Genomic DNA, 72089 nt, shown 5'->3' with positions numbered 1-72089 from the left:
TTTCATTTACCATAAAATAATCGATTTTCGTAATTCCGTTTTATCAACAAAAATAACTAAGTTACAAAGTATTTTTTTTTCTTTAAAATTATTTGTTTTTTTGTATTTTTAATTTATGATTAATTCGTTCATTTTAATTTTTCGAACTTAACCAAATTTAGGAAAATTTCAACTTTATACTAAATTCGTAAAATCACAAACACAGTACATAAATGATCATACACACGATAAAATTTACACATACAATTCGAAATGCCACCTCCATAGTGTATATATATGAACCTACACACGATAAAATTTACACATATGCAATTAGAAATACTACCTACACAGTACATACATGAACTTAGATAACTACATACGATAAAATTTACATATACACAATTCGAAATACCAAGTACATGGTACATATATGGACCTACACACGATAAAATATACACATACACAATTCGAAATACCACCTACACGGTACATATATGAACCTACACAAGATATAATTTATGCATACACAATTAGAAATACCACCTACACAGTACATTTATGAACCTACACACTACAAAATAACTTTTTTATTTTTTACATTAAACTACATATAATAAATAACAGATCATGCTAATAACCTACGCTTGTAAAATTTTCACATACACATTCGTGATACCTACACCGTACATATATGAACTTAGACAATATTATTTGTGTAAAATAGTTTGTAAAATAATTTCATGAATCACATTATTTATGATTTTAAACAAATAAAAAAAACAAATTAAAGTTATATCGTGATGTATTTCAATATTTGTGCATTTAAAAGAAAAGATAAAAAATTAAGTCACACCATTAAATTCGGATAGGAATATTATGTTAGTATTAACCATTAAATGATTTATTAGTAACTAGGTTATTAACCCGTGTATGACATGGGTGGAAATATTGAAATTGTCTAATAAACACATGTAATTTAAAGGACAACATAAGTTGTTATATGTTTTTTGAGACGTCAACATACTTCAAGTTGTAAATAATATTGGTACGAAACAAATGATTGTTAAATATAAAGATAAACCAAAATAGCATTCAAATTACAATCTTTACAAACATAATCAAAAGTTGAAAATGTAAAATTCATAAGCTACTAAAGACTTCCTTATAAACCATATTTCTTGTTTTATTTGTAGCTTTACCTTTCATGTCTAATATAAGCATTTTAACACCGTCTATACTCTTCACTCTTGATAAAGCTACATAAAGTTGTCCATATATAAACACAGTGTCTTTGAAATATATGTCAGTTCTTTCCAAAGACTGACCTTTGACTTTTGTTAATGATCATTGCAAAACAAATTGCAACTGGAAAATGCCTTCTCGTCAGTTTAAACGGAAGTTTCTTATCTTAAGCGGTTAAGTCACTACGAGTTATATAAGTGCGATAACCAATATTAGTACCTGAAGTAACTTTAAATTTAATAAAACGCCTACACAAATGAATTACTTGCAATCTAGTTCCGTTGCACAATCCGTTCTTCTGATCAACATTCCTTAGTAACATTATTGGCATACCGACTTTTAGAACCAATCTATGGTTAGGCAATCCAGACATTTTTAAACCGTAAAGAAAATCCGATGAGTGTAAAGCAAAATCGTAACCAGGGCCAACAGTATCAGACTGATCTATACTGTCAGAACTAGGGTATTCAACTTCTTCTCCCCGAAATAACGCCAAAAATCTATCATTAATGTCTCGCAAAACCTCATTTAAAGGTTCAAGACAGCATACCTAATCTGTCATTAACGCCAAAAAACATGGTTTAATAAAATGTGATAAAATAAAGGAAAATAATTGTAATTACATGTAGTAGGTGTAAAAAAATTGTTCTAGCCAACATACCTATATTATACCTATATTACTTGATGTTGTTAACATACGACCTTGTATAGTATTTGCGGCTTGATTTTCTTTACCACCATATAATCGATTATTATTAAATGATGAAATTGGATAAGTAACAACATAGTTATCTATAATAAAAAAAATAACGAAAATCCATACAAATAATATACTGATTTATAGATGCAAATTAATTACCGAACAAAATAAAATAATTGTTGAATTCATTAAGTTGTTTAATTAAATAAAAAAAATTGTTTATGTAAATATAATCTAAAAATTTTTAACTATTACCAAATATAAAGAATTATGTCAATTATTAATAAAAAAAAGCACATATGTTTATGGCGCGTATGGTTTTTTAAACCTACAGTCAAGTCTTTAATTATTTATTTTTTATTTTTTAATTAAATTTGTATGAGTCTGAGTAATTTTGGTCTTGTTGATTTTATTTACCATAATGTATTTATGAAAATTTTAGTTCAAATTTAAATATAAAAAAAGATTTGGTGTGGTCGCATATAAAAAACCAAATAAATGTTTTTTATGTGGACTATATCTAAATTTGTGAATTTTGTTGCCAATCATGTAAACAATATAAATTGAGTAAACAAAATATAAGTAAATAAATTATGAAGAAATATCTTTGCTGCTCTATTAACATAAATTGATTCGAATATACATGTTAATTTAAACGTGTATTTTAATTGTCTTTAAGAAAATAAAATAGTACAGGAAATATGAAAATTATGTTTCGTATCATTTCAAAAATAAAAAATAAAACTTGTGTAAACATACATTCAATATTATTAAGAATATGGTTATATAAAAAGGTATAATGCAATTTAGAATAACTATATTAAAAATCTTTTAAATTCGTCTGTTACAAGTGTCTAATTTATAGTTAATAACAAATTAATATTTATTTACTTTATTTTGACGTCAGTAGATTATATTTGTTGATGTAAGGTTTAACTTGAAAAAAACAACATAACAAATAAATTTAAATAAATTATAGTGTATTAACGCATTTAAAGCAAACTGTTACCATTAGAAATGCTAGTCAGTGGTTCTCTTGGCGTTGAAACTGCACATTTACAAAAAATGCACTCTTAAAAAACATTTAAAGGGTAAATAAAAATATCAAAATGACTAAACGTTTGAATTACTCCATTTATTGGAAGATGCTGATTGACCAAAATTACATTTATTTGATTGTGAAGACATCTGTAATAGAATATAATATTGTTAGAATATGAAAAGGATGAACAACATAAATATAAAAACTGAAACTTATAGAGCATGATGCTTCAATTTTGTTGACTTAATGAAGGATTTTAGTACACAAAACAGAAAAATTAGAAAAACGGGACAACAAATAGTATTAACTTTAGTGACAATTGTAGGTTATTTATATTGGCTGTTCATATAAATATTAAATACATGAAAATTAGAAATATTACACCGAAAACAACAATAACATAACTTACTCTACTGGATATCAAGACTATTAGTACTTGAATCGTCATAGATGATTAGAAATTTATTTATGTAAAAGTGTCTAACCCACCAATATTATGTATTGCATATGAATCAATAAAAGGTGTAAACTTAAATAGTATTCACTTAGCCATGCTCAAATAATCCAGAAATTGTATTTTGATAATTATTTGAATATTTATGGTTGTGTGAATTTACTAAAAAACGTAAATACATTTGTTAATTTAATTTCATGCCATTTTTGTGGCTTATTTTTTGATATAGATTGGTTGAATTGATTAAAACGCCACAAAATGCATTTACTACTAATTTATGAATATCCAATACAGTTACATTATTAAATGAATAACACAAGAATAGTTATTATTGTGGAACAATTTTGATGGGTGAATATATTTAATCTCCAAGAAATTCTAACAATACATTTTAGTTTTAAATTATTTAAATTCCAATAAATTCTAAGAATGCATAGTATAAATGGAATCTATGGGAATTGATCAATAGAAAAAAGATAGATGTCCAAAAACCTTATTGCTTTAATAATATAGATAGATGTTTAGGTAATTTATTGGTTGTAAACATTTCTTACGGTAGAATAAGACCAAAGTATCCATCTAATCTAATCTAATTATTCTATTAAAGAAATATGCTTATTGGTCCATCACTATTATTTCCATATATATCAAGCCTTTTTAGATTTTCTTCACAATTTAATAATTCAAAAAGAAATTAAAATACTCTAAGCCTTGTTCCTTAATGATTGATTTATTGATAAACATCTTGGCTAAAATAATTCGGCTACAAATGAAAATCCACACATTCGGTTACAGTATTTCCGTCAACATTCCATATTTGTGATCATCTGTTGAATACGTTTGAATTATTCTGAGTAACTTCCGGTTTCTCTTTTAAAATAGCACGGACCCGAATTGCAATCTCTTGACCCATTAAAATGTTATAAGACCCATTCCATTTAATTCAAACCCTCATCCCTCTCTTTGCTGACTTCCATCTTCCGATTGTTTAATCAAGTTCTATAGGATTCCATTTTGTTTACTTGATGGTTATCTGGCTGCATCAAGTTCTCAGCGATTAGGATGCGGTGGTAGTAGGATTCCATGGGGAAGGCGCCGGAGATTACTGACGCCTATGTCTCCACCGACTACCTTCTAACTATTTTAGCGATTTTGCGATCGACTATTTTTTCTGTTTCTGTCTGTTCAATTTGCAATTAATTTTATATTGGGTTTTCTTAGTTTTAAGATTTTTGTTGAATGTGGCCTGTAGCAATTATCATATGTGTATTACTTATGCCTTTTTCGTTTCATTTGCAATTGATGTTTGCTTATATATCCTTCTCTTGTGCTGTTTGATTATGTTTAATATATCTTCTAATCATTGTAGGTATCTTGGCAAACTACAATTGTAAAAGTGTAATACTCCTAAAAGTACTGATGAATCTTCAAAGATTAAATTAAGGTTTCATTCATGTTATTATCACGACCGTTATAAAGAACTCACTATGGTAATACAACCAAGTCAATTTTACTTAAGAAAGGCACTGCCAGTATTGTACAGATATCAAGCTGACAATGTACTCGGATCACATTGTTCATGTAATGGTGAACGTTATTCTAAATTGTTATCATCTTGGAATGAAGAGTTTCACATTTTGGTTTCTTTCAACTGTTGGAGCATGTTTGGGATTGAGTTTGAAAAATGCTTATTAGTTTATTGGTGTTTTTAAAAAGCCAATAAGTTAAAATGTGTTTGGCAATAACAGATATATTTTTTATTTTAGCTTCTTGAAAGGGTTAAAAAGCAGTTTTTCAAAAGTCTCAAATCCTGGCTTTTCAAAGTAGCTTTTTTTTTTTCAAATTCAACCCCAAGCATGCTCTTACTCAATGTCTTTTAGCACTTATGCAGTTTTTATGTTTTTTTATGGCTAATTATTACTATTCAGTGCGTATTCGGAAGGTTGACAAGAAGTGTGAGAATAAAAGATATTTTTAATGAACGATGCGTGACCCTTGCAAGCAAAGTCGAATAAAAGTCGTTACTTTATGTGTGAAAATCAAGAAAACGCTAATGACTGATTAACCATGAAAAGGAAGTTTGGAAATGTTCAAAAAGTAAGCATTGTTTTTCTATATCCATATTATAAGACGTGACATATTGATTCAATTGTTCATGTACTAGGTTTGACTTTCACAGTCAAAATGTATCTTTTGAGTTATGGCATTACTAATTACTTCCATGTTTATCTGCACAGGACAATCTGAACCAAAAATACATAAAGGCAGGTCAATCTTACATTACTTCCAATTCCAGTTCACAGTTGCCACCCATACTGGAAATTGTCAGTTTGACAGCTCTTTAAGTAACTTATCATTACCTAAAGATGGTTATACCTAAACAGACATAATTATAAAATACTTATTTCATAATAGAAGTTAATTTGAAAAGCTTCAATAGTTATTTGTTCATTTTCTTGTGTGTGTGTTTATATAACAAAGATAGTATTTTGCTTATTCATTTTGTAGTTAACAGTGATAATGAAGTAGAATAGATGCTGAAAAACTTAAAAGAAGTATAACGATCGTTTGATAAATCATGTTTCCTTATAAAAAAGCATATTAAAAAATATCTTGTCGTTTGAAATTATATATGTGTATACTTGAAGTTTTCTATATTTTCACCCGAGTCGTACACGGGTCAATAACCTAGCTTTCTAATAAAAGCCTTATAAATGAATTCCATAATTATTACAAGAATGTCATTATGATTATAAACCATAGATCAAATATATCAATAGCTCAGATTTATTTCTTGCACTTCTCGCTATAATATCACTTCTCGCAAAATCCATCGCCTCACTTGTGTAACTTAACTATTTGTTCTTTCGGCTACGTAAGTTTTATTTTTACCTATTTGGCAAGAATATGTTATATGTTTGGCCATTATTATAAAACAAGTTGGTAATGGAGATGCAGGTTGTTATATCGTTCTTCTTTGCAACCGTGTTTTGCACTGCTGGAATGCCGATCAACCGCGACTTCCAGGTAACCGATTGATCCCAAATTATCTTAACAGATTGAATAAGTTTTTGAGTCTCTTTTAAGGTAGCCGCTTCATGTTCGAATTCAACTTTCCCTAGTATTCTGTCTTTAACCCTCTTCAAGGCCACCTAGAGTTCTAAACAATCTGTTAATTGTTGTATTTGACATAATTAATATCACTAGTCAGCAAAGTATTAATGGATTCATGAGCTTTCCTGTAACGAGTTCTCACATGTAAGTAATAAATTTTGTTTGATTTAAAGAAAAAGTTTACCTTTGAAAACTTATTGTACTTTTCGATAACTTTCTACGTTTCACTTTTAAGTTTTTCGAATTTTAAAAAACTCTGACGTTTATTATAAGATTATATATTAGGCCTAAAAATCAATCTCGGTGTAAGAAAATTTTTAAAACTCGAGTTCAACTCATTAATTATTTATTTAATATTTTTTCTATACATATCTAACTATTTTTATATGCGCGTAAAATTATTTTTTATTATAATAATATATGCAGTTGTTTTAATTAATAATATACTTATCATAATATATAATATACAAATCATAAGCTCTACTAGGCTCGCCTAGCTTGGGCTAGTTTATTAAACAAACTTATTTTTATGTTTGGGCTTGTTTAAACTTTGGATTGATTAAAGCTTTCTAGAAGCCGACCTTGAGTACTACTGGCTTGTTTACACAATACTTTTACCACACATGTCACACCCCGTTAAGTGATTTGCGAAAGCATAAAACGGAAACGTAACAGATACAACTGGTATCAAACACATTGTTCATAAAGAAACATTACTAACTAATTTACAATATATTACATCGTTCTAATATCTTTTACAAACTAGGTGATACAATCAAAACAAGCTCTTTAACTACTCTACTTCTAACTCAAAAGCCCACGGCATCAATCACAAATCGGACATGTAACACACAGACAAATACTTCTCTTTTCTGATTACCTGAAAAGCATGTTAAAACAGGTCAACTACGAATAGTTGGTGAGTTTCATAAGTTTTAACGAAATCATTTCTGCGTACCACACAGTCATAGTTTGTATGTACGCGCATATGTAAGAAAACGTATTCACGTTTATATATGTATACTTGTGTCTTTGCATACTCATATGTATGTGTATAAGTTTATGATAGAGTTTGAAATTACAATAAAATCGTGACTGTTCGTTCGTACTACGTGCCTTCATTTTCCATGTAAAATCAACCACTGTGCCCATATTCCAATCACAATGGTTCCACGTAAACTCAAACATTACATAGTGTATACACAAAGAATTAGTATTTTCTACACATAGTATTTCCTATGCCTATCCACATAATATGTAGATACAGATATATATATTTATACACACATATATAGTATTTATCACGTATCACCAATCACTGTGGCCCCCTTTCCGCCCACAATATGTATAACCACAATAGTTTCTTGGCATTAATGCCATAATCAAGTTAGTTTGTTTAGTTGTAGCGGAACTTGGCTCATAGGCCATACTCAACTTTAGTTTAGTACTATTGTGGCCCCCATTCCACCCACAATAACCCCATGATCATCACAAACCACGTTATTGTAACACCCCGCAACCGCAGCGGAAACGTAAACGGGGTGCGACAGACTCGTCTGATATCAACAGCATTGCTTATAAAGAAAACACCACTACATTAATTTACATCGCAATTCATTGTTCCGAGTTTCGTTATCATCTAGGCGTTAACACATAAGTTTTACCGATAATACGTTAACATATTCAATACAAAATAAAGATCACTAAGCCTCCACAAAAGCACGCATCATCAAGCACGTATCAATTATTCCAGTTTGGGAGTACCTAGAAAGCATGTAAAGAAAACGGGTCAACTACGAATAGTTGGTGAGTTTCACTAATTTAAATAAACCATGACAAATCATTATAGAAATCATATATTAGCGATGAAATTGTGCTGAGCCCACAAGTGAAACCTCTGTTAACCCAGAGACACATCCAATAACCTCTGGGGACACTGTTAACCCAGAAACACATTTAATAACCTCTGGGGACACTGTTAACCCAGAAACACATCTAATAACCCCTGGGGACACTGTTAACCCAGAAACACATTTAATACCCTCTGGGGACACTGTTAACCCAGAAACCCATTTAATAACCTCTGGGGACACTGTTAACCCAGAACACTGTTTCGGGCCTTACAATGTTAGCAACTCAGACAATTACCATCTTAATACATTACCGTACGATTCCCGTACAATAAACATTATATAAATACATTCATTTCCATGCGATCAGCATGTACTTAAACATTTTGATAGAAACATGCTTTCCGCCCCGGGAAAATATTTAAAACAGTTCAGTAAAAAGGGGCTCGTGAAACTCATCTTCTCGTGAGTCAGTATGTAGTACAGTGAACAGCTATGAGCCTGAATCCGTAATATGATACCTAAGTCGTTACTATACAATTTCCATAAATTAAATCCGTGTCAACCGGTACATCTGGGGACACTGTTAACCCAGTACTGTACTCGATCCGGGGACAATGTTAACCCAGAGACACTTCTCAGGACTCAGATTGTGATATTTCTTAGAGTTTAACCGTCAAAATTATTATTATTATGTTTTCCCCGTTTTGCGTGCCTAGCACGGTTATCCGTTTTTATGTTTCAAAAATGAGTTTGGTCACACACGACCCGAAAATAGTGTTTGACTGATATTTTAGTTAAAGCCGTGAATTTAGAGCTCGGTTTAGACGCCCGGTTTGGCCGCGGGACCCGTTTCCGTCTTTAGGGTGCCGGAAACTGTTATTTCGGATAAAAATACCCAAATCATCCGAATTATTTTCGGATGATTTATTTTTACTTGATTAACTTAGTTTCATGAAAATAGTCCATTTTTAAGGTTTTTATACACCAGTCAGCTCGCTTAGGCGAACTTTGCCGGTTTACGCGTTTTAAGCTTTAAAAGTTTGTTTTTATGTTCTTTTTAGCACAAATAATTATCCGTTTAGTCTCGGATCTTGAAATTTTGCACAAATTACTTTTTGACAGTAAGGAATTTTATAAAAATATTTACAGAATTAATTTTTATATTTAACATTTATTTATCTATTTTTAAACGTCATTTAAACACCAAATATATCGAAAATACCAAACGACCTTAGAAAAATCCCAATTTTTTCTGGGATGACCCCTGCCATCCACATAGTTCCCTGTAATTTTTCCAGAACCAAAATTTTTTTCATGCCATTTTCACCAAAACCGAGCTAGAAAACCATAGAACTCGTTTTACCGAAACGTCTACTTAGACTTCTCCAACAGATCTGAAATTTTGTGTGTGACTTTTATATGTTATAAAAAGCTTATCTGGAATTTTCCAGAATTTTTCATGATGTTTAACTATTTTTCATCATTTTTAGCCAAAACCGAGCATTAAATTCACCAAATATTCATCCTTTGTCCAAAAATTATCAAATTTTCACAGATCTCATATTTTCATGTGTAGATCATCTCTGTGAAATTTCATGACCCAACTCTAAGTCTATCACAATCTGTCCAAATCATATAAATCATACGAAAAACCGAACTACCTTGTGTTTCTAGCTTTAGATCGCAAAGATCTTGCTTTCTAGCCTTTGCTAGCAACTAGATATAACACCTACAAGCACAATAACACCACACCAAGCAAGTTACACCCACAATCAAGCCAATTCTTTCATGGTTTCGGTTATGATATAAAAACAAAGATTTTAACCGTAAAAATTCGTTTTTGACTCTTGTAACTCCTTTCTTGGACCAAGATCCCTTGTATAACTTGTATACATCACTTGATCATGCAAGAATCGGTTTCATCTCGGGTTTTCACCCATTTTTCACTTGAAACCTCCTTTTCTTGCAATTAACTCAAGATCATGGAATTAAAACTATGAATTAACCCTTACAATCATGCTTTTACCTTGTGATTCTTGTTAAAAATAAAAGATTTTGGGATGAATGTGTGAAGGATGGAGAGAATTTGGGAGTTTGGGTTTTAGAAAAAAGAAAATGAAAGGGATGAGGGGAACACCCTCATCCGATCGGTCTTCATAAGGGTGTGGGGTGGGGCCCACACCTTCATTCTTGGCCACATATTTGGATTGTGCAATCCGGATAATGTTTTGGATAATCTGGTTCAGTTCGTTTTTCGGTTAATCGTTTAATTCGGCTTAAAACGAGGCTAAAACGGTCGGTTTTCGGCTTAAAAATGAAATTTATATAAAACCGATTTAAAAACTTTAAAAACTTAAACCATGACATTTATTGACTTAACACATCATATTGTCGGTAATTGTGCATCTTTTTCGGCTTGATCGATCGCCTCTTGCTTGGTTTGGTATTAAAGGTTTCGTTTAACGTACCGACGTACCATTAAATCGAAAACTCTTTTCTGTGCTTTAATTCACTTATCCCGAAGCTTTAATACTTCGTAAACATCACTAAACATTATATATTTCGTCTATAATGTAATCTCCGATTCATTCGGGTTTCAATAACCGTCAATCGGTTAACCGTACTTCCAATACGATTAACGGTATAATCGAGTATAATTCGTACCGTGAATCATACATACTCGTATATACACATTATAATTCATATATTCAGTATTAAATAACACGTAAATAGTATATACCGGCTAGGGTATACCTGAATTTGCCGGAATCGTTACAGTTATCCCCATGGCCGTTACCGACCACGTTACTCCCCATGGCCATTACAGGCCACGTTATGTTTAACAATGCACAACGTATTTGTATAAATGTATTATCACGCGTAATTTCGTTATGTTTTCGTATTCGTACCATATCCACGTAACTTGTCATTCAAGAATACTATTCATCATTCATTCGCACATAATCATTATGTTTGTAGTGACTTTTCATATATAAATGTTCAGATAATTTATATCTCGAACCGTTTTCAGATAAATAACGCATATAAACACGCTTTTCACCCCAAAAGTTCGTAAATAGTTTGAAAAGAGGGGTCATGAAACTCACTGTTTTGTAGGCACTCAGTACGAGGTCAGCTAGGGGTTTGTTTCCCTTGCTATCACTTAGTCCCTATAATTAATATTATAATAATATTAATATTTTATTATTATTATAATCCTCCATACTAGGCTGGGCTGTATAGCTAATTTGGGTACAGCTGTTACACCTAGAAAGTGTCAGTAGGTTTAGATTGTGATGTTGTTCAATGTCTGATGTTTAAAATCGAACTTGGCTCAGTTTCCCTGTTTCACCAGTTGGGCCAAGTTGTTTGTTGATGCGTTCAAAAAATAGTTATGGGGATGTAAACTTGGGTAAACGTGTTGGTCGATAAGATGATTAAGTTATAAAGAAAGATCACACATTGGGGGTCTGGATTCGCTACGGGGTTCGTTTCCGTTTATTCAGTTTGATTCGGAGAAAAATGCGCACAGTTTAACCAAATTGTCCGGATTTCTCGCAAAAAGTTCGTTTTTACATAATTAATCCGAAAATATGCTTCTTGATCGTTTTTTATGTCCTGATATTCCAACAGGTTCGTTAATCGAATTTGTTTAATCTTCAAATTAGCATAATTAATTATCCTTTAATCATTAGATCATGAAAATTTAAACAGTTATCAATTAAAATATGTAGAATTTTATAAAAATGTTTTTGGAATTATTTACTGATTTATAAATTTATAAAAAAATCATTTTATATGCTATATTTAGCTCGAAAATTATCCGTTTATACCAAATGAATTATGAAAAATCCGTAAAAATTCCCGAGTGACCAAAAAACTTCCAAAAAAATCTGTAGCAATTCCAGAAGCTAACAATCTTTCCAAATATTATTTTCGAGTAAAAAATGATCATAAAAATCCGAATAAACGCAAATGCACAAAACATACCTAGGATTTTCCAAATGATCCCAAATTTCATATGTGATCATAAGATATCAAATCTGAGTTCCCCACAAAATTACATAATTTTTCAAACATTTTAACTATTTTTCCCAAATAAACGTTCCAATTCGGTAATAAATTCGCCAAATATTCTCGGATGGTCAAAGAATTACAAAATTTGGACAGGGACTCAATGATCTGGTCCCTGATGTCCCTGTAAAATTTCATGGTCTAACAATATGTACATCACAACCTTAACCTGAACAGCCCGTAATCGAATATTTCGGCATTACCTTTGCGGTTTTCGTTCGTTTTCGCTTTCTTAATCAAGTTTCCAGGTTCTTGTACTTCTATATAAGTTAGGTACAGGTCCTATATCACAAACCAAGCATGCATCATCAAGAGACCAGCCATGAAAGTTAGGGTTCTAAATCGAACTTTTGAACCGTAAAAACGTCGTTTAAACCCTCTAATCCGTGTTTATGAACAAAAAATATATAAATTCAGATTCCTAGCCATGTGTAGGATCAAATCAAGTTTTTGTATAGTTTTTAGGGTTTTTACATGGTTAGAATGGGTTTTTGATAATCAAGGATCATTAGTTATGCTAAAACTCATGTTAATCAAGTTGAATTTGATCCAAAGATGTGTTTTTACCTTGTGTTCTTGCTGGTTTTTGAAGGAGCAGGACTTGGGCAGCTTCTGGATTTTTGATATTATGAAAATGATGGTTCAAAATATCTTAAACAAGAAGATATACCAAAGGGGGTTAAAAGTCCACATTGGCGAGCTGGACATTTTGGGCCCCCTTTGTGCCCAATTTTGGCCCATTAGTCTCGTTTTGCGTGCCCGAATATGAAATCCCGAGTCCAAGATTATTTTGGGTTTGGATTTGGGCAACAAAAATATATCGGGTGCGACAAACGGAGCGAAAACGAGTGTTTTTCGGCTATTTTTGTGTAAATTTATAAAAACATACTATTTGTTTGTAAAAATCGAAAATATTTTCATGGGTCACTTAAAAAATCCCAAAAATATGTTTTGTAGGTCTTTTTTGGCTTAACGGATGATACAATGCTTGTTTTGCAACTCTCTTTCGCGTTTAAATCCATAGCGGGTAGTTAAACGAACCTGTTTTCGTTTAACTGATTTGCTATCATACTAAGGCCTTAGTATCAATATGTTGGCTTATAATAGACGTATATCACTTATAGATGGCCCCTCGGGATATCTGGGTCATGACCAGACCCGTTCGGTTAATCGTTTGTTCGCTACGCAATAAGCGGTTAATCGCTTATTCGATAAACAAATACTAAGGTATACTCAATTTTGTCACGAATGTCACAACACATCTATTACTCAAATTAGTGAATACATTATATAATCCTTTTCAAACACTATTGCCATCTTGTTTAGGCGATTCCTCAAGAAGCAAGGAACTTTGAGCACGGCGAAGTGACGTACTACATGGTCCTGTCGGTGAATTCCCTTTTCTGGCAATTCTTCTTCTTGGGAGCAATCAGGGTCATTTCTTGTGCTTTGTCATTGCTGTCTGGAATAATAATCGCTACACTGCTCCCTATGACCGAATCGTTAGCGGTTTTGTTCTTCCATGAGAGGTTTCAAGTTGAAAAAGGACTTTCTCATGCCTTGTCACTTTGGGGATTCATTTCCTACTTCTATGGAGAGCTTAAACATGTCAAGAATATGAAGCGTGATCTCGAAGTAAGTTCACAACCGTGAAACTAGTCAACTGCATGTACTTGTGTTACTCAATGTGTATATTCTATAGCTTTTTGAGCATTTAAACCGTTTTTACGCTTTGCTTGTAACTCCTCCTTTTATTTTGACGCAACCTATATGCGGGCCTATTATATATTTTGTGAAAATAATATAGCGAATTTAATTAAACAATATAAAATACTGGATTGTATATATTTTTTAATTGTTGAAAACTAAACTACCATAGGTTTTAAGTTCATATAGAAAGTAGACTATAAATGTCTTTTTCTGTATTTTTTTTCCATGTCATTTGTGTTTAACTTACTATCAAGTTTCAGAAATTAACAATTTGTTTCTATATATATCTTATAATATATGGCTAGGTTATTGACTCGTGTACGACATGGGTGAAAATATAAAATTCGTCAAGTAGACGCATGCATCTATTAATTTCAATAATAATAATTTTTTTAAACACACAAACAACTAATTATGTTATTACAACATGAGAAAATAACAAAAGTACGCCTAAAAAGTATCTTCTATGTGCCATTTAACTATAAAAGATCATCTAACTGTTTACTTTGATTTGTGCTGCAAAGTGATGACTCGTCTTTTGGTTGACATATGTGTTTCTAACTGTTTACTTGGACTTGTGTTGCAAAGTGATTAGATTTTAATCCCTTACCTTCTAAACAAACTAAAACATGTGTTTTTCACATATAAAGATGAAGGGAATATGTAAATGTCATTTCTTCCGGAGGGAATGCAAAATTGCAAATGACTAAAACAAACATGCCATTGACTCATACAGAAATCAAACCGAAACCTAAACAAAAAACCAAACTGAAACCTAAACGAAACCTAACTCGAAACTAATCTAAGCAGTCCAATAAACTGAAGAACTAAAATGAGATTAAAAATGAAATCCAAACCAAAACCAAAAGCGAATAATTTGAAATCAAACAAAAATGAAACTAAAAAATACAAACCAAATACCGAAACGTACTAAAAAAGTAAAAATAAAATAAAAAAAATCTTAAATTTAAACAAAACAAAAATCGGGACTAATCAAATCTAAAATGAAACTAAAAACCAGAGAAAGCTAAAACCAAACCGAAACTAAAAGCGAATACAACTAAGCCAAACTGATACAAAACCGAGCCGAAAATAAAAAGGGTGAAAATATAAAATTCTTAGAAATCTAAAAGTTTACCTTGCTTATCCAAAATAAGCATTTCAAAAATCTTAATTTTTCCCCACTCTACAAAACTTCATCAAATGCCATATTAATATCCTGATTTTTCCGCTCTCTAATTGCTTCAAAAATGGCTTCATTGTATGATGCTTTCTAAACACTTCTTGCGGATGGGCCATCTCGGAACCTAGCTACCCCAACCCATTTAGGTAACTGGTTAGTTACGGCTCGTCTTGAGCCTGAATATGTGTTTAGGCCATGTATATTATGGTGTGAAAAGTCATTTGTATTTGCCAAATGGTCTGTCAAAAGATTTGTGAAAGCCGTTAGTGTAACAACTTCTTAAACTATTAATTGAAACCGACAAACTACGTGCCATGGCATCAACCATTCTCTCTAAGCCACACACTCGATTATTTATAGTTACCACACCTACCCCGTCATGAGATCCACCCTTAAAGCTATAAACAAAAAACAATAAGTTGTTCAAAAAATAGATTTTGGGCTGTTTACTTAAAACAGATGTAACACCCTAGGCAAATCCCACATCGGCCGTGGACAAGAGAGATCCTTGGTTCATAAGTAAATGTCCCGCCTCTTAAATCACCAACGCGTTTTGGGCTTAATGGTAGTGGACGAGAGGAGAGCTCCACAGTTAAGCGTGTTCAGGTAGGAGTAGTAGCAGGATGGGTGACCTCCTGGGAAGTCTCCACATGGGCAACCAAAAACAAATCAGTGAGCTCTTCGTGGACAAAGCGGACAATATTTGTGGTGCGAGGGGTCGGATGTTACAACAGATGTCGATAAAAGGGGAACAACCATATGGGTTAAAAGTCAAAATCCTTTGAAAATGACCCATTTTACCCACAAACTGGCTGGTTCATACCTGCAACACGTATACAAGATGAGCCTGTTAGACAAAGTCATTCATTAAAAGCAAAGAAACAGGTGGAAATATATAAAACGTTTAACAAACACATAAAATTTTAAATAACAAGATAATTTGTAGTATATATTTTTTGGACGACAACATAATATTTGTTACATACGTAACTTAAATACAAAAATAAATGTAATGTAAAATCATATAAACATGAAAAAACCTATAAAACATATATATTTTACAAATAAATGCTGTAATAAATACTGCAAACACATAATATAGTATTTAAGAACTTACCATAAGAAATTATGTTGTCAAAAAGATAACTGAAACTTATCATGTCGATCGTCCTTATAAAGCATCATGCCAAAAAATACACACACGTTATATAAAAATTACAATGTAATTGGATTTAGACGAATTGGCTAAGCATTTATAATTGACCAAAAACATGTTGTCGATTATACTGAGGAAAGTAAACTAATGTAGAGTTAATATCTTTAGAAAATAATATATTTCTAAAAATTCATAACTTCAATAGGAATATCTAAACAATATACTTTAAAATCTTAATAATAGTTACTATTCATCACATTTACTTAAAATAAACATTATATTTTAATTGGATAATTGGATTTAGGTTGGTAACATTGTTACATCTTATGTTACACTTTATTTATTACAAGCTAACAAAAACAACCAAAGTTGAATTTCGGCATTAAGTGTTAAATGTATTAAAAACATGTTGTTAATCAACATTTAAAAGGATGGTTACAACGTATTCCATTATATTAGTTTACTTATTTTTGACTAATTATGTATGTTACATTTTGTATAATTGATAGTACATAAAAAGTCAATTGTTATTTGACTATGGCTAGTTGACTAAGGAATGCAAAAGTTGCATTGGTTAATTAGTTAATATATGAATATTTTAGGTGGTTTGAAATTTTATAAAAGGAAATATGTTTGTTAATAGAAGACCATATTGTTTTTGTGCCATAATTGTTTGTTTTTGATATAAAATATAGAATTGAGTAAGGACACGACAAATTGCATTGAGTAATTATTTGAATATCTAACTCATTAACGTTAACATGAAATAGACAAACACGGCTAACTATTTACGACAACCGTTACTTTAAAAGTGTCTAAGCCACCAATATTGTGTATTGAATAAGAATATTGTCTCCTGAATATGAATGAATAAAAAGTGTGTTATTAAACAGTATTAACCTCTTAATAATCAAATTAGGAAACACCGAAATTAGTTTCTTTGAATCGGTTTTTGTATAGACTTTACTAAATCGTGATATTATAATGGAAGGCAGTTTGTATATATTAACAATGGAAATGAGTCTATTAGTATAATTGGATACATATTTTGTGTCTTATTTTTATATAGACAATACCCAAAAATTGAATTTATTAAGTATTTTAATATTTAAGGTTGTTTGAATTTTTTAATAATGGAAATAGGTTTCTTTCTCTAATTCCATACAATGTTTGTGACTTAAATTTTGATACACAATAATCAATGTAATTAACTAACGACTTCATTAGTCTGAAGTTACTAATTTATTGAATATCATTACACCTCACCTTCGCTAAGGCTAACATGCCACTTTTATAGTATGTTAGAATTAAATGTTACATTTTTATTAATGATAAAACATTATATTTTTACAATAAATGCAAAAATGAGTACAAGACGTCATTTATTTCTCTAAAACTCTTGATCTTTAATATTTTCCCAAGCCTTCGATCAATTCTTCGTGGATAATCTTGAATACCTAACATGCAAGAAAACAACAATACAAAATCACGTCTGAGCGAAACGCTCAGTGAACAGATAACGAAATCATGGACATTATAAATTATAAACTTTCAATTTATAGCATGTCAATTCGTAACTTTGATCAATCTCATAAACAATAATTCCATATCAAATTTCTCAACCAATGAATAAAAATATAAAATCCATAACGTTGTCATAATGTTTCGTGAGGACATGGCTAAGATGATATTTTCTCTTAGAGGATTGATACCAACAATTCAATAATTCAATATTCTTATGGCCAATCCGTAAACGTTTCTCATGAGAAAAATAATGAAAATGATAAGCGCAAAATGTGTCAAAACAGGTTATGAAATCCAATATCAAAACAATTATTCGTAGGTGAGCCCAAACATGTATCATAACAATTAGATAAAAATCAAAATCAAATTCGTAATCGGTGGTTCATATCAAGCGATTTGTAATCAATAGTTCTCATAAATCATTAAATAATTCATGCTATAAATTTAGCATATAAATTACAAATACGATAAAAATAACATAGTAGGTTAAAGTAAATCAAAAGGTGTTAAAAACACATGATGGAATCCAATATCAAACAATTCTTCGCATTAGGGTCCAAAAATGTATCATAACAATTCAAAAGAAATCAAAATCAAATTCGAAATCGGTAGTTCGTATCAATAAATAAACGATTTGTAATCAATAATTCATATCAGTCAATAAACAATCCATATAAATTAGCGATACGATAAGAAAAATAACATTAATAGGCTAATCATACCTTAATCGTTATACCACACTTGAGTATAACTCTAATAATAAGAACTTGATCAAAAAATTGGACATGAGTAGTTTTGCTCATGGAGAGGATAAAGTGGAAAGAAGATGATGGTATTGTTTATAGAGCCGAGTACTCCATGCATATTCAGTATTGAAAAAAATAACTTTAATATCATTCTACAATATAATTATAAGGGAAAAGGAAAATAAGGAAATAAATAATGTTGACAATAGAAACGTAATTAACATTGACTTCTTCCATTTTAAATTTTAAAGTCATTTAAAATCTATGATGATTTTCCTTAATCGTAACATTTATTGTAATTTTAATAATATAAAAGTTATCAAAATTTTCAATAACTAAAATAAAGTATAACACCCATTAAATATTTAAAAGATTTGACCACCATTAAAATTATTAGAGTGTTACAATCATAATTATTATTATTAACATTAATATATGAATTGAATTGAATTGTTACTTTCAAATAATATAATTTATTTTTGAATTATTTAATTACCAAGAAAATTTGAGAAGCCTTAGATAGCGTTTGATATGCAGGAATGTGAGTTTCAAATGATGGCTATCAACTTTGACAATGGAAAATAATTGTCCAAATGAAGGCTCTCAATTTTTTTTAGATTCATGTCTTGTTAGAACATCTGATAGGTATAGTGAAAGACATGTGAGGATTTCTTATGTAACAATATATGTTTATAAAATGAAAGTATGTGTGAGGATTTCTTATGTAACAATACATGTTTATAAAACGACTGAAACTTTATGCTTATAATATAACTATATCAAGGCTGCAAATGTTTGGCATCAAATTTGTTATTTAACTGGAGCATATATGTGAGCGGACGCATAGTTCAGAAGATTGCATCTGAACATTGCCACTCAGATTTATTTTCTTACATCAGTTAGTCAATAAATTCGATTTTTTATCATTTAAAAAGTCAAAGTCAATACTATGTTTTCAAGATGCATGCTTTCCCTTATCAATTATGGCTGATCAAATTCTAAATCTAAACAAGAACTAGATGCTTCATCTCTTATATCGCATGTTTCGTCTGTAGTTTTGGGAGGGTTGGCTTTTTTAAGATGGTTGGCATTTAAGTCAAAATTGGCCAAACTATCATTTGTGGGTAGCTTTGTTGCTATTGATTTTAGAGAATGTTTCTGGCCGGAATTGGTTCCAAAGAGCCGCACGTTTAATGTACTTTTAATGTACTTTTACTGCATAAAAGTAACTTCCTGATTTTTATTGCTCGAATGCCAACTTTAGGTTGTAAATAGCCGCCTAACTAAATTGTTCGTGTTTTGGTGTAGTAAATAAATGTTTTGAAGTATTAAAGTGCGTTTAGCTCATCTAGGTCATACAAAAAGTGTACGAATAGTTTTGGCCATTCAAAGTAGCAACGCATTGGTAATTTTCGCCACAACTTTACAGAATATCACGAGAGGATTATAAACTAACAAAAATGAGTACGGCGTTGCAAATTGTCGACACCGCAGCATCGCGCGGGTTCCCACTAGTATACACATACATATATATAGTAGATGTGCGGTATAAAAATTCATTGCTCGGACATAACCAGCACCAGATCGAGATATTAGTTTGATAAGTTTGAATCTCTCAGATCCGCGGTATTCGCTAACGGCAGCGATAACCGGAGCCCATACTTTGGAAAGAGAAGTGGAATTCGGTCATTGCTCCAACATAACGAGCAACGGATTGAGATATTAGTTAGGACTTACCTGAACAGGTTGGCACGTATGCTGGCGTGGATTTAGGTTCGGTGTTGACGATGACATTAACACGTTTGCTTAAAGCTTTCGTTATCTCCGGCATAATACACAATGAAGGCACAAACTCAAACAACAATCCATACAATAGCAATTCTCTTCATTATTTTTCTCTACTGTCACTCAATAGAGTACAAAACATGAAGAACAGACATTACTATGAAGAGAATTGCTGTTGTATGGATTGTTGTTTGAGTTTGTGTTTTCATTGTGTATTATGCCGGCGATAACGAAAGCTGTAAGCAAACGCGTTAATGTCAGCGTCAACACCGAACCTAAATCCACGTCAGCATACGTGTCAACCGGTTCAGGTAAGTCCGAGCTAATATCTCAGGCTGGTGCTCATTATGTTGGAGCAATGACTGAATTTCCACTTCTCTGTCCAAAGTATGGGCTCCTGTTATCGCTGCCGTTAGTCGATACCGCAGATCTGAGAGATTCAAACTCATCAAACCAATATCTCGATCTGGTGTTGGTTATGTCGGAGCAATGAATTCTTATATCGCACGTCTACTATATATATGTCTGTGTATATATAAGCCGATAAATCTTTTAGAATACACAAGATGATCAACTTACAATACCCACAACTAAACATTAAAGTAATAAGAAGCCTAGGCTTAAGCTTATTGACGACTGATATGCATTGAGTGAACACAACTACCGTTGTCGGTGGTGGCCGAAGTTCAAGACAGCTGGAGTTTGAAGACATCAAAGAGTCGGATTTGAGATGCCGATACCGAAAGCATCCAAGAAAGGGTTCGTTTGACACTGTTAGTTTTTCCCAAGGTAGTCGCTGTAACTTATCAAGTTGTCCATAACGGCATCAGCCAATAAATTGGAAGGTCGCCTCGCAATGTCAGTTTTCCCAGATAAGTCCTGCTACTGAGCGCCCTTTGCCGAATTCTGAATGGTAATATGTTATTCATAAATAAAATAATATTAATAAAAATAATTATAAATAACAAAAAAAAGAAAAGAAAAAAAAAGAAAAAAAACAATAAACATAATAAGACAAAATGGTGGGTTTTTCTAGAAAAGCCCCTAATACGTCGCGTATAGACCTATACGCGGCGTATTAGTTTATGACAACCTGCCCTGCAAAAGCAAGGCTAGGTTGTCAACTCGTACCTTATACGCCGCGTATAGATCTATACACGGCGTATTGCTTTTGCTGAATTATTGGAGCCCAGCTCCCCTCCCTTCCCCTCCTTTCCTTTCTCTATTATAAAGGCATGTGTGTCTCGATGTTCAACCAAAAAACAGCATAACATTTGTACTGTATATACCCAGAATGTCTTGGTTTAACCATTTATTTCCGGAGGAGGAGCCGGGTTACGCCGCTAACGATCAGCCTGGCACGTCGTGGTTACCCGACTTGAACCAGGTTTCGTTATATATTTATTTAGTATGAATTTGTTAGGTTTTTTTTACTAACACATGCTACATTACGTTTTGTCAGGAGTATGTCGGGTATGATACCCAGCCCCAACAATCTTATTGTCAGCCCGAACAATTTTATGGTAACACTGGCTCACCGGGCTTGCCAAACTTGAACCAGGTTTCGTTATAGCTGTTATTATTATTTATTATTATAACTAGCACTGTTGTTTGAATTTCTAATTTATGTATTGTAGGAGTACTTCGTGTCAGATTACGGTAGTCAGTCGGCGTACCCGTCACCTGTCGCCAGGTCGGATTATGGAGGTCAGGCTTCGTCATCGTACCAGCCACCAGTAGCAAATGATCCTTTTTATGAAACCGAGTCTTCATCGCACCACGGGTGAAACGATCATGCCGGGCCAAACCCAAATAATGAAGATGAGTACGATGACGACTACATACGTGAAGTGAAGGTTTCGTATAAAACAGATGCTGTAAGACACCGTGTGTTTTGTTTAAGTTAATATTATTTATTTGTATGTTATTTAATAAACGGCTTAGTAAATAGCGTAACACTGTGTCAGATTTTTGAGAGCCGCGAGGAGCTGGAGAAATGGGTAAAAATTAGAGGACGGGAGCATGGGTTTGTTTTTGTGGTCCAGCGGTCAAGGAAAAACGCTGTGGACCTTGCATGCAATCATGGGGGTGAACCCAAAATAAAGGCGACGATGAGATGTACCGGCAGCATAAAAAAATGCTGTCCGTTTAAGATCCTGGGCAGGTACGACTCGAGGGGTGCCTATTGGAGGGTTCAAGTGGTAAACGAGACTCACAACTACGATCCCGTTGAATTCGAGGAGGGGTGTGCGTCTTTTAGAAAAATGAACAGCGACCAGCTGGATATGATTGAGAGTTTACACAGGACCGGCGGTAAGTCGCAACAAATCGAAGCAGCCCTCCGCGAAAAATTTTTCCGGTGTGCAACCTGTAATAAAAGATATATACAACCTCACCGCCAAGATTAGGAGAGATGGGCTACTAGGCGACACCCCTATGAAGGTAGTTCAAAACATTTGTAGTTTTAATGTGTATTTTCCGTGCTTGTAATATTTACTAAAGTTTTATTTCATCCAATGCAGGCGCTGGAAAACTTTCTCGCAGGCAACGGTTTCACGTTCTATACCCGGGAGAGTGATACCGACGACCGGATGGAGGAAATTTTCTAATGTCATAATAAGTCGCGTAAGAAGTGGCGTGCGTTCACCGAGGTGTTGATGATTGACACGACGTACAACACCAACATGTACGACTGGCCGTTAGTTCAGTTTATTGGTGTGACGTCGACATCAAAGTCGTGTTGTATCGCCACCGCGTTTGTTATCAGGGAACGGCAGAGGAACTTCACCTGGGCTCTGGAGAAACTTAAAAAAATGCTCGACGACTGCATGGAGCCACGCGTGATCCTGACTGACGCGGACCAGGCCCTCATGAAAGCCTGCGACCCGGTCTTCCCTAATGCCACCAAAAATTTATGCAGGTGGCACATATCCGAGAATATAAGGAGAAAATTTAAGGGCCTATATAGGACGGATATGGGGACGGACTTTGCGTATTGGTGGAAGGTCCTGTATCAGTCTCCGACGATACAGAACTACGAAAACTGTCGCATCAACATGGAGCGTCATTTGATACAGGACGATAGAGCAGGTGAGTCCTTCATACCGGATGATAGTTTTTAATAGCCTAAACATATATCTTAATAACGTTTCCCTTTATTTTTCAGAGGTCTGGCAATACATTCGCAACAGCTAGCTGGATCCATACAGACACAAGTTTGTAGCATGCTGTATCGACGAATGGCGAAACTACGACGAACCGAGTTGAGAGCCAGCACGCATATATGAAAAGGTACCTCAATGGAAGCAACAACTCGCTTGACACAATTTCCAGGCACATCCTTAAAATGGTCAACTCGCAGATGAAAGAGATCGGCAAATCTTTTCACGACTCCCGTTCCAAGGTCATGCAAGGACATCAACAACATGTCTGGTTGAAGAAGCTAATTAACAGGGTGTCGATTCACGCTCTGGGTCTACTTTTGAATGAGTATGACTTGATACACAAGATGCATGATGGGGGCGCTTCATGCGACCACCATTTGTATTCATCTTCGGGTCTACCATGTGCTTGTCGGATTAAGGGATACATAGTTAACGACACATGTATCCCAATATAGGATGTTGACCCATTCTAGAGGAGGCTTAATTTTGATCCAGTCTATCCGCCGAACTCGAAGAGCCAGACTACGAAGCAGATATGTGTGAAATCAACGATACGCTGTCGTCCATAGATGACCCTAATCAGAAGAAAAGTTTTTTTGCGAAACTCATATATGCTATTCCAGGGAGATCTAAAAAGAAGTCACCCGAAAAAAGAAAGGATCCTTTTCGAAATAACAGAATTCAAAACAGGCAGTTTTAAAGAAACATTAGAATTAGGGTCTTTATTAAACGAAACACAAGATTCATCATCCTCGTCAGTCCATTCTTCAACAATTACTTTCTCTGCACATGAAGCAAACACGTTAGAATCGTTCACTCCTGAAGTGGATGCATTCACAGGATCAGACTTGTCATTCTTATCTTGTTTACCGTACTTCATGCCCTGTACCTTTTCTTCCTGTTCTTTGGTGACAGGAAGTTGAACATAGTTGTCATTGTAAGGTGGGGGTACCCGACTATATCCTATGCCCTCACCTTCCTTTTCCTTCCACCATAACTGATTATCAATCATTAAACTAACTACTTTACTGGAACCCTCAAATTTTTTGAAATCAAGTTCAGCTCTTTCAAATTTAGCATTTAAATTCAAAATCTCTATTTTGGAGGCTTCCAGTTTAGCGGTTAATTCTGCAATTTCCTGCTTGGCATCTAGGTGGTGACAACACTTTATGCTGAATTCAAATTTAAGCTTAGAAAGATCCTTTTGATTTGCTTCTATTTTAGCTAAGAAGGATTTTTCATTTTTCTTAATTTTAAAGTTCTCTGATTTTACTCTTTCCATGTCTCTAAGCAAGTTATCATTGTGGAGTTTGTATAAATTAATTTTATCAACAAAATCTAGAGAACATGGTTGAAAGCTTACCTCAGATGAGCTGGGAGGAGTGAATGCCATGAATGCGAATTGAAGTTCCTTAATTTGCTGTGACCGGAAACAAGCTTTGATCGAGAACCGAGTGCGAGTGTTGACCGAGAACAACGAATCTTGACTGAGAACCAAGAATCTTGATCCTGAACCACCGAGAACACTATTCCTTGGCCGAAAATACTGATTTTAAGCCGAAAACCTTTGTTTAAAGGCCGAGAACCCTTAAATCTAATTGAGAACCGATTTCCTTGGCCGAAAACTAGAGATCCAGTTGGATTTTGAATGTAACAAACTCCCGTGTTTAGTGGAATTTGGTTTGTTTCCAAAACAAAGTCAATCTTTCACCAAAAACAATCCTTTCTCTTCTCCGATCAACAGTTCGCCGGAAATACAACCAAACCACCTAACACTTAGATCTTGAATCCGTTGATATCACAATAACGAGCCTGAATAGGTCTAAGGATCTGATACCAATTGTAAGTCCCGAATCTGGATCACTACAATTATGATATCAACAATCTAGATGTTGGTGCGGAATTCCAACACTAGATGATTCAAGAACACAAGTAAACACAAGCACGTAGAACACAAGAATGGCTTCAAAACACACGTATTATTATACGTCGGGTGCTTAAGCACTATCAATACAAACTCGTCTAGAACGGCTCTTAGACGGCCAAAAACACAAGTGAATGAACCACTTACACGAACAAAAGATAACAATGAACGAACCCTCTTGAGCTTACTCTCGAACCAACTAGCAACCCTACAAATGTAAACATGCATCCTATATATAGACTACCAACCTAGGCCCAATACATGCAAAGCCCACCGAAATCCCTTGATTTCGGTTTACATAGTGTAGCCCAATATTCAAAGCATAAACCACAAAATATGACCCAACACGTCGACATCAAAGTCGTGTTGTATAGCCACCGCGTTTGTTATCAGGGAACGGCAGAGGAACTTCACCTGGGCTCTGGAGAAACTTAAACAAATGCTCGATGACTGCATGGAGCCACGCGTGATCCTGACTGACGCGGACCAGGCCCTCATGAACGCCTGCGACGCGGTCTTCCCTAATGCCACCAAATATTTATGCAGGTGGCACATATCCGAGAATATAAGGAGAAAATTTAAGGGCCTATATAGGACGGATATGGGGACGGACTTTGCGTACTGGTGGAAGGTCCTGTATCAGTCTCCGACGATACAAAACTACGAAAACCGTCGCATCAACATGGAGCGTCATTTGATACAGGACGATAGAGCAGGTGAGTCATTCGTACCGGATGATAGTTTTTAATAGCCTAAACGTATATCTTAATAACGTTTCCCGTTATTTTTCAGAGGTCTGGCAATACATTCGCAACAGCTGGCTGGATCTATACAGACACAAGTTTGTAGCATGCTGTATCGACGAACGGCGAAACTACGACGAACCAAGTTGAGAGCCAGCACGAATATCTGAAAAGGTACCTCAATGGAAGCAACAACTCGCTCGACACAATTTCCAGGCACATCCTTAAAATGGTCAACTCACAGATGAAAGAGATCGGCAAATCTTTTCACGACTCACGTTCCAAGGTCATGCAAGGACATCAACAACATGTCTGGTTGAAGAAGCTAATTAACAGTGTGTCGATTCACGCTCTGGGTCTACTTTTGAATGAGTATGACTTGATACACAAGATGCATGATGGGGGCGCTTCATGCGACCACCATTTGTATTTGTCTTCGGGTCTACCATGTGCTTGTTGGATTAAGGGATACATAGTTAACAACACGTGTATCCCAATAAAGGATGTTGACCCGTTCTAGAGGAGGCTTAATTTTGATCCAGTCTATCCGCCAAACGAAGAGCCAGACTACGAAGCAGATATGTGTGAAATCAACGATACGCTGTCGTCCATTGATGACCCTAATCAGAAGAAAAGTTTTTTCGCGAAGCTCATATCTGCTATTCCAGGGAGATCTAAAAATAAGTCACCCGAAAAAAGAGAGGATCCTTGTTGAACTAACAGAATTCAAAACAGACAGTTTTTAAGAAACATCAGAATTAATGTCTTTATTAAACGAAACACAAGAGTCATCATCCTCATCAGTCCATTCGTCAACAATTACTTTCTCTGCACATGAAGCAAACACATTAGAATCGTTCACTCCTGAAGTGGACGCATTCACAGGATCAGACTTGTCATTCTTATCTTGTTTACTGTACTTCATGCCCTTTACCTTTTCTTCCTGTTCTTTGGTGACAGGAAGTTAAAACATAGTTGTCATTGTAAGGTGGGGGTACCCGACTATATCCTATGCCCTTACCTTCCTTTTCCTTCCACCATAACTGATTATCAATCATTAAACTAACTACTTTACTGGAACCCTCGAATTTTTTGAAATTAAGTTCAGCTCTTTCAAATTTAGCATTTAAATTCAAAATCTCTATTTTGGAGGCTTCCAGACGGTAACTGCGGTTTCCGATTAATCGCTGTGGGTTTGGGGATACATGAGAAACTCTGGCCGGATATAAGGTGGGCAATGCAGAACGATCTGGAAACCAACAAAGGGTGGTGGAGGGCGATGTTCAGCAAAGAGGATGAAAGATTGTACGGCTGGGTTCATTCCAGCATTCCGTACTCCAACACGGTCAAACCGGTGCCACCGAGTCGTTGGTTCAGCATACCCGGTCACGGGCACGTGGCTGCTCATACATACGGGTGTGTGTTAGTTAACCTAGCTGGCAATCAGACCGAATCTTACTTCCCATTGAGAATCGGTCCTGACTTGATTCCAGATCCAATGGTTATAGGCATCGCTAACTGGGGAGGTGATCACTGGATATATATCAAACTGGTAGGAGATTTCCCAATGCCTACGCCGAACCTTAATTGGGAAAGAAGCGCCGTACCAACGGCCCTCGAATGGAAAACACTGTACGGACAACGTATGGAGGAGTACGAACAGATACGCACGGGTTGGTGAAGGGAACCCTCTAACGTAGATCTAGACAACTTATAGAAAAAACTGTATCAATGGATGTATGTAGACACACACACACACATATACATACATAAATAATAATAAATAAGGAAATAATAATATTAAAAAAAAGACTAATACGCGGCGTATAGATCTATACGCGGCGTATCAGGTCCCTTATAAGGTCCTGTCTGATCAGACGCCCCCTTTATTTCAAATTTCGAAATCCCTCTCCCGAGCATCCGAGCATCCGAACATGATGATGATTATGTTAAGATGATGATGATGCTGTTGTTAGGTTGGTTGAAACCGTCGGCCGGAGTCCGGCCGTAATATGGCCGGAGTCTGGCCGTCGGTTTGCAGGGAAGGTTAGTGGCGGCGTATGGCCCTATACGCCGCCTCTGATATAATTTTTTTTAAATGTTTGTTATTTATTATTATTATTATTGTTATTATTATTAGTATTATTTATTATTATTATTATTTGTTATTATTATAGTTTGGGGACGACCATATTCAGATGGAGCTCGAGGAGGAGGAGGAGATGTGGCAGGGCCGGGGCCAGGGGCAGGGCCGGGGATCCCCACCGGGTAACGCCGAGTTGGTCACCTACCTTCATTTGCAGTTCATTGAGGGTTCTGACGCCCACAGACGATACACTCGCCTACGCCAGATGTTCCCGTTTCCCAACACGATTATATCCTGGTCGTTTTTGGAGTCTTGTGACGCTCACTAGCGGGTGGCGGAGTACGTCGGACAGGATATGCCCGGTGCTTCAGTATGCCTCTATCAGCGCACCGGGAGCTGACACTGGAGGTTCACTCCACCATACACGTTACGTATGTTTTCTCCACGTTATTATGTTTTTAATATAATAATAATATAATATAATATAATATAATATAATATAATATAATATAATATAATATAATATAATATAATATTTTTTATATTATATTATATTATATTATTGCAGGCCCTGTGCATCTGGTACGCCAGAGACTCGGATGAGGGTGCCAGACGCCGTTACGACACGGTCGGAGGTTTCCTTCAGCATGTTCGGGGAGGACGTCCATTTCTCCATGGAGGAGTTGGCGGTTGCTCAGGGCTTATACACCGCGGAGGAGGTGAGAGGCCCCATATACACGGAGAGCATCCACCATATGCCGGAGGACGACCTGCGGGTATGGTGGAGGGCCATCAGCGATCATGATTTCGGGGATAGGGTCTTGGACACCAAGTCCAAGGTCTCGGCTATTAGGGACCCGCTGCACCGGTAAGTTCTTAAAATGTATTGTATTATTTAATATAATGTAATATATATTAATAATAATATATAATATAATTTTATATTATATTATATAATATTATTATTATTATTGTTACTAAATTATATTATCTTATATTACACAGGCTGATTGCGACATCTATCGCGGGTCGCAATCAGGGCGCGGAGCACTGCAGCCTACGTGACCTGTTTTTTTTAGGTGTCTGCTGACCCACACCCATTGCAACCTCGCTAGGGGGTTTGCAGACTATTTTGTCGCCTACCAGTTCAGGCAGGCACGAGGGTCCTTAATGGGTGGCGGGTACGTCACCCAGCTTGCGATATCTCTGGGCTATGGAGACCGAGTGGACGGCCTGCGTAATGAGGCCACCCCTCCGAGCCCGCTGGACCGCAGCCGTTGCGGTAGCATGCACATTGTGCGTTCGTTCCACGGGCCCAACGGCCCGTACGACCGACTGGTGGCCGGGTCGGGGGTACGTGAGCCTTACGTCCCGGTGCCTTTAGTCGAGCCTCCTCCGATCGCGGCACCGGAGGTGGAGCTTGTCCATGAGCCTGTCGATGCGGGGGAGGGGGCCGGCGGGGATTCGGACGACGGTGGTGATGGACGTGAGGATCCGGGCGCATCTCAGGTATGTTTTAATATATTGTCGTTTTATTGTTTCTTTTAATTCGTCTTTGTATTAAACGTATTTCTGTTGTTTTGTTGTTAGGGGCCGACGCAACACGTTCAACGCACATATCGTGCGGTACGTCTGGGTCCCGCCACCGACGCTAGGTTGGAGGCGATTGAGTTGGGGATGCGGCAGATGTCGCGCTAGATCGACTGGCTTGTTAGCAGTCGGGTAGCGGAGCTGTCTGGACAGCAATACACCGTACCACCGCCACCCCCAGTTTTGACCACGAGGCGAGCACGTCTGGCGTGAGACGCGGAAGGGGCGACGACATGGGTGCCGCAGACGGTTTAGGGCCTAGGCCTAGGGGAGAGGACGACGCCGACGTTGGCGCGGCGTTCAGGGGCCACGACGACGGCTTGGGCATGAACATGGACGACTTCATGTAGTAGATTTTTATGTTCTAGTTGTCTTATTTTCTTTTATTTGTAGAGTTTATCAATATAACAATGATTTTTGGTATATATATGTGTTAATTGCTTTTACCGAAATAATATTAAATATTAAATAAATAAATAAATAATTAAATAATGTAAAATGATAATAATAATAAATAACAATAACAATAATAATAAAAAAATAATAAAAAAAATCATAATAAGACAAAATTGATGGTACCGCTCAATATGCCGCGTAATAGCCTTATACGTGGCGGTATCCCTAGAAAATCCATATGAATCCTCTTATTTATCAAACGGTAATGAACCCCTTTGACATTGATTGTGTTGAATTATGATTGAAAAGACCACCTGGACATTCGTAATATTATTAGGAATGTTAGTATGTTACTAGTGAATGGGCCTTATGGGCGTTTAGAATTTGGGTCAACTTAAGTTCGTAATAATGGTGTGACAACTGACATAAGCGGTCCCTCTATAGAATGGAATGGATGAAGCTAACTCCACATAGCCATAATTTCATTCCATATCATTCTAAGAAAATTGTTTAAACCTTAATTTATCTCTTTTTATTTAATACTAAATTGATTCTTAATATCATCCTAAGAAAATTGTTTAAACTATAAGATAGGATTCCTACGAAAGATGCTCTTACTAAAAGAGGGATGGTTTTTTCGGATGACTCTTGCCCGTTTTGCGAGTCGAACCAGAAATCTTCGAGCCACATCTTTACTGGATGTATTTTCGCAGCAGAGGTTTGGTCTAGGATTTCAGCTTGGTGTCGGTTGAATCCTATTTTGCTTTCGACGTCCGTAATCTTCTTATGCTTGTTAAAGGCTTTTAAAATGGGGAAGTATGAGAAACGGGTGATGCATGGTATCATTTTAACGACCCTTTGGTGCATATGGATTGCTAGAAACAAGCGGATCTTTCAAAGGAAAAATATCAAAGCTATCGAGGTGGTGACCAAGATCAAATCGACTTCTTATTTTTGGATTACAAATAGGTCGAGACATAAACATTTAGATTGGAATGATTGGTGTACTTGTCCTATTGGTTTGATGTAACTTGGTTTCCCTTGGGGGGTCCTTGCTTTGAGGACTAGCAAGTGTCGTTTTCGTGGTTGAATGAAATTTACCTTTCAAAAAAAAAATTGGTTGTGTGTGAAGAGGATTTTAAGGCCCATTAACATTTTAATCCACCTTGCATTTAAAGCCTCTTAACCCATGAAGGGAGTGGTATGCCACTCGTTAACCTTGCCAACTCAACTTTAACGCCATTGGGCATTAAGGCCATGAGGTATATATTCAAGTTTCTTAACTTCATATAGCCACCACATCACTTATTTTTACCCAATTTCACTCCACCTCACCCCTAAGGAAATTGTTTAACCCCCATTTACCTCCGTTTATTTAATGCTAAATTGATTCTTAAATTATTGTGGTTGTTTGTGAAGAGGATTTTAAAGCTCGTTAACATTTTAACCTACCTTACATTTAAAGCCCTTTAATCCATGAAGGAAGTGATATGCTACTCATTAACCTTGCCAACTCAACTTTAAGGCCCTTGGCCATTAAGTTATACCCATAGGCCTAATCACAAAACATCTAAATGTGGAAATTTATGTCATGTGAAGTTGTAAACGCTATATGAGACATCAATAAATTATTATTAAATTAAATAACATGAAAGCGTAACTCGTACCCTAATCATATAACCTTTTAAATTTTTTGTTTATAAGTTCATTAAAGATTTTAATATAATTTAGTAATTATTTTGATATTTCAACCCGTGTTTATTGATTCATGTTGCTTGAAAGCGTTACAAGTCTACAAACAAATAAACAATTTGAACAGGTTCTATTACGTTGTTGAGTAGATATGTTGTGAACATAATAGAACAACCCACAAGTCTAATAGAAGTGCACCAACAAATGGAACCGAGCAATTGAGAAGAAGCAACCGTGAGAGAAAAGTGCCTCCAAAGTCGAAGGATTCAAGAACAGATTGTCACATTAGCTCCATGCTATATATATAAAGGAGGGTAGTGCAATAGTGATTTAAGCAAATTAGTAAAAGAGTAAATTAAAATTTGCATACATGTGCTAAATGGTCGGAAAAAGGTTGCAATCGAACAAAGCCCTCTTAGTTCCAATTTTTGATGGTTTAAATGGATTAAAGACTATAATTGTGTTAAACCGGTCAATGTGTTAACCCTTTGGGTTCAACCAAGCACGTCCCCTTTAGGTAAGTAGGTTTTACAGGCGACGATATTCTCTAAGCCTCTTTGCCTCCTATTTTTTATGGTTTATGAACGATTAAAGGCTGTAATTGGATAAACCAGGTAACGTGTGAACCCGTCATGTTCAACCAAACACAACCCGTTTACGTAAATGGGTTTTATAAACGATGATGTGCTCTAAGCCTCTTTGAATCCTATTTCTAAAGGGTTGAATAGGTTAAAGACAGTAACCGACATAAGCAAATTAGTTTTTCTAATAGTTTTATCCCGCCGTAACGCAAGATATCAATACTAGTTATTTTCTAAATCACACACGGAACTAGAATAAATTCTTGGAACTATTTACTACATTTTACACGGTATTTTCCTTTAAATGAAATTGTAATATTTTAAACAATAATTGAGTGTCATTTCTCCCAAAATTGACAAAGTTGACAATTAATATGGGCCCATGAATACAGTTATGAAAAGCAATTGTGCATTGGATCTAAGATGTAGGTGGGGTATATTTTCCATTTAATTCTATCAAAAATATTATTTGAATTATTCCAAATTGACTTAACAAACAACCATAAATATATTTGATAACTACTATTCTACAGACAAGGATGGTCAATCAAATATAGAAATTAAGGTTATTTACTGGAAAATTTATTGAAACATTCGTACGTACATTTATGTTACCATGGCTTAACTTATACTACGCGGAGTGGAGAGCTTTATTTAATAAAAAGAACCATCACATTGTTATTACATAGGCAGAAGGATATTAACTAACATTTCAATAAAAACACGTAATAATTTATCTGATAAATATTTATTTATTTAATCTATATATAAAAATGTGAGTGAGATGTTTTAAGTGGTTGGAATTGGATGTGGCATCCACCCTTGACATCCAACTGCACATTCCCCCCTCTCCTTCTCATAATAGCATGTAGCACCCATCTTGATGACATAACAGTGAGTTTTACTGCTACTACATATATAACATGTCTGCTAGTTTAAACTTCTAGTTAAGTGAACAATAAACAAACTACTATATAAAGCTACATAAATTAATATTTATATTTAGATAGTCTAAAGTTTAATAGTTCAAACTATAATTTATTAATTGAAAACAATTCATAATAGAAATTTTGCCAATGACACTTCGTTGTCTAAAACAATCCACACATGATTATCATAAATTTAGACTTTTCTTTCACTCGAATTTGCTCACGTTGATAATGAGCATACATGAAAACATATCTTCTCAAGCGTGAAAATTAAGTGTAATATATGATAATCTCATAATCATATGAATAGAAATAGAATTACCAGTGAAACAAAAGTAAAGCTAGGAATTTCCATGGATAATTGGAGAGAGAAACTACATGCAGGCTATGGCTAATAGGTTTTAGATTGTTAATTAAAATTCTATTTTCCTAACTTTTTATATATTATATAATTATATGATACTAACATATAGTTTTATAATAAAAAAATCACATCCCATCAATTTATTTTTATTTTTAATCAATAAACAAAAGTTAAAATTACAGTAAAGAAACTTCCACTAATAAATAAAAGGTTTATTAAAGTGACACGAGACAAATTAATCAGCATTTGTCCCCAAAATTTCCTTTTTTGAAAGTTCATATCTTTTTGTAACTTTAAAATATGACGACAAAAGATTGTTTTAGATTGTCATTGTTATCTTCGTTCTCGGTGAAGTTGCCTCCAATCTTACATTTACATGATGTTAGATTCCTTTTTCAATGGTAATGTAAAATATTAATAAATCAAAACAACCCTAGCAAAACGTTAGAAGATACAAGCACGAAATTTACAAAACGATATTAAAAGCACCAATTAATCTATCCATAGCATTCTTAGCCCGTCCTAAAATTATGTAAGAAGAATTTGTAAATTATATGGTATGGTTATTAGTGATTGTGAGTAGAAAGGGAAAAAAATGTTATATGAGAAAGTTAAATTTGAGGTTTTACTGCCGTATAATTTTTTAATATTTTCTAAAAGTGATTGTGGGTGGAGGAACGAGAAAAGATAATGATAAATATATAAAAGTATTATTTAAATAATCAGGAGATAGAAAAATAGTGATTTTTAGTGTAATTCAGGGCCAGCTCTGAGAATTCACGTGCCCTGACCGAGCCGAAAAAATATGCCCCTTAAACCTTAACGTACTAAGTAATGTAAACACATTTTTTTTATACGCCGATTAAAGTTATAACGATAAATATAACAAATAGCAAAATCATGGTATTAGAATAAGTTTATGACATACTAAATAAACAGCTAATGGATTTGTGAAGCTCTCCTAACATTTTTGATAACAAATTGGTTAATCAATTCTTCACAGTTATGCTCTCTAACGTTCCGTTCTCGATAACTATCATCGCCAACTAGTTGTTGGGGCATTGTGGATCGTAAATAAGATTTCAATAACTATAATTTTGAAAAACTCATTTATGCAAATGCTACCGTGACTGCTGGTGTTCGAAGTCGACTTTGCTGTTATCCCGCCTATACGTTTCTTTTATTTATTTATTTAACTTATATTGATTAATTAAAGTACTTGGCCTTTTTCAATTTTGAGTGAGCCTATAAGTCTTTGGGTAATTTTAAAAAAAATCGGTCTAAAAGGTGTTTGAGTGTTATAAAAATAGTGGGAGTATAAACATTCAAGTATTTTACATATATAACATCGGGAACTTTTTTAAAAATTGTGCCCCCCCCTCGAAAAAAACGTGCCCCGGCCGGTCGCCCACTTGGCACACCCCAAGAGCCGGGCTTAGTGTAATTATATGATATATGTCACACCTCAACCTACCGCGGAATGCTAGGACGTAACTGATTGCACAGTAGCTCATAAGACACTTAATATAGTGACAATAACCAATTATTTAATTTCAAATAATCCAAGTACATCACATAATTCGAAACAAAGCATTATCCAAAATAAAACAAATTCAAATAAATGTTTATTTTCTTGATAGCCAGGATAACTACTTGCTTATCTTCAACTATCCAAGATGGATAACCTGCAACATGCATGAAAATAATTTTATCAATACAAGGTTGGTGAGCAAAAACACAATTTAATAAATATAATAATAAAAACCAATTTTTTATGCAGAAACGTAATTACAATAATTAAATTGCAACAATACAAATAATAATTCGTTCATTAGGACACTAGGTCAAGCTACTAGGATGACGTAAGATCTTACTAATGAGGATGAGGATAAGGATGGGGCCACCAACAATAAAACATAAACAAATAAGCACCTTTCACGTTAACAATTAATTGAGTAATACACGAAACACACATATTAGAATTGTATTTGATGATGTGAAATAATAACATTGAGATTTACTCACCTTAAAAATTGGCAAGTGAAAGAAGATAAGAATATGAAAAAACCCGACTTAAATGAGCTGACTAAACCGAACTTGATGACTTCCTAAAAATTAGGTAAATATTCCAAAGTTAAACTAAAACCAAAACGAACCACAATTAATAATAAAATATGAGTTTACACTTAAAATTAAAGAAAACGAACTTTAAAAGAGTGTTCGGTTCGTAGTCGGTTCGAATGTCGTTATGAGATCGAATTCGAATCCAACCTGTCCAAAACTTAATTATAAACATAAAATATTGAAAAGTCAGAAGCTAATTCGGGTCAATTCTTAGTGTAAACTGAAAAGCCCAAAATTAGTTTCCAACATAAACCCTAGAATGAATTTAAGGAAATTGAACATGAAATCCCTCAATTCTTATGGAATTGATTGAGGACTTTCATTCTAGGGTTCATAACAATTCATAAAAATACAAACTTACCCTGAATTTAGAAGTAGAACTTGATTAATTAAACCTAGACTCGTTTGACTTTGAAAGTTAACTTTGAAAAATACTTGAAATAACTTGAATTCGGGAATGAGAAGAGGATTTGTGAGTTTAGATGCAAGTTATAAACGAAATATAGGTCTTATATATGTAGGAAACGAATTCCAACTCGTGTTTATCATGGATTTGAAGATAAACCCACTTTAAACTTGAATAAATGATAAAATTATCAAAAATTAAAGATAATACTTGATAAATCCGGTATATATATCATTTTTTTGAGATAGGATTTCACTTAGTAACAATCTAGAACCTTGAATTTGAATTATAACATGTTTAGGATAGATTTTGGATTATAAACGAGCTGAAAATCAGGTTAAACGAGCTTAAACGAACCTGTTGTAGCTGCAGACTGAGTCAGCAGTTCTGATTTTGACACAATACTCCTTGCAGTTTTGTTTTTGCATAACTAGCCCCTAAAGTTTGATAAATGGTCATAACTTGTTATAACTTGATTTTTAAAATACTTATAAACAAATTGTAACCAAAACCAACACATGACAAATGAAGAACATGAGCTTCTATTAATGAAAACAAGACCCGAATTATAGTACGGGTCGGGTACAACGAAACGTAAAAATAATGGATGTTACAATATATATGGATATATGGCAGGGAATGGATTGGGAATGATCTAAGAAGATAAGCGCTTAGCTATATTTTTCACCAAATGGAGGAATTTGCTTTAATTTCCCTCAAGATCTTTGCGACATCTACCTATACTAATAAAAAAAAAATAATTCTGGACACATGGCATTCTGAGGTTAATTCTCATTATCAAATTCCCGTCCAAATTACTTCTCTTCTATTGATGGAAACGAAAAAAAAATATCCTTGTTCTAAATATAGTATTGATTATAAATTCAACATACCGGTATTAATTGGTCAATCTCTATTAATTGAATTACTAATGTCATAAATTATATTGTAAACATACTTAATATAAAAAATATTAATATAATAATTACATGTCATAAAGATATTTTTTAAAAATTAAATTGTATATAAAATAGTTTATGTTTAAAGAGTACACTAATATTTAATTTTTGAGACATCTTCATACTGAAGAAAACTATAATAACTTAATTTTTTTTTACAAATATTCAATGTTTAATAAGTCTTTAAAGTCATAGACAAATTTTTCATTTTTTATATTTAGTATATGATTATTGTGATAGTTGAACAACAGTGTGTTTATAAGGATGAAAGCTGTTCAAAAAGGAAAATCTGGTGTCTTTTTTTTGTCTATGGCCAGGTATGGAGTGTAAAACATTTTTGTGAAATACTTTAGCTGCATCTTTCAGATCTAAAGGTCTCATTGTTTTAAATGTTGCTTCATGTGGCATTGCTTCATTATTGCATATCGATAGTAGAACAACCCATTCTCGATTTAAAATTCAAATACGTTTATTGATATAAAGCAACTATAACACATTTTCTTACATAATATAAAAAGACTTAATTATCTTCATTTTATTTATATTAAATTATTCATTATAATTTATACATTAACTTATTCCGTGTAATACACGGGTTTCTAAAGCTAGTTTGAGTTTATATTGCCACAACAACAACAACAACCACCATACCTAGTAGAAATCCCGCAAATAGCCAATCTGTTAGCAGGGTCTGGGAATGGTGGGATGTGGGCAAACCGTATCTCTATCCCAAATAATAAAGAGGTTGCTTCCAGAGAGACCCCGGGCTCGAAAACCATATGCATAAGACCAATTAAAAGGAACACCAAGTTCAACGCTAGACCTTTAGGCCAAAAAGGAAAAACATAAAACTATATTAGATAAATAAATGAGTGATAGTAAAATAATTAAAGTAGTCGTAATAGGAATAGATAGATAAAAATAGTAATATTAGTAATGGATACTATATTTTATAAAATACAAATTTGAGAATAGGATAATATAATAATATATCAATCATCACTCGGAATAAGATAAAGAATAGCCCCTTATGATAATTTTAATCAAAGCTCTACATTTCTCCTAAAAGTCATAAATTTATCAATTATAGCCTTCATATGAACCACAAGGTAGTCAAGATAATGGTTTGCACCAACTTTTTGTAAGTCTTGGAACCGGCAATATTATTTTTGAAAAACACCGTGCCTAAAATAGTAAAATGTATAGTTTTGGCATTGGCTTCAATTCTTAACTTTTTGCTTACTCTTCGCACGAATATATAGTTTTGACTTTTTTATTTAGTTATTTTAATATTATTATTTTTAAATGAATTCTTAGAACTTACCAACATATCATTTGTAAGGCCCTGATCCCGATGCCTTACATTAGATGCTGAATTTACTCATAAACACAGTTCTAATATCAAAGTTAATTAAAACTTTCACGGAAATACTAAAAACATCAACCAATATATTACAAATCACAAAATCTTGTCTTATCAAAAGTTAAATTGTCCTTAACATAACATCAAAAGTCATAATCTTTCTTCTTTAGATGACAACCTTTCAATCCCTACCATGTGTCCTTCTCAATCCAGCTCCTTTAACCTATTTACCTGCGAGCACACTAAAAGTCAACTACGCTGAGTGAGTTCTAGTTAATCAATTAACATGCATTCATTCATATCCTTACTCATACGTGTCCGAAGATACGTATTTGTACCTTACTCACTATTACTTTTTTCATACATACTTTACATACATGCATACATACTTACATAATTTCTTTCATAAATCCCTATGGTATACCGTAAACTATCATACATCTTCTATCTCGGATATTATTAATGTCTGGTTCCTCTATCTCAGATATTTTCAGGGTCTGGTCCCTTCCATCTCATATATTAATAGGGTCCGGTCCCTCTAATACCCGATATTATTAGTGTTTGGTCCCTCCAATTTCAGATATTATTAGGGTCTGGTCCCTCCTTCCTCGATCTCAGATAATATTTGGGTCTGGTCCCTTCTATCTCAGATATTAATAGGGTCTGGTCCCTTTGTTTCGCTTAACCATACAACCATGCATGTCCCATCAATCGTCCATACATTTACTTCGTACGTTCTCTATCATACATGCATACTTTACACATATTTCAATTGCATATATAATAATTATATTTATATACGCACATTCATACAACCTTCAATAATAACATTCAATAAATAATCATACACATATCATACACTTATCACTTAGGATAAGTGTATTAACTATCACATAGGAGTATGCACACAGTCCCGAAAAACGTCACAGAGAAAGGGGCTTGAACTCACCTGGATGTTGTTCCTCTCAGAGTTAATTGTAACACTTCTCCTTAGTTGCCCACGTCTATCTGTTTAATAATGTATAGTATTAATTAAATATTTCTAACCCTGTCATTCTTTAGGTTAGTGAAGTTCCTAACGAATCGCATCGCATGGGAACAAACCAATCGCATCGCATGGGAACAAACCAGTCGCATCGCATAAATGTAAACCAGTCGCATTGCATGGGAGCAAACCAGTCGCATGCAAACCATTCGCATCGCATGAAAACAATTCGCATCGAAACCATTCTCATGAAAACAATTCTCATGTAAACCATTCTCATGAAAACAATTCACATGAAAACCATTCTAATGAAAACAATTCTCATGTAAACCATTTTAAAGCCATATTCCTCTGGGGCCCTTCCTTAAGACCCGATTTTACCCCTTTTTATGGGTTTTGGGCTGTACCAATTTTGTATACCCGCCCTTTTAACGAATCGAAAGCTACTCGTTTTACCTGAACCGAACCAACTAAACCATTTGCTAACAAGTTCATTACTTTATCACTAATCGTGCCCCGATCTATCATCCTACCAATTTTCATGCAATTTCGTACAAGAAAAGTAAGCCTTTTTAATAAAAACACACCTTTGAGGTTTATATTCGAAATCACTCGAGTAACCCGAAACCATATCAAACGAACTCGGAATTGAGTGATTCAAGCGGCTATATGACCGGGTCGCTGAGATCTACCAGATCCACCTGCTGCCGCCGCCGAAATCCGCCGCCACCATCGCCAGAAAACCCAAACAGTTTCCGTAAAACTTCATTTTCACTGTTACGTTTTTGCTTATAAAAACTGGACTTCCTGACCTCTGATCAAAGATCTGATCAGTGGGAATCTTCATTATATATCATGAACACTCAGTTAAAATTTGAGACCGTTCCGACGGTTAGATCTCCAGGAATCATCGGATCTTTGCGGGTTGTTCTCACAAAAACGGGATTTTGGGTAAAGGAGGAGTTAGAGGTGAAGATATAAATGAGATGGTGGCTACATGTATAGAAAGGGGGTACAGTTTCATGTTTAACTTTTCATCTAATGACACTTAATCCTCTCATACTTTAGATAATTACATTTTCTTCTATAATTCATTTAGAACCTTATTTATTTAAGGAATATTAGTTTTAAATAATCTTAATTATGGCCTATTAGTAAATATCAGTCCAAATTTTGCACCTTCTTGCTGGCAGTCCCAACTATTGGTATATTTGTTTTCAATGGGCTGCGACTAACGAATGACTAACTTCGTTAGTGATTTGCTGATGTGGCACGCCTAGTTGTAAAAAAATTGCTTTGTGGCAACTTAGGGTGGCAACCCCAACAACATAAGCAAGAGAATCACCGTAGATCTCAATAAATCCATCTTCTACCTCCACCATCTGCAGCTCCTCTACCTTTTTCACTTCATGGCCACCCACTTCCACCACCGGCCACCACCGCCACACCAGACTTTCCGCCACCACCGCCGCTTCAATAGATCTTCCTTGCTACAACCGGCTCTGCTCCAAGCTTTCTTCTACGCCGGCACCTGCAACCTCTGTTAATCACCTCTGCCGCCACTACCTGCAACCTTCGTCCCACCCTCTGCCACCGCCCTCGATCACCTAACAAGAAATTATCGAAAAATTCGCCTCCCTGCACCAGCGGAGATCGAAACAAATGCAACTTGCATATGAAGAAATCCACCGAATATTCCGACAGAAATCGAGATTCGAAACCTAAATATTCATCAATTGGTAAATCGAAATCGAATTCTAGATCCGGTTCGTTTAATTCATCGAGAAGCGAGTCACTGGTGCAACGGAGTATTGGTTGCTTGTGGTGTTCACCGAAGAAGAAGAAGAAGAAGAAGAAGAAGAAGAATCAGTTGGTGTCTTCAGGGGATGATTATGATGTCGACTTCTTCAAGACGACGGAAATAATGAGGAAGGCGATCGAGGAAGAAGAAGAAAAGAAGCAATCGAGTTTCTGAAAAGGGCTAGGGTTTGGTGGTGATGGGTGGTGGTGGTGGTGGTGGGTGAATTGCAGGGGAGAGATAGAGAGAGAGAGAGAGATAGAGAAATAAAATTGTTATACTGAGCCACGTAAGCTGCCATATAAGCAATTTTTTGACAACTAGGCGTGCCACATCAGCAAATCACTAACGGAGTTAGTCATCCGTTATTCGCGGCCCGTTAAAAACAAATATACCAATAGTTGGGACTGCCAGTAGGCAAGTGCAAAATTGGTACTGATATTTACGAATAGAGCATAGTAAGATTATTTAAAATCAATATTCCTTTATTTAATTACCAACGAAACTTAGGAAGTTACATCATTTATCAAATTGCACATTAGAGAATAGTAATGCCATATCCGAAAGACTAAATGTAACGAGGTATATGCAAAGCGCACTGATCGAAAGGTTTTCTCTTCTTTATTATATAATAGCTTTTAGCCCTGTTTTATGATAGTCTTTTTTTTTTGTGAATATATATTTGGTGTATTGATTTTTATTAATCCCAACTATCATCTTTTGGTCGCTGTCGATCCTAACTAATAAATTGGCTGTTGGCAATCCCATATTTTAACGCATTTTTTCCCCAACGGTTCGCGACTAACAGAATCCTAACGATGTTTGTTGCAGGTCGCCGGAAAAATGTTTTTTTTTTGCCAGAAAACACACATTTTTTCCATTTTAAAACGGTTAAATGATATCAAGACTATTTAAAACGGTTTAAACGGTACAGAAAAGGTCCATTTTAAAATGGTTAAATGGGGTTTACATAATGGTTTCAAAGCTGTTTAAACTTGGTTTGCAAAATGTATTTAAACGGTTTAGAAACAGGTATAAAATGATATCAAAAAGCACCACCTCATTGTGTTAAAAATAGTATAGAAAAGAACATTGTAAATGATATAAAAAAACAATGTTCTTTTATCACCCAAAAACAACGGTTCTTTGATTATTCAAAAAAATAAAGCTTCTACATATTCGTCTTTTTTTTGAAAAAAATAAAATAAAAGTTATATTTGTATTAAGCAACACATTGCAGCAACCAAAATCTAATTTATACAAAATTAGTCTAAGCCATAAATAAAAACTAAACCAGTATATATACAATGCTATTTATACTTCCCTGCATTCTTTCGAAATGTTTCTCGGATAACACCCTTAAAATATTAAAAATCGCATGCGCATATTCTTCAACAGTTTGAGCAAGAAACCCTTATTTCCTTCCCTTCTTCTGGTAACACTATGTCCATCTTCGATCCAACTAAAGATAAAAGCAACATATATCAATTCTACCAAACGTAATAAGATTAGAATATCTATCAACACAAGAAAACCAAGTCTAGAATATATGTGAAAAATGGATCACTTAGCAATTGGTGTCCATAATAAGTTATATATGAAACAAAAATTAAAAGAGTGTTAGAGAACATTATGAAGAAACATAATATATGAAAGCTATAATACATAATAAATTTAGTTTGTCTACAACAAGAATTAAGTTTTTGTGAAAGCTACTTTGTATGGCTTACAAAGTCATATTGTATTGGATTAGAACAACATTAAAAACAGTTTCAATGTTGTTTATAATCACTTACATGTTATTTCTTGGTATGTTTATCAATCATCATTCACTCTCTTCTGCTTTGAGTTATTCCTAAGCTCAACCTGTTTTCTCAAAATCCGTATACAATATGCAATAACTCAAAGCATTATTTTCAAAGCATATTATGTTGATTACTAACATTCCCTTTACACGGTGTAATAATATATACTCCTCATTTAATATTTTTATTATCAAACACTTGGTCTACATTTTAATTTCCATTAATTTTATGCTTCTTTCGTTACACATTCAAAAACTTCCAAAAATTATATATATCACTCACTTTTCTAAATATCAATTATCCAAATGAATAAAGCTCCAAAAGTGGGAGAATAAAGTGTAAAATAAAAAGCTTCTTTCTTTAATTAGCAAATGTACGTTTAGATAATGTAGACAATAATGGAATGGATTTGTAACTACAAAACAAAATCAAATACATCAAATAATCAACAAGCTCAACATAACGATAAACCCAAGGTGGATCAAATATTCCAATTGGTAAACATAAAGTAAACTGAAATCTACAGCTTAAACATAACAAAATCAAGCCACACATAAACCATAGCTGAAGTTACAAACATAATCAATGAAGCATACCTCAATTTAATCAAAATTCGATGAACACACATGTGATTTAAAGAGTAGATTTAGAGAGAGAATGAGGGAGAGAATTTAGGAAAGCCATATATTAGGTTAAGTGGGGAGATGAAATTTATAAAATTTTAAAAGGAGGGAACTGAGAACCAACGCTAGTTTTCTTGTTTTTACAACGGTTGAACTTCACACCATTGTAAAACGTTTTCTTTAACCGTTGTTTAAACTTTGGTTCAATAAACAACACTAGTTTTCCTCTTATTTACAATGGTTGACATTCATGCCGTTGTAAAACATTTGTTTTCATCGTTGTTTAAAGTTTTGTTCAATAAATAACGCTAACTTTGTTCTTATTAATTTATGACAGTTGACCTTCACATTGTTGTAAAACATTAATTTTTACCATTGTTTAAACTTTTGTTCAATAAACAACTCTAATTTTCTTCTTGTTTACAGCGGATTTAGAAAATTGTTATTTTAAAATGTTGGATAACATTTTATACAACGCCTGACCTACATACCGCTGTAAAATAAATTTTTGACTGGCGCTAGTAGATGTTTTTGTAGTAGTGAAGCAAAACATTCTTTTTTACCGTTGTTTAAACTTTTGTTCAATAAACAACTCTAATTTCTTCTTTTTGCAACGGGTTTAGAAAATTGTTATTTTTAAATCGGTGGATTACATTTTATACAACACTTGACCTACATACCCTTGTAAAATATTTTTTTTTGACCGGTGCTATATATGTTTTTGTAGCAGTGAAACTGAATTTGGTATAGGAAGGTGTGAAAATTAAATTACTTACGTGTTTACCAAAAATGATGACAACATCTTGGTTTATTTGGAGCGAAAGTAAAATAATTTTTTTTACGACAAAGCCTTATTTATTACACTGTTATAGGCCATTAAATTGGTTGAGTCGCCCTTCTGTCATAGCGTCATGTAATCATCGTATTTTTCTATTAACTTCCATTTTCACTAAGGTGCTTTTGTTTTTCTAAGAAATGTCTACGCAGACTCTTTTGTCTGCGCTGCGCAGATCACACGCAGACATTGCCATTTGCAGAATTATGTTTTTCGACTACGTTTCATTAAAAAAAGTCTGGGAGGACTCTTCTTGGTGCATACTTGGCTCATCCACTTCTAAAATCTTCAAATGTCTGCAGAGTGTTAAACACCACCACCTACCAACACCCACTGTACACCACCACCTACCGCCCATCGTCCGTCACCAACACCATCCACCACCCACCACCACTGTTCACTACCCGCCACCACCGCCTTCTACCACCACCGTCTGCCACGCACCGTCCGCCACCACCATCGTCCACCACCTAGTTACCTCCACCGTATACCACCATCGTCCACCACCACTGTCGACCATCTTTTACTACCACCATCACCATCTTGCACCACCACCATCCACTACCATAATTCATACACCAACAACTATTAGGAAACAAACAGTCTTTTTTTACATAATAAAGAAGTTTGATCTAACATTTTCTTTTACATGTATGATTTGCGTAACATTTTACCTATAAAAAACAACATTTATATCTTTTTAAATTAATGAGAATTAAGGACATACTTGATCTTTGTGTTAGATAAGGGCACGTGCGCCGATCTTTTAGTAGATTTGCAAGGTAGTCAGTAGTAACTGATTGTAACATCTCAATGTGCATATACTTGAAACATAAAGCTCTCAAAATCTGACAAAATCCTTTCCAAAAACATTTTCATGTTTAGGCTGAGGGGTGTGGGGCGCTAACCTGGGCGCGAGAGCCCCTCCGCTCGAGCCCCCAGGCGCTAACCCCACACCACCGGGGCGCGAACCGGGACGCGAACGGGGCGCGAGCGCGAGCCCCCAGGCAGGCGTGAGTGTGGTCGCGGGAGAAGAGAGAGAAAAAGCTGGTGGGTTCCCCAAAAGAGCCGTTGAGCTCCGATTTTTTTTAAAAAAATTCCTTAAAACCTCTATATAATACCCCAAATTACTCCCATTTCAACCATATCAAAACACAATTTCACCTTACAAACCCTTATATAATATCCCAAACTCCTATATAATACCCAAAAATGTCTGGAAATTGGTACCCAAACCTAGATTCAGATTATATTAACGACGATTTATGGTCGTCACCAGACCAACCGATGTTTTATTCGGGGCCGCAAGAAACATCCGGCTTTCAACCATCCAACATACAACCGTCTTCTAACTTTGTTGTTCCAGAGACACAAGAATCACACGGTGATGCTACGGGAGCAAGAAGACGCGTCCACCGGAAAAAACAACTTGCAACGGACGGGCCGGGACCGGCTTCGACTCCGAGGACGAAACGGAAAACCACTCCGTGGTCATCGGATGAGAAGGAAGCCTTGTGTCGGGCTTGGATAGTCATTTCTGAGGATCGGCGTTGCGGTAATTGTTTTAACGTTTTTAAAAATGATTTTTAATAAAAAAGTTAAATAAAAAAGTTAACTGGAAATCTAATTTAATTATTCATTTTGCAGCCGACTACCAAAAAAGCAAGGTTTTTTGGACAAATGTTAGGGAGACGTTCTATACGCTCGTTGGGAGTACAGAGCGAAACGCCGATATGATTTCGGGTCGGTGGTCCGAAATCAGAAAATTTGTCGGCTTGTTTACTAATCTTTTCAACAGGAACGCCGGTCGTATGAGACCAAGTGGCAGTGATGATTTGGCGGTTTACAATTTCACTGTCGAAGAGTGGAGGCAGGAGTGTTTGCGGAGGTATGGGACGGTGAAGACGTGGGACGATTTAAAGTTGTGGGAGAGGTTGAAAAGGTGTTCCAAGTGGGTTGAGCTTGTGGCGCCGGACCATGATGCGGAAGTAGGGCCGAAACGGACTAAAACTAGTTCGTCTGGAGCGTATAGCACTTCCGCCGGGTCGGATTGCCGCGTTGGATTCGACCTAAACATTGCGGGGGAGGAAACGTCTTCACCGCCGAGGAGGCGGCCATTGGGACGGGACGCCAAGGGGAAAAAACCGGCTGAGGGGGGAGCCGTAAACATCGTCGATCTTGTTGAATCCCTCAATAAATTCAACAAAACCATGGAGGTGGTCTCTAATGACAAAAAGGAAAAAAGTCGAATGAGAGATTTGGACTTCCTTACAAGAGACTTCAGTAACCTAAATCCGGTCGATCAAATGCTGATGGAAAAGCAAAAGGAACGTATCCGAAAGAGGTTGATCGAAGAAGACCAAGCCGAAGAATAAGAATAATGTTTTTTTAGTACTTTAATTTTTATTTTATTTTTAGATATTAATGTGTTTTTTTTAATGTGTGTTTTTTTAATAATTTATGAGTTTTTTTAATAATACGTTTTTTGAATATATTTATAAAAAAATAAAAAAAAAAAATCCGCTGGAGCCCCTGCTGGAGCCCCTCCACACCAGGGCCAGGGGCTCCAGCGGGGGCTCCAACACCCCCCTTATCCAGTTTCTCTCTCTGCCACACGTCACAATATTATTGGCTGGAGCCCCCACTCGCGCCCCCGTTAGAGCCCCCCACACCCCTCAGCCTTATGCCCATTACCTCACTGCCTGTATTGTTCTTCAAACTGCATATCAATCCCATATTCTTTTTATAAATCCAACCAAAACCCATATGATACTCTACTGTTTTGGAGTCACCATACACCAATAATCATCCTCACCAGCAAATTTCCCAGACTTCTTTAGGGTTTTACTGTCACCATCATGTGGGATTCAGAGTCTGAGTCGGTTGCCGGAAGAGACTACGAAAATGGAGTTCTTTCTTCGACGAAACATGGCGTCCAAACTGATCGGTTCGAGCAAAGAGGCAAATCTTGGTTCGTTGCAACTGATGTTCCAAGTGATTTCTTGGTCCAGATTGGTGATGTTTCATTCCATTTGCATAAGGTAATAGTCATGAAACTTTTAACTTAATCTTACAAATTGTGTGTACTGTTATTAATTGATTCGTATTGTTTTCCTCTTACTCGAACTTGGAAGTATCCCCTTCTTTCAAGAAATGGAAAGATGAACAGAATAATATATGATTCAAGAGAACTAGATTTGAGCAAGATAGCCATGGATGACATACCAGGTGGTCCAGAAGCCTTCGAACTCGCGGCAAAGTTCTGCTATGGAATCGCGGTGGATCTGACCGCCACAAACATCTCTGGCCTCCGCTGTGCTGCTGAGTATCTGGAAATGACTGAGGATTTGGAAGAAGGGAATCTAATATTCAAAACAGAAGCTTTTCTCAGTTATGTGGTTTTATCATCATGGAGAGATTCAATCCTTGTACTAAAAAGCTGCGAATCTTTGTCTCCTTGGGCTGAGAATCTTCAAATTGTTAGGAGATGCAGCGAATCGATTGCGTGGAAAGCGTGTGCAAACCCGAAAGGTATCCGGTGGCAGTACACCGGAAAGCCTATCAAGGCTTCTAGCCCGGGCTGGAACGAGATGAAAGATTCCAGCCCGAGCAGAAGCCCAGTTCCACCAGACTGGTGGTTTGAAGATGTTTCGATTCTTAGAATCGATCACTTCGTGCGAGTGATCACTGCGATTAAAGTTAAAGGAATGCGGTATGAACTCATTGGAGCCGCAATTACACATTATGCCACTAAATCGCTTCCTGGGTTGATCAAAGAGGGGGTTAGTGGTTTAACTGAAGAAGGAAGTAGTACTGGTGGTGGGATGGCGGGAGTGGCGGTTTCGGGCCACTGGAAAGGGGGGCTGCACATGATTGTAGCCGGAAACCGGGATGATCTTTCTTCAACTAGTCAAATGAGAGATCAAAGAATGATAATTGAAAGCCTAATAAGCATAATTCCTCCCCAAAAGGATAGTGTTTCTTGCAGCTTCCTTCTTCAGTTACTGCGAATGGCTAACTTGATGAAGGTGACTCCCGCACTCGTTACAGAGCTCGAAAAACGAGTCGGGATGCAATTCGAACAGGCGAGTTTGTCTGATCTTTTGATCCCTTGTTACAACAAAGCCGAAACTATGTATGATGTTGATTTGGTTCAAAGGCTTTTGGAGCATTTCCTGGTTCAAGAACAGATGGAAACCGAGAACCCAGGCCGTCAATCGTCGCAAGAAGGTTTAACGCAACGGAGTAATAACTCAAATGCAAAAATGAGAGTCGCTCGGCTCGTTGATAGCTACCTCACCGAGGTCTCAAGGGATCCGAACCTTTCGTTGACAAAGTTTCAAGTGCTGGCCGAGGCTTTGCCCGAATCAGCAAGGAGTTGCGATGATGGATTATATCGCGCTATCGATTCGTATCTTAAGGTACTTTTAACCTTTAAACTTCATTATTTAGCTTATTAAGTTTAGAGTACCAGGGCATGGTGCAAGATGGAATATAAAGCGAACAGTTATTACTTACTATTAGGGCAGTTTAACCATTTTGAAGGCAAAATGAAAAACAAAAAAAAAATGGAAAAAGTACAGGCCTTTTTTATGAGCTTTTAGTTTTGTACTTTAGATTTTTTAAAACATCTAGACTCTTTTTTATATTTAATAGTTTTTTTAATCATAACAAAAGTAGGGTCACTGATTACTGAATAAAATCAGACTTTTTTTTGTTCCCCTCAAAGTTGGGGCCCATTGGTCACTAAAAAAGTGAAGTTTTTTTTTTGGGTGTCAAGATGAAACGTGGATGCAGGGACTAACTCAGGTCTCAAAAGGGGAAAGGGTGGTGTTTTACCACTAAACTATAGTAGGGTTATCTCTTAAAATGATAAAAAGAGTACAAAATATACATTACATGTAACTTTATTTTTTCTTTTGAGTTGAATATTGTGATCAAAATGGTAAATATGTTACATGAAAACATAAACATGTTTCATTATTGCTAGAGCTCATGTGTATGTTACAGGCCCACCCTACTCTTTCTGAGCATGAGCGGAAAAGGCTATGCAGAGTGATGGACTGCCAGAAGCTCTCGATGGACGCTTGCATGCACGCTGCACAAAATGAGAGGCTCCCACTCCGAGTAGTAGTGCAGGTTCTTTTCTCCGAGCAGGTGAAGATCAGCAACGCGATCGCAAGCAACTCGGTTAAAGAAACCGCCGGTCCACAATACCAACCGATGGTTCAAAACAGGAAAACATTGCTAGAAGGAACACCGCAGTCGTTTCAGGAAGGATGGGCTGCAGCTAAAAAGGACATAAACACGCTTAAATTCGAGTTGGAGACTGTCAAGACCAAGTACTTGGAACTGCAACATGAGATGGAGAATTTGCAAAGGCAGTTTGATAAGCTGAATAAACCGAAACATCATTCCGCATGGTCGAGTGGATGGAAGAAGCTGAGCAAGATTACGAAGCTGAGTACGACCGAAAATAATGTCGAGAGTCCGAGTAATGTGACGCAGGCTAGAAAGGCACCAAGAAGGTGGAGGAATTCGATTTCCTAAACATAGATGACAAAAAACAAAGTTTATAATTAATTTCATTTTGTAGGAATCTAAATTTTCACATCATTTTTCATGTCGATTTTTTGTGTAGTATTCATTTCATTTTCGTCATTGTTGTGTTATGGACTTTGGTTTTTAAATGTGTAATTTGTGGGTTTATTTAAAAAGTATATTACTGTAAGAATTTATTTTTAAATTATTATTCCCCCCCCCCCTTTTACCGACAATACAATCGATTTTCCCCATTATTATTATTATTACCTGTATTTATTTGTTTTTATCTCCACTGGTTAGAGGTCTTGTGTTTGATTTTTTGTTTCTTTTATTCGGTTTCATACATATAGTTTTTTATATGGGGTCAGTTTGAAAGCAACTTTTTTGTTTTTTTGAGTTATAGGTACGATTTGTCTACATTCTATTATTCCCATATCCTAATCTTCTATTTATAGTTTTGTTATTGATAGAAATTTTACTAAGTATGTTTGTTGTTGTTTTGATTGTATCTAAACAAGTATATTGTTATTTTGACTTATCTTATCGTATTGATGACGAATTATTAACGACGAACACGTTTACCGAAAGCTCCAATGGTCCAGTTCTAAAGAGTAAAGTTATGATGATATATTCCAACCATTTTAATTAATGTTTGAAAGGGACTTGCCTCTTAACAAGTGCGACATTCTAAAATAAGGACCGAATTAATAAGTACGAACTACAAGTTAACAAAAGGGAAATTTAGTACAATAGTTCCTAATCATTAACACTTTATTTTTGAGTTTAAAAAAAAAAAAAGAATGAAAAGAAAAGTTAGGATTTTACTTACCAAAACTTTTCAGCCAAATATGGTCTTTTTTTTTGGAACGACCAACTAAGTAACGTCGGGTACTTCGTACGCGGCCCCCAGTGGTTAAAGGTAGCCCGAGCCGGCCACGAGTCCGGACGGACGGAGCCCCTAGCGGTCCACCTATTGAGGGATTCCCCGGATAAAATCTGACCCTCATGCCCGCCAAACGGCACGACAGCAAGGAGCCGGTAAAACCGGGTGAGATCAGGACTCAAACCCTGGCAAGCCAGGGTCATCCCTCATATCTCCCATATAAATTGGTGATAGTGAGGTTTGAACCCCTTACCTCTCACTAGTAAAGTGAGTGCTCTACCATTGAGCCACAACCAATTTATCAGCCAAATATGGTCTGACTGTGAAGAAACAATTTATAGACATCTGCAATATTATTAATTTACCCTATTGAAAGAGCTTGGGGAAGGATCTAGATCTTGATAACAACGATACACATGTTGATTCTTATACGATTAGGCTTGTATACGTTATGTGTGTATGTTGAGTGAACAATTCGGCAGAGTAACGAGAGAGAAATGGCAAAATATCAGAACTGTTACATTAATGATAAGTTACAGGGTATTTATAGGGGATGACCACATTCGTTAACTTAACACTTAACGAATGTGTCATTCGTTATAGAAACTTTAACGAATAAACATACTTATTCGTTATACTTTAAATGATAGCGAATGGCCCTCATTCGTTAATCTAGGTTAACGAATGAGCTTACAATTAGACGAATGTGTTACATTCGTTACGGGGTAACGAATGTAACTTACATTAGAGCGAATGGCCCATTTAGCCATATTTACATTAAGACCCCTATACTTTAGAGTTATTACATTAATGCCTTGATAAAGATCGAGACGTAAAAAACATGTATCAACAAACTCCCCCCCGTCTCGAGCTCTTTATCTACTTTAACACTGGAACATCTTCGTCTTCCAGTCAACGCAGCTATGAATGTTGTATGCATAACGGACTCTAACAACCTTCTGAAACTGCATAGCAAGTTCATAATCTCTTACATTAGCAAATCTGATCTGACTTGTAAATAACGCATCGTTGTCAGACTCAGATAGGTTGACTAGCCACATCGAATCAATAACACGTATTGTCTTCGTGTTAGAACCGTAACCATAAACAATCACTGCTTCACCTGTAATATTGTCGTAGTACTAATAATTGAACGAGGTGAAAAGACTCTGAGGAAATATCTTCATGGGAACTGATGTGTTGTAAAACACTCGTATTTTCCGCACATTTTATCTACGTATACGTATTATATTATATTTTATATGTTTTAACTCGTTTTAGATAGGTTTTACATACATTTATTAATCTTGTAGGTTTTGGGTGAAAGAAAGAAGAAAACCGGGACTTTTCGAGCATTCTACGAGCCTTTTTACGCATATAAGTTCAAGACAAAGCTCAAGGCCCGACCCGTATGCATCATGGAGGCCCAAGACCATATTATATTATAACATAAAAAAAAATAAAAAACCCTAAACACACAGCTAGGCTGCGATCGGACCAGGCAGTAAAAGGAGGAAGAAGAAAAAGTTTTTTTCGGCTTAGGGTTTGATCGTGTGACGGCTAGGGAAGGAAGAACAAGTAAGAACCAAGCCTCGGGAAGATTTTACATCAGTTTTACAGCAGCAAAGAGCACCCGGATACCATCTCATATCCTTTCTTTCAACTATTGTTCATCAATCTTTCTTATACTTGTTGAATTGTTAACTAGTTTTGCAATTGCTTTAAGGATTGAGTTGTTATTGGTTAGTATTGATTGTTGGATGAATATTATGATGTTTGGTATGGGATTAATGATGTGTTTATTAATTGTTTGCTGCTGTCCAAAAATGATTCTCGGCTAAACTTGTTAGTTCTATCTAGGAATGATGATTCTTGTTAGTGTTTGATATGTTTTATGGATTGTTTGATTGATAGACTTGAATTGCTATTCTAAAGTTTGATTTAGACATGAAATAGGTTGTGTTTAAGGGCTGGAAATTTTAGTGATTCATTGCATAAACCCTGTGCGTTGATTGATTAGTTTTGTATTGATTGATCGGTGCATTGTTTGATTCTAGACTTTGTGTTTAGGGTTTGTTTGCGGTAGGTACAACCGTAGGGTTTTGTTGCATGATTATTTGGATTAAGTACAGCGGTTAAACACCTTCCTTGAGACCGAGAGGTGATAGGAAGTTAGGGTTGTCTCACTGCCTTTGCATGCTAGAATAAGGATTGCGCGAGAGTGAGTTCGTTTCTTGTTAGGTTTAGGTATTTGAGCGACTAGTTGATCTATTTTGGTTTAAGTTGAATTGTCCCTCTATCCTTGGTTGTGTAGTATTCATTACCATTAGGGTGAGTGTTGGTGAGACCGAGAGGTGATCTAGCATTAGAACACGTTAGCAATTGTTTCCCGGTTTGGTCGTTTTAGCCGATTTTGAGTAGTTTAGGCTTGTTGAGTGAGACCGAGAGGTAATCCAGTGAGCCCGAGCGATCCTTAGTCGTGTCATATTTAGGGACCGGTGTCTTGAAGTCATCCAATCCATTAGCTTGTTAGGCCTACAATTTGATTCAGACCTAGGTAGACGTTTTTCTCCATCCGAAGTTAACTCAGTTAGTTTTCCGTTAAGGTTTCTATTTTAGGTAACTTTTGTCAGTCAGTCTTGTTAGTTCAGTTAAGTAAGTAAAAATCAAAAATCAATTAAATATTATTCTAAGGTAGGTCTTGTCTAGGTTTAGTGATCGTTAGCGTCTTACGTGTCCACGTGTTCGATACTCGGACTTCCTAGGTCTATACTGCTTGCGATTGGCACACTTGCCGGTTGTGTGTGGTTTTAGGATTTTCGTTTTAATATTAAAGCTTAGTTGTGAGGGTCATTATTATAGGGTTATTAGACACACATAAGGAACCCTCTTCATAGTCTTCGGCGGCTTGACGTGTAAAATTAACTTCCTCCAGCCAGTACGAGTGTCAATCTCATCAATGTACTTATGAATTGGCACCTGAGGCTTGAAGAACTTGAAACCAAAACGGGTTTCATGTAATAACTGCTTATAGAACCAACTAGCCCATTTATCGTCCCCACGATTCACAAACAGTCGATTGGCTAGGGTTCTCACATCCCATCTGGGCATAGATAAGATATCGTGTGAGCGTTTGAAATTATAAATACCATGCTCCCAATTCACGATATATACCTTAAGCTCAGAATCATACTGCCATGCTACCATGTCACCTCTTACATCTTTAGCTGGCTTGTACTTCTTCATTTGGTATGCTGATGCTCGATCCCTTGCTAATTTGACTTCCTCTTGTTCATGATAACGAAAGGTCTCAATCATCTTGTTTATCTTCTTTACGTTATGCTCGAACATACCATCCAAAGCACGTTTGCGCTTTTTCTCTGTTGTCGATACGTGACTGGTCTTTGCAGGCTTATTCCACTTCTCTTTTTCTTTTTGTAACCGACGTTCTGCTGCATCAAAGTGCTCAGTAGTGAAAAACAGAATACCTGAGTCAGTGTTGTTGTCGGTGTAAAACTCAGGATATTCTTCAACAGTAACATCTTCCACTTCCACTTCTTCAAAATCAGGTACATTCCCGTGAGGAATACCTGTATCAGTACTATCTTCCATCTCCACATCCACGTTCTTACCCAATTCCTCAATCTCATCATCATTTAGATCCAGAAGCAAGGAAATTTGTTCTTTCGTTAAAGAATGATCAACAAATTCTCCTTCTTCGATCTCATCAGCATTCACCATACTGTATACAATCCCATCCATTCCTACAAACAGAAGCATGTTAGCCGGAATAACATCTATTGGCTTGGCTCTCGTGTAATCTTTATATGGAACAATCTGTTACTAGCTTCAGACCCTCCACCAACACTCGCATCAGTCTTATTACCCGCCGACGGTGTGGAACTTCCGCTCGGTTGCTGATCTACCCCACCCCCTGCACCATCCTGATCGTCTTCATTATTCTTCAACTTCTTTAATTCATCTTCTTTGCATGTCAGTTGAAGAATAATCTCATCCTGCTTATCTAATCTCTCCCCCTGAGCAGAAATCAGGGCTCGAAGTTCCCTATTATCACGTTGAGCCGATAGAAGATGCCTCAGCAAATTCCGTTGCGCTAGCTCATTTGCAGCTCTGTCTGCTTGCATTTGAGTGTGCTGTAAATGTAACAGATTCATCATGTGAAACCATTGAGCATGAGGAGCCATGTGATAGAAATTAGGATGCACTGGTTGCATTGGACTCTGAGGACGATTGAATGTCATAAACGAATGCTCAGGCCTCGGCAACGGTGTTGGAGTAACAGGAGTAGTTGGCTGTGGTTTAGGCATCTGTGCCAATACAGTATGTAATATATCTCCAAAATGAGTTGGAGGCATTGGAGACGTAGGCATCTGCATAGGTGTTGGAGAACGAGGAAAATTTGTCATTGTAGTAGGAGTAGGAGATCGTGGAATCTGTGGAACTGGAACTGGAGAAGCAGTAGAAGAAATAATAGGAGTAGAAACAGCAGTAGAAGGCACAAACGGCTGACTCGGTATCTCAATACCCGAACCCCTTCTAACTCGTTGTTTCTTGGGTTTCTCCCCCTTTTCCGTCATCGGTTCTTTACCTTTACGCTTACGCTTACGCTTCTGTTCATAACTTAAATCGGCTTGGGGTCCTGGACCACCATCACCACCATCATCTCCACCATCACCACCTTCACGTTCTGAATCGGAATCCTCATGAGTCCAACGATCATTAGGTGGCGCGACATAATCAATATTCGCTAGATGACCAATCAAACGTTTAAACTTTGGTCGATCTGCCAAACTCTGACCTCTGTACGATCTCAAACATCGCATCGTCTCATCATTCATATGATCGAGCTTCATCACGTCTGCTTGATCTTTTTCCAAGTCAGGTACTAGATCATTTATCATCATTTGTAAAAATTTGGGATACATTAAGAACTTATGTCTGCTTGTGAGGTTTTCTTTCAAATGATAATAAACCAATTCTGAGAAATTGAATGGTTTATTAAGAACAAGGGCAACAAACGCAGATTGAAGCATCACTCGGCACTCGTCAAATCCACCTTTGCGTCCACCGAGACAATGAATCAATACGTCAAGCAGATACTTGTATTCTTCACACAAGTTCGCTTTGTTGTACATAGATCTGCCCAAATCACCATTATACTTTACACGGCAAAATAACCCTCTGATCAATGCTCTATCGAACTCACATCTGTCATCAACTGTGTCATTAAATCCCAGCGAGTCTCTGATCACGCCAATATCGATCACCACCCGTTTTTCTTGAATAACCGCTTCTATCTGATTATCTTCTTCATTGAACTTAGCAGTATTCCAGAACTCTTGTATTATCTTCTGATAAACAACTGTACGGGTAGAAATAGCCTTGTAGATTCTCGAGCGAATTAGAAAACTAATCATTCCCCCGAATACAGGAGAATCTTCAAAGTTCGGCTCAAGATAGGCACAAATATTATGGCTCTTGTTCCATGACAGCATGATAGGAGCTTGAACAGGTTCAGCTTGAATTTCAGGCTGTTCTGGATTATCTGCTGGTTGTTGCTCGGGAACTGGGTGTTGAATGATCTCGTCTGCCATTTCTGAAAGAAAACAACAAACTGTTTAAAATACATCATACTGATTTAACGAATGAGCATCTCATTCGTTACTTTATACGAATGAGACATTCGTTATACAATTAATGTTTTACATTCGTTACAAAGAACGAATCATACTTATACGTGAAGTCATTCGTTATTGTAACGAATCAATGCGTATTACTTTAACGAATCAACTGTGATTCGATACACTTATTCGTTATCAAATGCACTGTCCATTCGCTACCTTAGCGAAACAGATAGTCTTTCGTTAACAATTTAACGAATCTGACCTGATCATTTGTTACAAAGGTAACGAATGTAAATTAAATTTTCATTTGACTATCAGGAGTCAAAAATTAAATTAATTTTGACTATTCAAAGTCAAAGACGATGAATATCAAAGACGTATCAGTTAGTTTCCTAACAATTTTCACATTTAACTCCAATGACATTGGTCTGAAATCAGTTTTATATCTTAATCAATGATCATCGGAACTAATTGTCATCAATATATGAGTTTTAACAATGTGCAACTGTTCGGTTCATAACCAGTTAGAACATCGATCAATTAACACATAAAAACCCGATGAAAAACCATAAGACTCATATCATTGAGATCGCCAATACCTGTATAACACGAATATGTTAATCAATTGCGATAATAAGCAGGTATTAAAACTTGGAAAAATTTTGCAATAGTTCGTCTAGGGTGATAGTGAAATAGGAAAATGGCGAATGAAACGGCATTCGTCAAACATTGGGATTTTAATCCAATAATTTCACAACGCCCGAGGTCATTCGTTCAAAATTTGAACTAATGAATGACCTCATTCGTTAAATTAATAATCCTGATTCGTTAAACTTTTCAATGAATAAGATTCTCATTCGTTAAAAATTTTAACGAATCTTATTTTACCTTCTCTTATTCGTTAACATTTTAACGAATAAATAAGTTATTCGTTAATCTTTAACGTATGATACATTATACATTCTATTCGTTAAATGTTTAAACGAATGACCTCCATTCGTTATGCACAATGGAAGCGAATGTCTTAATAACGAATGAGAAAACTCATTCGTTATGTTTAAATAATGAATGGCTTTACATTCGTTAAACATTTTAATGAATCACCCAATTTTCCTTAGCAAATGAGATACAAATCTCTTTTAAAAATTTAAATAATATTAAAACCAATTAGGGTTTTAAAAATGAATTAAATAATTAATTAAATCCAATTTTTAGGGTTTTATCGCATACATTTAAAATACCCGATCAACCAAGGATCGGTAATACTTAATTTAAACGAATTTTTACGTTAAAAATACAACTGATACCAGTTGTAATTACATTAAACACGATTAACTTAAAACTTTTTGGGAATCAATCTTTTTCTTTTTCCTTTGAATTTATTCACTAGCTTGGTAAATTGAAACTAAAGCAGAATTGAAAAGAAAGAAAAAAAAAACTTTTTGGATTTTCGAAATTTTCAAATAACGAAAAACAATAAATGACTACATTATTAAAGTAGTACATATTTTTATGAGTTGAGCAGGGAATCATATTGACGAAAATATCACTGAGTAACACTTCAATTTCGATGATTATTATACGCGTAACCCAACGATGATTGCAGATATAATTGTTCTCTTAAACTTTTCACAGACTTGTCGGAAACTTTACGATATGCTTTAATTTGGTTCAATTAGGCACGGAACCATATGTGGACCCCATCAATCAGATATAACATTTCTATCTCTTATACAGTGAATATCACATGTACGTTTTTTTCTTTTGATTTTCCAAATTTTGATTAACTGTGACTAATGCAAAAATAATAAAAAGAAAATAAAGCAGAAGGTCAAAATTTTCCCTTAAGGTCGGTATGTGTAACACCCCGTAACCGCAGCGGAAACGTAAACGGGGTGCAACAGACTCGTCTGATATCAACCACATTGTTTATAAAGAAAACTGAATGCATTAATATACTTCAGATTACATTATCTTGTATCCATTACCATCTAGGTGATACACACATCATACAATACGATACATAATTCTATTTATTATAATGTATCATAACATCCCGCACGCAAATCTTACACACATAAAGCACTTAGCACATAAGCAATCACTTCATCTTAGTTGTACCTGAAAAGCATGTGAGAAAACGGGTCAACTACGAATAGTTGGTGAGTTTCACAATTCGGGTAAACCATGATAAATCATTATCAAAATATAGTATTATCGATGTAATTATGCTGAGCCCACAAGTGAAACCTCTGTTAACCCAGAAACATATCTAATAACCTCTGGGGACACTGTTAACCCAGAAACATATCTAATAACCTCTGGGGACACTGTTAACCCAGAAACACATTTAATAACCTCTGGGGACACTGTTAACCCAGAAATACATTTAATAACCTCTGGGGACACTGTTAACCCAGAACACTGTTTCGGGCCATACAATGTTAGCAACTCAGACAATTTCCATCTTAATACATTACCGTACGATTCCCGTACAATAAACATTATATAAATACATTCATTTCCATGCGATCAGCATGTACTTAAACATTTTGATAGAAACATGCTTTCCGCCCCGGGAAAATATTTAAAACAGTTCAGTAAAAAGGGGCTCGTGAAACTCACCTTAGCACATGCAAGCAGGTAACAACAATCATTATCAGTTAACACGTCCAATCTGTAATATGATCCCTAAGATCGTTACTATACACTCATTATTATTCTAACTTTGACCAAGTTAACCGGTACATCTGGGGACACTGTTAACCCAGCACTGTACCCGTTCTGCGGGCAAGGTTAACCCAGAAACACTTATCCGGACTCAGATTGTGATATAGTTTAGAGTTCCATGGTCACAATTACTATTAGTCGTTTTTCTCGTTTTGCGTGCCTAGCACGGTTATTCGTTTTTACGTTTCAAAAATGAGTTTGGTCACACACGACCCGAAAATAGTGGTTGACTGATAATTTAGTTTAAGTTGTGAAATTAGAGCTCGGTTTAGACGCCCCGATTGGGCGCGGGACCCGTTTCCGTATTTGGCGTATCGGAAACTGTTAAATCGGTTAAAAATACCCAAATCATCCGAATTATTTTCGGATGATTCATTTTTGCTTGTTTAACTCAATTATATGAAAATAGTTCATTTTTAGGGTTTTTATACACCAGTCAGCTCGCTTAAGCGAACTTCACCGGTTTACGCGTTTTAACTTTAAAAGTTTGATAATTAGCACAAATAATTATCCGTTTAACCTCGGATCTTGAAATTTTGCACAAACCACTTTTTGACAGTGGGGAATTTTATAAAAATATTTCCAGAATTAATTTTTATATTTAAAATTTATTTATCTATTTTTAAACACCATTTAAACACTAAATATGTCGTAAATACCAAACGATCTTAGAAAAATCCCAAATTTCTCCTGGATGTCCCCTGCCATCCACACAGTCCCCTGTAATTTTTCCAGTACCAAAATCTTCTTTTACATGCCATTTTCACTAAAACCGAGCTAGAAAACCCTAGAACTCGTTTAACCGAAAAGCTTACTTAGACTTTTCCAACTGACCTCAAATTTTGTGTTTGACTTATACATGATATAAAAAGCTTATCTGAAATTTTTCAGAATTTTGCATGATATTTAACTATTTTTCACCATTTTTAGCCAAAACCGAGCATTAAATTCACCAAATATTCATCATTTATCCAAAAATTACCAAATATTCACAGAACTCTTATTTTCATGTGTAGAACATCCCTGTAAAATTTCATGACCTAACTCTAAACCATCAACAATCTGTCCCAAAACACATACACCGAACATAAACCGAATATACCTTTCGTTTTCCGCCACTACAAGCTACAAACTCGTCTTTCCGCCTTATCTACCACTAAACACAGAGCCTACAAACAACATACCACAATACCAAGCAAGTTACACTCACGATCAAGCCTCTTACACTATAGTTTCGGTTATTGCTTTAAAAACAAAGATTTAACCGTAAAAATCCGTTTTTGGTCCGTTTATCTCCTTTCTTGGACCAAGATCCCTTGTATAACCCGTATACATCACTTGATCATGCAAGAATCGGTTTTCATCTTTGAAACCTCATTTTCTTGCAAACAAACTCAAGAAACGAAGATGAACACGTGAATAACTCGATCATTACCTTGTTTTTCTTGCTAGAACTCTCGGTTTTTAGGTCATGAACTTGAGAGAAAATGAAGTTTGTTGATTGTTTGATGAGAAAAAAAGAAATAAGGGAACGGGGTAACCCCCTTTGTGCGGATCGGATTGTATGTGGGGTGGGGTGGGACCCACCTCTCCATTCTAAGCCACATGTTTGGATTTCGGATATCCGGATAATGTTTTGGATAATCTGGTTCAGTTCGTTTTTCGGTTAAATGTTTAACTTGGCTTAAAACGAGGCTAAAACGGTCGTTTTTCGGCTTAAAAATGAAATTTATATAAAACCGATTTAAGAACTTTAAAAACTTAAACCATGACATTTATTAACTTAAAACATCATATCATTAATTATCGCGCGTCTTTTTCGGCTTGATCGATCATCTCTTGCTCGGTTTGGTATTAAAGGTTTCGTTTAATGTGCCGCCGTACCATTAAATCGAAATTCTTTTTCTGTGCCGTACTTTACTTATCCCGAAGCATTAATGCTTCGTAACATCACTAAATATTATAGATATCGTCTATAATTGAACCCTCGATTCGTTCGGGTTTCAATAATTATCGATCGATTAATCGCATATTTAATGCGGTGAATTATATATTCACGTACGATCAATACAGTGAACCATGTATTCTCGTATAATTACTATGGTAACTCATGTACCCGACATTAAATATGACGTAACTATTGTCTACCGGTTAGGGTATACCGGGTTTCGTCGGAATCGTTACATTCTCCCCCAGTTAAGAAATTTCGTCCTCGAAATTTTACACGCCTACTATTCCCTCCCGAGAGAAGGGTGGGGGGTTTTTCCTTCAGAATTCACCCTCGCGTTACCAGGTATAATCTGGTCCTCGCTGTGAATTCCACTTAATCTTAATCAATAAAGCTTGGTGTGTCCAAACTGTTTAGTTTTCCCGTCTACCATCTCAACGGAATTATTTATGATATCAAGTATGTCTTCTATGAGTACTTCCATTACTAGTACTTTCGTTGCCTCATCGCTTAGGTACTTTTCAATCCGTATACATGGCAAAACATCATGTATAATACTTAGCCCCTGGAGTACTTTAATCGATAAACTAAATGACCAATCATGGAGATAGTCTCATGAAGTCCAATATATTAAGGAGCTATTTTTCGGTTTTGCCAAACCTCATATCACCTCTCTAAGGTGATGCCTTAAAAATACCTTGTCACCCCTTTCCAGCGACAATGGTTTCCTTTGAATGTTGGCATAAATCCTTTGCCAATCTCGCGCTGCTTTCAACTTATCTTAAATATTATAAATCCGATTGGTTGTTTCCCGAACCAATTCATATCTTATGGCTTGAGTGACGCCCATTTTCAATTTAACAAATTGGTGATAATTACTTCACCCATAGAAAGCTTCAAGCTCTCGATGCTCCCTTCCCCTCCTTCCAATAATGGAAGTAGGATGACTATTTCGATCTGAGATCATTGAAAATGGTACTCCACGACGAGATACCATTTCATCATCATGAATTTGGGCGAGAATTCATTGTGGCAATCGTCATAGATTGGGATGAAATGCGAGGATTGGTTAATCGATCCACGATTACCTAATTTACCTCATGCCTTTGATATATCATGGGAATTTGCGTCCCGAAATCCATTGTAATTTATTCCCACTATCATTGGCGAATTTTCTGTCGTTGTGGCGTTCCCCAGGGTTTTCGGTGTGCAGCCTTATCTCTCGCATAACTCAAATATCCTCCAACATACGTATCCATATCTTTCTCCAACTCAGCCATTAATAAGATCCTTTCAGATATTCGCATCATCAATAGTCTAATCCGATCCCGGATGTATGGAATATTTCGATCTATGCGCTTCGTCCATGATTAATTCACGAAGGTCATGGAGGGTCGGGATCCAAACCCAATTTTTTTTTGAAATAGAGAATTTCGTCCACGCGCTGTTCGAAATCCTTCTCATTGCCGTAAAGTCCTTCCTTTTCAAAATGTTCCTCTTTCTACGCCTCACGTTGAGCGACTCGAATCAGGTCCGAAAGGTTCGACTGGACTATCATCCCTAGCGCTTCCACTCGCAATGGCTTAACCCGATCTTTCCTACTCAAGGCATCGGCTACGACGTTAGCCTTGTCGGGGTGATAACGGATGTCACAGTCATAATCGTTTAACAACTCGACCCATCTTCGTTGCCTCATATTCAGTTCTTTCTGATCAAATATGTGCTGCAAACTTTTATGATCGGTGAAAATGGTGCACTTCGTACCGTAGAGATACTTTCTGATCAAATATCTTTCTGATCAAATGTCTCCAGATTTCAAGTGCGAAGATAACCGCTCCCAGTTCTAAGTCATGAGTAGTGTAATTTTTCTCGTGTACTTTTAACTGTCGGGAAGCATGGACTATAACCATATTATTCTGCATTAACACGCATCCTAACCCTCTACGCGATGCGTCACAATACGCAACAAAACCATCGTCTCCATCGAGGAGACTTAAAATCGGCGCTTGGCACAATTTTAATGGTTTCTATCTTATTTGGATCTATATGAAATCCTTGTTGCTTTACAACATGACCAAGGGATTATGCCTTCTTTATTCAAAATCACATTTCGAAAACTTCGCGTATAACTCCTCTTGCTTTAACACTTCCACCATTTTCCTTAAACGTCGTTCGTGCTCTTCCTTACGTTGCAAATATATCAAAATATTATCAATGAATGCTATGACAAATTTGTCAAAATAAAGTTTACAGACTCGGTTCATGAGTTCCATGAACACTGCCGGCGCATTTTCTAGCCCGAACGGCATAAATAAGAATTCATAATGGCCGTAACGAGTCCGAAACGCTGTTGTTGCAACGTCCCCCTCTTGGACTTTTCATTTGGTGATAACTATATCTAAGATCAATTTTCTAAAAATAAATCGCCCCTTGCAGTTGGTTAAACAGATCATTCACTTCGAAGAAGTGAATACCAATTCTTGATCGTCACTTTATGCAATTCTCTCTAACCAATACATATCCTAACACTTCAGTCCTTCATTTCCCAAATAACACTGCTGCACCCCATGGTGACTAACTAGGTCGTATGAAACCTTATCCAATAATTCTTGCATTTCAGTTGGTGCAAGTCGGTAAGATGCTTTAGCAATAGGGCCAGCTTGAGGTATTAAATCGATTCTAAATTCGACCTGTCGGGTTGGCGGTAATCCAGGAAGTTCTTCTGGGAAAACTTGTGGAAATTCGCGTACCATCGGGATATCTTCTATATGTTTTCTTTTAAATACTTTGGCAATCGCGTTTGTTAAATACACCACGCCTTCTTGTCGTAAATATTATAACATCTCAAGATGAGATTAGAGTGGTAACATAATACCATACACTTTTCTCTGTATCAAATCGCTTCATCGTCCGAGAGAGCTTCTAATCATCTTCTCTTCATATTTGGTTTCAGCTTCATGTTGAGTTAGCCAATCCATGTTGACTATTACTGTCACACCCGGCCCTGAACGGCGGAAACAGCCGGGCGCGCGCGAGTGGGGATTGATAATTAAGCACGGGCCATTGCAAACATTCAAAGATTTTCATTGCGCATGAAAAGTTTAATACAAATACATTACATTGTTTAAAAATTATAAAAACATCCAAGTGTAAAAACTGTTGATTTCCACGCCATATCCCCTTGCGCGGCGGGAACAACCGCGCGCATCGAAGGGATAGAACTAAAATCTTCCAAAAAGCTAGTTTTAGATGTTCAGCGTGAGGTGCTCTAAGTGTGACTCCATGCGCTACCTAGTTATCTCCTGAAAGACACGTAAAAACATTTGAATCAGTATAAACTGAGTGAGTTCACAAGTTTTAGTAACTTGATAAATCGTATTGCATCATAATCTTGATACAAATCATTCTGAAACATAATTCTGATAGCATCATTAAAACACATGCTTGGTAAAACATGGTTCTATCAACATATTCTGATAAAATCGTTCCGCGGGTTACGCGCGAACATTTCTGGGAACTGTGCTCGTCTATGCAAAGTGGCGCTGCCACTACGAGCTAAAATAAATAATACCGTCCCGCGGGTTACGCGCGAACGTTTCAGGAAAATGTGCTCGTCCATGCAAAGTGGCGCTGCCACTACGAGCTAATCAATAATTCTGTCCCGCGGGTTACGCGCGGACGTTGTGCCGGAAAACAAGGCGCTCGTCCATGCAAAGAGGCGCGACCCCTACGAGCGGGCTCAAACCCATAGTACTGCCCCATGACCATACTAGGCACTCGTCCATGCAAAGAGGTGCGACCCCTACGAGTGGGTGGATCAAACCAGCAGTCCCTACCCTTAGAGTTCCAATGGTAAAGTGATCACTTACTCGAGTTCTAGCGCACACACATCGAAAACTTAGATAACCGTTCGCATTGCTCATCATGAAATATAATTTAAACACATAATCGCTTGCATAGCTTGTAAGTATACCATGATAAAACATTATTTAAGTACGTGTCCCTCGCCCCGAAAACAGTTTAAAAACAGTGAAAACAGCGAGAATAGGGGCTGTGAGACTCACCTGTGGTTCTTGTTAAGGGGTTAATCGAGATTCGGGTTTTCTTGGTGTTGGCCTCGGAATCGAAGGTCTAGAATACGATTAAATAACAAGAAGTATATATATTAAGATCAAGAAATGGGAGAATATAAGGGTTGGAAAGTAGATCTCAAGGTTACATTCTCGGCTTACCTAGTATCAGGATCGGAAATGGAAACAACGGATGCTTGGGAGAGGATTAGTGCAAGTTTGCAGTTCTTTGAAGTGTGTTTTGGGTGATAATTTAGGTTACATATTTATAGGCAAACTCAAGGGAACACAATCCCTTGCTTTAGGGGATTGTAATCTTTTCATATCTAGGGGTAATGATGATAAAGTATGGAAATTATTATTATTTATTTAAGAGTGGAGTAGTGGATAAAAGATTTTGATTTGATTTGGTCAGGACATGCAGGTCTGGGGTTGGTGAGAATAGGGTGGCTGACAGTTGACTTTTCGTGTTACAGTGTGCTTTTTCAGGTACTTTTGTCAGTAAAAAGTGGAAAATCTCTGAAACACGCTACTGTTTCCTTTTGGGCGGGAGTAATCTCCTTACGTCTGGAGAATAGACTAAGTGTTCAGTGCGTATCACTTTGTGCGCATAGCTTTCTGCGTGAAGGACATTTCTTTGCTGCGGGTAGGTGCGTAACCTTCTCGCAGTTAGGGACATTGAGTTTCATTTGTAGATTCTCCAGGTGGTCTTGGTATTTCAACATAGTGATCAGTCATGTTGAAGTCAATTCCATCTTGGAGCTTCAGACAAACTAGCTCTCAATGTTCCCGCCATGCGGGGAGGTTAGTTCCCTTCCGCACGCGCACAAACGATTTAGGATGCACCCGCCTTAGCATCACGCGGGATGGTCAACCCATTAGACAACATAACGTTAAGGTACATGAAAACATAAAGCCAAAACATTCGCGCATGGCGCATATAACATATGCCCACGCTGGTTCTTAACATGGCGCGCTCGCGCAGGGCGCACATAACAAATGCACGCGCTGATTCTAACATAGCGCGCTCGCGCAGGGCGCACATAACAAATGCACGTGCTGATTAACATGGCGCGCTCGCGCAGAGCGTACATAACAAATGCACGCGCTGACTAACATGGCGCGCTCGCGCAGGGCGCACATAACATAATTACCTAATATTTAGGTTGATTACTTGGTTTAAGGGATTGGGAATTTACCGGGTGTCACATTCTCCCCCTGTTAAGAGAATTTCGTCCCGAAATTTAGGAGACGTTGCTGGCAGAAGCCATGCTCTGAAAGAGGTGTGGGTATTTCATGCGCATCTGGTCTTCTCTTTCCCAAGTGAATTCAGGCCCACGCCTCGAGTTCCATTGAACCTTTACTAACTTGATTTTGCTTCTGCGCAACTTTTGTTCCTTCCAATCGGTTACTGCTATAGGTTCTTCTACGAAGTGCAGCTGTTTGTCGATGTGAATCTCTTCCAACGGCAAAATCAACGTTTCATCAGATAAACACTTTTTGAGGTTGGACACATGAAACGTATCATGAACTCCACTGAGTTCGGCGGGTAAACGGAGTTTATAAGCAACCGGACCGATCCTTTCCAGGATCTCAAATGGTCCGATGAAGCGCGGATTCAACTTTCCTCGCTTGCCGAAACGGGGGACTCCTTTCCATGGAGAGACTTTCAAAAGTACTTTATCCCCTACTTGAAATTCCAATGGTTTCCTTCGCACATCTGCGTAGCTCTTCTGTCTATCGCGCGCTGTCTTAAGGCGATCCCTTATCTGAAAAATCTTGTCTGTTGTTTCTTGGATCAATTCTGGACCAGTCATTTGTTTGTCACCCACTTCAGCCCAGCACAGTGGGGATCTACACTTGCGCCCATACAAAGCTTCGAATGGCGCAGCCTTGATGCTTGTGTGATAGCTGTTGTTGTAAGAAAATTCAACCAATGGGAGATGAGTATCCCAGCTACCACCGAAATCGATTGCGCACGCGCGCAGCATATCTTCCAATGTCTGGATTGTTCGCTCGCTTTGTCCATCTGTTTGGGGATGATATGCCGTACTCATGTCAAGACGAGTACCTAGAGCTCCTTGTAACGATCTCCAAAATCTTGAGGTGAACCGACTATCTCTATCAGAAATGATGGACACTGGGACCCCATGTTTTGAAACTACTTCTCGAATATACAATCGGGCTAACTTTTCCATCTTATCGGTTTCCTTGATCGGCAGGAAGTGCGCTGACTTAGTTAGCCGATCTACAATAACCCAGATCGTGTCATAACCCCCAGGTGTCCTTGGCAGTTTGGTGATGAAGTCCATAGAGATTTGTTCCCACTTCCACATGGGAATTTCTGGCTGTTGAAGCAACCCTGATGGTTTCTGGTATTCAGCCTTTACCTTCGAACACGTCAGGCACTTACTGACATACGTCGCGATGGCGCCTTTAAGATTGGGCCACCAATACAGCGCTTTAACATCTTGGTACATCTTGTCTGCGCCAGGATGTACGGAATACCGCGTCTTGTGAGCTTCGTTTAATACTTGCTCGCGCAATCCTCCCTTGAGAGGGACCCATATGCGGTTAGCGAAATATAGATTGCCGTTCTCTTTAAGTTCCAAACTCTTAATCATACCCCCAAGGCATTCGTTTTTAACAAACTCTGGTTTCAAGGCTTCTTGCTGAGCGTCTCGGATGCGGGTAGAGAGATCTGCGTGAATGGTCAACCTTAGAGCCTTGACTCGTAGCGTTTTTATTCGCTCCTTCCTACTTAGCGCGTCTGCTACCACATTCGCCTTTCCAGGGTGGTACTTAATTTCACAATCATAATCATTCAACAACTCCACCCATCTTCGTTGCCTCATGTTTAAATCCTTTTGATCAAATATATGTTGAAGGCTCTTGTGATCCGTAAAGATTACACACTTTGTACCATAGAGGTAATGGCGCCAAATCTTTAGCGCGAAGACAACCGCTCCAAGTTCCAGATCATGCGTTGTGTAGTTCTTTTCATTGGTCTTGAGTTGGCGCGAGGCATACGCTATGACTTTGTCTCGCTGCATAAGGACACATCCAAGTCCCTGATGTGAAGCGTCGCAGTAAACGACGATGTCGTTCGTCCCTTCGGGCAGAGACAAAATTGGCGCACTACATAACTTCTGTTTCAACATTTGAAACGCTGCTTCCTGATTTTCGCCCCAAACAAACTTCTTGTCTTTCTGAGTTAGCGCGGTCAGAGGTAGAGCTATCTTGGAGAAGTTCTCAATGAAGCGTCGATAGTAGCCAGCTAGTCCTAGGAATTGCCTCACCTCAGTTGGGGTTTTTGGCGCTTCCCAGTTTTCGATGGCCTTGACTTTGGAAGGATCAACGTGTATTCCTTTCTCGTTTACAACGTGACCGAGAAAATGAACTTCTCTAAGCCAAAACTCGCACTTGGAAAACTTCGCATACAACTTTTCTTTCCTCAACAATTCCAAAATCAATCTCAGGTGTTGCTCATGCTCGGCCTTGGTCCGAGAGTAAATCAGAATATCATCTATAAACACAATCACAAACTTGTCCAAGTATGGTTTGCATACGCGGTTCATCAGATCCATGAATACAGCCGGCGCATTAGTTAGCCCGAAAGGCATCACTAAGAACTCATAATGGCCGTATCTAGTTCGGAAGGCTGTTTTCGGCACATCTTCCTCATGGACCCTAAGTTGGTGGTATCCTGACCGTAGATCTATCTTCGAATAATAACTGGATCCCTGCAACTGGTCAAATAAGTCGTCAATCCTCGGTAAGGGGTACCGATTTTTGACTGTCAGCTTATTCAGCTCCCTGTAGTCAATACACATTCTGAACGAACCATCCTTCTTCTTAACAAACAGTACTGGAGCTCCCCAAGGTGAAAAGCTTGGGCGTATGAAACCCTTATCCAATAGTTCCTGTAACTGATTGGATAGCTCTTGCATCTCAGATGGAGCTAGTCGATAAGGCGCTCGAGCTACTGGCGCAGCTCCTGGGACCAAATCAATACGAAACTCGACTTGTCGCGGCGGCGGTAATCCGGGCAAATCTTCAGGAAAAACTTCTGGAAATTCGCGCACTACTGGTAAGTCTTCAATTCTTCGCTCATCTCCTTTCTTCTCTACGACATGCGCCAGGAAGGCGTAGCACCCTTTCCTTAGGCACTTACGCGCCTTTAGGCACGAAATCAGTTTCGTCGCAACTCCCCTTCTTTCCCCTTGAATTACCAAGGTTTCTCCGTTCAACAGTGGGACCCGAACCTGCTTCTCATGGCAAATAACTTCCGCGTGGTTCTCGACTAACCAATCCATACCTATCACAATGTCAAAACTTCCCAAGCCTATTGGCAACAAGTTAATATTGAACCCGTGACCTCCCATGACTATTACACATTGTTCAGTTCTTTCGCTTGCGCATAACTGCCTACCATTGGCTAGTTCTATAGTATAAGGTGTGTCTAGCCTACTGGTTGCTAGGCCTAGGGAGTCTTTAAACTCAGCGGATATAAAACTCAGGTCAGCGCCAGTATCAAATAAGACAGATGCAAAATGTCCGTTAAGCAAAAACGTACCGGTTACCACATTCGGCTCTTCTTTAGCTTCGCCTGCGCCGATCACAAAAGCTCTCCCGCGAGCTTGGTTCCCCTTTTGCGGGCAATCCCGACTAAAATGCCCTGGCTTCCCGCATGCGTAGCAGTTGTCGCTTGCTCCAGCTTCTCTGACACGGCAATTCATCGTCTTGTGCCCTGGTCTGCCACATTTGGCGCATTCGATTCTTGCGCATTCACCCTCGTGGTGATACTTGCATTTGTTGCACCATGGGCGAGGCCCGCTGTATCCTTTCCTTGATGGCTCCGCGGCTTGGATCGCGTAGGTCCTTGCGCTCTCCTGCTTCTTGAACGGTGGCTGCTTGGAGTCGGACCCTCGGTGGTGAGAGTTCCATTTCCTCTTGGGATCAGAGGTTCGCTGCTCGATTCCGCGCGTAGTTAACATACCCGCACGGACCGTATCCCTTGTAAGGGTGATGGCCCGCGCTACCCGCCTCATCAAAAGTTGGAGGCGCTGCGGCGTTGAGCGGAACCCTAACAACAGGAGGTAACCCAAAAATATACCTCTCGATCTTCTTTTCCTCCGTGTTTGCCATGTCTGGCACCAACTGGCAAAGCTCGTTGAACCGGTTGTTGTAGGCGTCGATATCCGTTCCTACCATGGTGTGGTTCCAGAATTCCTGTTGTAGGTTCTGAATTTCTGCGCGAGAGCAGAACTTTCTCATCAACATTTCCTTCAGTTCCTCCCAGGTCTTGTGGAGAGCAACTTCTCGCCCCAATGTTTTCGTTTGAAGCTTCCACCAAGACGAAGCTGCTTCTTGGAACATGCAGGTCGCGTAAAGGACCTTCTGGTTCTCACTACATCCGCTAATGGAGAGAACTGTCTCCATCTTGTCAATCCAGTTGTAGAGCCCAATGGCCCCTTCGGTACCCTTGAATGGCCAAGGCTTACAGGCCATGAATGTCTTGTAGGAGCATCCTTTGTCCAAGGCTCCTGATTCGGGTTCTGGGGTCTCATTCTGACGACCCTGACTTGATTCGGCCTTGCTGGCCTCATGTGTTGCGATTGCTTGCGCGATTATTTCCGCGAGTTCCTCGGGTGTCATGGTAATTCCCTTGGCTTTAGTTGGAGGCATTCTCGCTTTAAAAGAGTGAAAATATATCAAACTTAGCGCATGTACTCTGAGCACATAATGTTATCATTATTTACTAGACACTGTGTGACCCGTGTTCCTAAGTGTGTGTATAGTTTCTTTTGAAAATATTTTTTTGAAAAATATTTCATGTGATTCCCCAACGGTTATAGTCTAGGTTAAAACTTCTTTTCCTAGTTCGCTATAACCAGTGCTCTGATACCAATCTGTCACACCCGGCCCTGAACGGCGGAAACAGCCGGGCGCGCGCGAGTGGGGATTGATAATTAAGCACGGGCCATTGCAAACATTCAAAGATTTTCATTGCGCATGAAAAGTTTAATACAAATACATTACATTGTTTAAAAATTATAAAAACATCCAAGTGTAAAAACTGTTGATTTCCACGCCATATCCCCTTGCGCGGCGGGAACAACCGCGCGCATCGAAGGGATAGAACTAAAATCTTCCAAAAAGCTAGTTTTAGATGTTCAGCGTGAGGTGCTCTAAGTGTGACTCCATGCGCTACCTAGTTATCTCCTGAAAGACACGTAAAAACATTTGAATCAGTATAAACTGAGTGAGTTCACAAGTTTTAGTAACTTGATAAATCGTATTGCATCATAATCTTGATACAAATCATTCTGAAACA

At 36.7% G+C, this 72089-nt stretch overlaps 2 protein-coding genes across 2 annotated transcripts; both read left to right on the top strand.

Annotated features, from left to right (window-relative positions):
* The first annotated feature begins 23249 nt into the window (after positions 1 to 23249).
* On the top strand, positions 23250 to 23760 carry LOC143599246 (protein FAR-RED IMPAIRED RESPONSE 1-like). The gene is made up of 2 exons (XM_077077241.1): positions 23250 to 23655; positions 23732 to 23760. Exons 1-2 carry the CDS (start codon positions 23250 to 23252, stop codon positions 23758 to 23760), a joined length of 435 nt encoding a protein of 144 aa, XP_076933356.1.
* A 23921-nt stretch (positions 23761 to 47681) lies between these two features.
* On the top strand, positions 47682 to 50546 carry LOC143599244 (root phototropism protein 3-like). The gene is made up of 3 exons (XM_077077239.1): positions 47682 to 47973; positions 48067 to 49353; positions 49943 to 50546. The coding sequence occupies exons 1-3, from the start codon at positions 47791 to 47793 to the stop codon at positions 50480 to 50482; spliced, it is 2010 nt and encodes a 669-aa protein (XP_076933354.1). The 5' UTR covers positions 47682 to 47790; the 3' UTR covers positions 50483 to 50546.
* Positions 50547 to 72089: the final 21543 nt, after the last annotated feature.

The sequence above is a fragment of the Bidens hawaiensis genome, unplaced genomic scaffold (genome assembly GCF_021521415.1).
Source record: "Bidens hawaiensis isolate Kalapana, Puna unplaced genomic scaffold, B.hawaiensis_p1.1 tig00051640_1, whole genome shotgun sequence".
Classification (NCBI taxonomy): domain Eukaryota; kingdom Viridiplantae; phylum Streptophyta; class Magnoliopsida; order Asterales; family Asteraceae; genus Bidens; species Bidens hawaiensis.
The sequence above is the reverse complement of the archived record's forward strand: the minus strand, read 5'-3'. Positions and strand labels throughout refer to the sequence as shown.

What these genes read in the sequence shown, in the direction of transcription:
- LOC143599246 (XM_077077241.1), top strand. Translation starts at nt 23,250, where the DNA reads ATGTACGACTGGCCGTTAGTTCAGTTTATTGGTGTGACGTCGACATCA. An exon ending in GATACAGGACGATAGAGCAG is followed by an intron (nt 23,656 to 23,731) that starts GTGAGTCCTTCA and finishes TTTATTTTTCAG; the next exon opens with AGGTCTGGCAATACATTCGC.
- LOC143599244 (XM_077077239.1), top strand. Translation starts at nt 47,791, where the DNA reads ATGTGGGATTCAGAGTCTGAGTCGGTTGCCGGAAGAGACTACGAAAAT. An exon ending in TTTCATTCCATTTGCATAAG is followed by an intron (nt 47,974 to 48,066) that starts GTAATAGTCATG and finishes CGAACTTGGAAG; the next exon opens with TATCCCCTTCTTTCAAGAAA. An exon ending in CTATCGATTCGTATCTTAAG is followed by an intron (nt 49,354 to 49,942) that starts GTACTTTTAACC and finishes TGTATGTTACAG; the next exon opens with GCCCACCCTACTCTTTCTGA.